Raw genomic sequence first — 72,089 nt, 5'->3', positions numbered from 1 at the left:
CTGACAATATCATCATTTCGTTGGCAGATGAGTTAGCGTCCGACCATATACGTCTGTCATACCCACTACAACTAAATTATCAACATAAATGAAAACTACAACACAGTTTAGTGGGAAAAGGCCGCGACTTTATTTAAAGATCTCTCATGGCAATTGGCAAGGTGATATAATGTTTAAAATGCACATACTATACAAACAGCTAACATGTATATTGTAAATAACCTAATTTCATTTGCCCCAGCGAAAACTGCAAAGGAACAAACAAAATACATTAAATTTATAAATAAGATAAAATTTGAATCCAGCGAAGGAACAATTATCCCCAGCGATGGCTGCAAAGGGAGACAATTGCTTACTGTACATAGAAGTTATTAGAGTACAAAAGTACCTTACTTAAACAGAAATCAGTAATCAATAATTTTACATTCTGATAAAGCAAACATACAGCATCAAAATGTAAATCTTATTCAAATATGTACAAATGCTATACGAAATGCCGTCATATCAATTAAGATGCATGCCACAATCGAATCTGTATTTTAAATAATACAGTTGAAGCCGCTACGTTTTGTCACGTTGAACAAATTCAATTGTATATTTCTCAAACGGAGTACGAGCCGCCCACGAAAAAAATCCCTCCCCGATTTTAACTAGGACAGGAGGAAACGTGTTTCCGTAGCCAATGTATAAGACATTGAAATGCTCAGACTATTCCTCGAAATACTGAAAAACGGAACGAATTCAAGCATGCTAAAATATATATCAATACTCTATGGCTATCAATTTTGTATAACTATTTCGTATGATTGCCATGTCTAACTTTGCAAAATGTGGGAGCAGAAGAACACCAAAGTACATGTAAGTGCATTTTATATACACTTTACATAACAGTGTTTATGAATTAATTTGAAATAACGCTGCTCATCATAATCAAATGCATCGTATAAAGGAAAGGTGCAGTGGACAGAGACATACAGGTGATATTGGTACACTTTACTCATGTCTAACCATTTATGTAACTAAGGTCCCGAAGATAGGTCTGCACTGTGAAACGAAGGCATGTACAGTCAAATGAGAACTTCATGTATCACGGGGGCGAGCAAAACATGCGACCCAGACGTCTATAGCAAACCAGCCATTGAGCAAAGTAACTGAAAACTGATATCAACTCGAGTTTCCACTTTACAGAATCCTACTGCCTTCAACCTATGACGTCATCTAATGACACAAATTGATGTCTACCTTCTACGTCAGGTAATGACATAGAATAGTGACGTAGATAGCACCCGCGACGATGCTGGAATGCCTTCTTTTTAAATTAGTAATAATGAACTCATATTTAAACAGTATTCTACAATTGACTTGGCCCTCAATCCTCGACCAAATTATTTAGTGGCTTCTAGCCAATTTCGGTCGAGAAATTAATTGTAAGCATCTATGAAAACACAGGTGCAGACCGACACTTGAGACTTATACGCAGACAAACTATGACAAGGTTTCTGCTAACACTGGTAAGGCTCATGACATTTTCCCCGAACAAACATAAACCATGGTCGGTGGTCGACATCTGTTCAAAATGGCGGACCATTAACCAAGGCTGATAGAATATTTCCTTCTCTGCATAGAACACTAATGAAAACATGACTATTCAATTTACTTGTTACCATTCTGAATTAAGATTTTACTTCCGAGTAATACTATTACTTTGAAATTAATGCATATGGCCTTGGTACTCATTTACTACCACAATGCTTTTTCAAACTGGAATCAATATTCTATGAAAACGTTATAAAGCCGCGACAAACAATAACGTTAACATACATCTATCAGTTTGAGTTTCTGGCATTCAACAGAACATTTACTTACAACATTTACTAACAGCGCTAACACTAAATAGTCTGATCCTATGGGTATTTCATTTTATTTCTTAAGTAGTTCTCATCAGCAATAATCTCACAAAATCCATGTCATTATTTTGATACATCCTCCAAAAGAATTATCGTAGACTTTATTACATAACAAAATTATTGATCAGTCACTACATAGCTTTGTGTGTTGTTTGTGGGAATACAACTTTCTGCTATTGTCCTGTTCCCGTATGGCGTATTCCATGGTCTGAAACAGATCTACTACGCAGGAACCTGAAAAACAGATGAACAGAAGCAGCAAAGATTTCTGATTCACAATAAATTTATAAACAATATCAGCAAATATGGGCATGGGCGGGTGGGATAAATTGGGTGATAGTCTATGTTGTTCCATTGCTGACGAGGATTGAAATGGCCAAGAAAACGTAGCAAATCCAAAAACGAAATTCACGCTTTTTTCATTACAAAATGCGTCCAAAATGAAAAGGGGAACAACTAGCGCGCGACTTAATACTAAGATACTGTTCTCGTTGCGACCTCCTAACTGGAGCAAGGGTACATGAAAAATAAACAGGTTTATTATGCACGGAATGCAACATAAAACCAATTATTTTGATTTTAAACATGGTTATAATATGTACGATTGTTTACAGGTAATCAATAATTTTATATACTCCCACATAAAGTGACTTTATTAAATTTAAAATTCTGTAAGTCGAGCTTTTCATTAAATCATAAAACGTTTGACAACACCTGCCAAAGCTCAGGTACGAGCATTGTTTAAATCGTGTCTGACATCAAAACTTTTTAATAAAGAGAAATTATATGGACTCTATATCATAATATATGGTGGCTAATTTCTGCCTGTTGCTCTGCCGCATCCGCATATTCGCTTATAGAGTTATGACATGGAATCCATTCAAATATTATTTCATGAATTTGTCAGTGGAGGTGTTGAACTTTTTAATTTGCTTATTTGAGTTCTATACTTTCAAAGAATCTCTTTGTAGGGTTGATTACAGAATAAGAATTTTAATTAGAACATTATTTCAAACGCAACCAGAGCCACATATCGTAAACCGAGGCATCAATTTATTAACGCTATTATAAAGGAAAAACAAAACAGACCGGGAATGCTTCATAATATAAAATCCATCACGTAATATAATTTAACAACTTTTGGCTAATACATTATGTTAAAATCAACATAGAAGTATGTATAGCCGTAATGTGTGGGTTGGGTAGGTTTACTGCTTGGCTACACAAAACATCAGACATGACATTTAAAACGATACTGTAAAAAGGCGCGTTAAAAATAGGATCAACGCATGGAACTGTTATTAACCTTGTGGTCAATACTCATTTATTACTAGTAAACTTCACATTGATCTGAATTTCAACTGTTGGACGAGTCTTAACTGAATACAACTTAATGTTATATTTCTTTGAAAAAAAAAACACACACACAAAAAACACGCAAAACAATGCAATTCCGGAAATCAAATCGTACCTGTGAATAATGTTGTTATTAACCCACACTGTACATAATGCCTAGTGCAATTGCAAGAAGCAAAGATATTTTTATTTTTCTAGTTTTATCACATTATATTTATTTTATGTCTTGGGTACCTGTCGTTGTGTTAAAACTGCAGTAATTAAACACAAAAATAGATTCTACATATCATATATATAAACATTAAATCTGCGTGTTTTGACATAAACTTCTAGCGATCAAACATCCAACTGTTTCCAGAAGAGCAATAAAAGTGACTTCATTACAATTCTCAGTTATATATATATATTGGTTTTCATTCAGAAAACAATTAAAACTTTATCTGTTGTACCACCAACTGCACGTTCATTTCTATCAGACAACTAATATATAACATTCTAACATGACTCGGTTTGATTTCCAGTTAAACAAAGAAGGAAATCAAGCTCTGTATATTCTGCGATAAACAACGGTTGACGCGCGAGAGCATTATGACGTCAATTATGACGTCAAATTGCCGCATGATGTCTGATACATTACTCCTCGCGTAAATGAAGTCCAGCATAACATTTATTAAAATATATCAATGAGCATTTCAGAATGAAAACAATCTAGGCCTTCTTGTGATTTATCGTCTTATTTACCACGGTTCATCGTTCAGATGCTTCAGTATTTAACCACTCGGGCTAACGCCCTCGTGGTTCAATTCCTACGCATCTGAACTCCGAACCGTGGTAAACCAGATGATAAATCACTCGAAGGCCTAGTATAACGTTTTAAGATGATCTTTGAAATACAACTGTAAAATATAACTTTTTTTCAAAGTAACAGATTTGAATTTGAAAGTTTTTATTCAAATTAAGTTAAAGCTTTATAAGGCAGCGATAAACGTTCCATGTAATTTTATTCACAGTATCAATAACTATTTCTTCGTTGAAATAATCTCCGATAGCTTGGTCCGGCACCACTCTCATTGACAATAAATACGTATTGGATAACTTGCCGGTCAGAAGTAAAAGGCTATATGTCCGAGGTCCAAAGGACCGATGACTTTTGGTCTAATTTTGAGTTTTGGCCAGCAATAAGTGTTTTATTATATAAGAACAGAAATAATTTTAAAAAAATTCATCAAATTATGACTTTAGCCTAACAAACCTGCATTGAACTATAAACCGGTCTATAGTATAGACTTGGGTCTGACAGTTAAAATAAGGAGTCTTGTAATTATGACTGTAATTTATGGTCTTTTACTGCCTTTAACTAAAATAGGCTATTGCACAACTGTTTTGATTAGACGGGGTCCCGCGAGTACATATATTTACTCTAAGCTATGAATTTATGCTGATTAGCAACTCTACATAAAATCTACACGTTTTCACAACATGCTCAATCAAACCAAGCCTGCAACATTTCCGTTTTATGTCGTTTGGGGCGACCTGTGGTTTTACACTTTTTCTATTTGATATCAAACGTCTAATTATCAAACAAACGACTGACTGATTCCAATAAAAGTGACTTTATTACGAGTTCAAATGTTCTTTTATGAAGTCATAAAACAAACCCACGACTGCGTCTGCCTTAGCTCATATACCACCAACTGAATTTTGATATGCTTATATCATGCTTTCTCAACAGTCCTATCATCTCTGATAAATATAACATATTTCTCTACAAATTTATATTAATTTTTCAAACTTTCGGAATTTGTTCAGCTAAGATTTTATTTGTTGCAAAAATAAAAGAAAATAAAAGAATTATTTTTCATATATTAACTCTACATTTGTTATATATTTGCAAATGTTAAATAAATTAACTTTTTTATTTGTAGTACAAATCTTGTTTTACTAGAATAATACTGCTTGTTTATATAAATACTGCTATAAATAACATTATATTTGAAACGCTACCTCTAAAGAATGACTGAAGATGGTACAGCAAGACCCCAGCGGCACTTCCACGCATTTTTTTTTTACCACGGGCAGGCTCCTGGGTAGAACTATCGGGCAACTACAGACTAGCTGGATGTCTTCCTTATGTCAGAGGTTGTCTTCCTGTCTTAAGGGATGGGATGTTTCTGCCTGTAATGGCACATAAACAAAGCTTGATAAAACAATTTATCAAGTCGGCACGAAAACAACAAGCCTACTTGGCACTAACTATGAGAAGTGTTGTATTTCAAGTGCAATTGATCAAAATGACACATGTAACACGCACGAAATGAATATGAAATAACAAATACATCAGCAATTAATTACTAACAACCAAAATTACCTGTAATGGCACAGAAAAGCTTGATAAAACAATTGATCAAGTCGGCACAAAAACAAAAAGCCTTCATGGCGCTAACCATGAGAAGTGTATTTCAAGTGCGCATGCGTGCCTGTAAATCCGGGTAAGTTAGAAGATAAGAGGCCGTCTTCCAATAATTAGTTGTTAGGAAAAAATGAAAATGATACTTGGTGTTACATGTTATGATCGATGAATATATTATGGATAGATGAGAAAATGATATAAGACACAAGTATAGTGATATAGGCGATGTTTACATATAAATCTAGACATAAATAACATACAAACAGAGATATATAACGACACAACACGAAGACATACCAATGAGCTATATATAATACTATGTCGGTATATTACCCTCGTGACACTTACATTAAGACATGCCCCGCAAGCGAAGTTTCAAACCAACATCGTGAAGGAGCATGTGATTCGAGGTCATGGACCTCAACTACGCGGCCACGAAGGTCCCTGTTTGTTCTTTAAAGGACTGACATGTGGAGAAGTTACTCATTGTCTTTTCACATTTGCAATATCTGCACGTTTTTATACATTTAATATGCATGATTTGTGTACCAAATGTCTTTCATTTTAGGCTTAATAAGTTGTTCATGTTCTCTTTGACATAAACTGTAAACAGTTTCGGATAGAAATTATAGGCAGCATGTAAAATACTTGCAATAAAATGTGATTTCTTATCTGTATAACATGTGGACCTCTTGATATTTCAAATAACGCAATAAATATATACAAAAATGTGATTGATATATATTTTTTTTTCATTTCTTTACAAACCTGCTATTAGTTCTATGATATATATCTAAGACATTGATCAGAGACGCTTAGATACGTGTCTCAATGTACTCTGTTTACCTGTTTTTGTAGTTGTTTTGACACTGACATATATCATTATTTTCACAGTTAAAATATACTGGATATTTTTCACTCACAGTGTGACGAAAACCATTAAAAAAACATTCTATTACAAGAAAATGTGTTCATTTTATAAGTATGATATGAATATCTCAAACTCGTGCTTACAAGATCATCTGAAGTGTTGCAACGATTTTTAATCGGCGAAACATATTTCGAGTTTGCACTGACATGCAATATATTCCGACATACTGAGTTACAAAGTCGAAATTTCGAGTTAGTATCTCGAAATTTTGAGTTAAGTATCTCGAAATTTCGAGTTAGTAACTCAAAGTGCCGAGTTAGTTTCTCGAAATTTCGAGTTAATAAATAAAACGCAACTGGCACTAATGCTCTTCCGTACCATATGCTTATTTACAGTTATGAAAAGTTTCATTAAAATCTACATTGCAGTAAAAATTCTATTCGCGAAAATGTTATGAAAGTCGTGATTTTCCCATAGACTCCTATCATGAAAAATTGCATGAGATCCAAATTTTACAAATCAGTTTAGCAAAAAAAAACAACAACAAAAAAAAAAACACCCAAGCACATGGCCCTATCTTTTTTATTTGCTGAATTTTCTAGCTATATTCTGAAGTTTTAATATCTAGTGTTTAATCAAATTCTGCATTGCTACATTGTAGAAAATATTTGATTCGAACGTGCAGAACTACCTTAACAAAAACTTTTTTAAGTAGGATTTCTATTTAATATACTGATACACTGATATTATTATTATTATTTACCAGAATTTATAACGCTCTTTTCATCTATAGAATAAACGTTCAAAAGCGCTGTACAAACTACATATCACAAAATGATACGGACACATAATATAACACAAAATATATATATATTAAAAATATCAACATTAAAATTGCCAGAGGTAGTTACCTAGAATCAGGTTTGACTCTACATACTAATTATACTAGATGTTTTAAAGAACAATAAACAACAGTAAATAACTTCCATTGCTCAGACATACAACAGCTTCCTTTCCAGCGCAAAATTAGTTTCCATAGACAAAAAAAACTGTGTTTTACTGATCTTTTGAAAGTATCCAAACTTTTAGCGTCTCTAATGATAGCCGGAAAAGTATTCCATAACTTCGGTACAGCCGATGAAAAACTACGATCACCGTACCTCGCAGGTTTGCTTTTTGGAACAACTAGTTGTTTTGAGTTGTTCTTTGATCTCAAATTTCTTGCTGGCTGATAAGAGTTCTAGCAAGTCTTTAACTTAGATCGGTGATTGGTCATGCAATGCTTTGTATGTGTGAACTAGAATCTTAAAGTCCACTCTGTGAGTAACTGGTATCCAATACAGTTCTTTTTAAGACCGGTGTAATGTGATCATAACGCGATATTCTCGTTATGATTCGAGCTGCAGTGTTCTGAAGATTTTGAAGTCTATTCAACGAGGACTTCGAAACACCATACAAGAGCGCACTGCAATAATCAAGGCGTGAAGTGACGAGAGAATTTATTAACGATTTTGTAGCATCTGTATTTAGATATTTCCTGATACGGCCTATTTGACGTAACTGTCCGTATCCTGATCTACAAACTGAGTTAATGTGTTTTTCAATGCTCATTTTGGAGTCTAGAAAAGCACCAAAATTCCTTACACACTTAGATGGTTAAATGTTCTCTTCTTGATGAGACATTTTTCAACACAACGTAGCATCCTTCTGAGAGACCGGATTTGTTGGTTTGAAAGATAAATAAAGCTGCCCATCGTCGGCGTAAAATGGCGATTTTGTACATAATTGTTGCATATTGTAGCAACTGCTTTAGTGTACATTGTGAAAAATTTTGGTCCGACAACGGACCCCTGTGGAACACTGTATTTCATTTGCACTGGTTTGACAATTCACTATCTATAGTTACAGTTTGGTAGCGGTCGCTCAGATATGAAGTTATCCATTCGAGTGGTTTCCCTGCTATACCAAATTAATCGTGGAGGCAGTGCAATAGTGTCTTGTGGTCGATGTTATCGAAAGCAGCTGATAGGTCAAGCATCACTAACATTGCCACATCATTTTTGTCAAGGGAATTGAGAATGTCATTTTGAACTTTCAGTAATGCAGTGGAGTGAAATTTTCTGTATGCAGACTGTTGGTTTCCGTGGAGATTGTTCAAAAACAAGTGGCTTTCCAAACGGGCATCGACTTTCCTCTAAAGAAGCATTAATTAATTTAGTAAGAACTGTTTGTTTTATGTTTGTTTTGTGTTTAACGCCGTTTTTCAACAGTATTTCAGTTATGTAACGGCGGGCAGTTAACCTAACCGGTGTTCCTGGATTCTGTACCAATACAAACCTGTTTTCCGCAAGTAACTATCAACTTCCCCACATGAATCAGAGGTGGAGGACTAACGATTTCAGACACAATGTCGTTTGTCAAATAGTCACGTAGAACATACGCCCCGCCCGAGGATCGAACTCACTACCCCGCGATCCGTAAACCAACGCTCTACCTACTGAGCTTAGCAGGCGGGCTATAGTGAGAAATGGTAGCAGTTCTTCTAAGCTTCTTTCAAAAGCCATGTCGGCATTGGATCTAGCTCACACGATTTACTTGCAGATTTTGAAATAACCCTTTTCACTTCATCCTGTGAGACTGGAGTAAATTCTAGAAGTTTATCTATTTGCGTGTCCGGAATTTCGTCGGTGCTAACCGCACCGGTTTGTTATTCCGTTGCTGACCTAATTTTATTCCATCAATTTTGTCGATGAAGAAGTCGCAGAAATTTTGTGCTAGTTCTCTGGAAGAGGAAGATGTTGGCAGCACGGCCTCATCGTTTCTGTCAAAAAGATTCTTTGTAACTTTGAATAAAGTTTTCTGGTTGCGTCCACAGGACCCTATCTTTTCAGAACGGACATTAACACGTGTTTGTTTCAGCATTTTATTAACAGAAGCACTATGATTTCTGTATATCCCATGGTCTACTGTCAGATTTGTTTTTCTCCATTTGTGTTCAAGTTTACGTTTCAAATGTTTTGCATCGTTTAGTTCTTCATTATACAATGGACATGTCTATGCACTATTGTCTTTGTAAGCCAAGGGGCGTGCTGGTCAAAAGTGATGTCAAACTGTTGTTTAATGATTCCACGTTCTCGTCAACATCAAAAATTAACATAGTTGTGTTGAGAATCTCCAAAGATTTTATTTCGTTTCGGAATGATTCATTGTCGATGGATTTCAACTTTCGGAAGGATTGGAGCAGGTTTTTCTGCTTGAATATGAAATATCACAGCGACATGGTCACGTGATATCTTCCAATCAGAATCAGATAGTCCTGGGGCAGTTACTTCTATATTTGTTTGTTTGTTTTGGGTTTAACAATAGTATTTCAGTCATGTAACGGCGGGCTGATACATAGTTTTTAGTGTTTCTTGTGATAAGCACATCTAAAGTATGTCCTGCAACATGTGCTGGTCCTCGAACATGTTGTCCCATACCAAATGTTTCTAGACAGCTGTTGAATTTGAAAGCGTCACGATCCGTAGGTATGTCCAGGTGGAAGTTTAAGTCACCAACAATAACTATTGGCTTGTCAATGGTTGCGTACTTGAAAGAAACAGAGGCCATTCATGCTGAAGAAAGTCATTAGTACTGAAACCGTGCCAAAAAAACAAAACAAAGAAAAATATCAAACAGGGAGTGCCACGCACCAAAAGCGCAGCCTCCTCAAAACGAACCCCCCAGCACGCAAACGCGTGCACCACACACACACTCAAAGCTTACACATCAGGACAAAACGAACAACACACACACAACAACACACACACACACACACACACACACCCAAAGCTAACACATAAGGACAAGACGAACAATAAGCATACACACACGCGCGCACACAAAGTCAACACACAAGGACAAAACGAACAAAGGAACACAGTGGGGCACCGCCTTGGAACGGTCAGTGGCAAAAACACCACTGGGGAGCTTAAACCGGTTTATGGTGCGCACCCAACCTCACTCTTACCCCCACCATGTTCCAAAGACACGGGACAGTGTAAATAAAATTAATCCCCTCCAGGTGAATCTCTTACACACGTATTGGAAACAAAAAGGCATGGCATGTAAAAAAAAACCAGAAAAATATCAAACAGGGAGTGCCACGCACCAAAAGCGCAGCCTCCTCAAAACGAACCCCCCAGCACGCAAACGCGTGCACCACACACACACTCAAAGTTTACACATCAGGACAAAACGAACAACACACACACACAACCAAAGCCAACACATAAGGACAAGACGAACAATAAGCATACACACACGCGCGCACACAAAGTCAACACACAAGGACAAAACGAACAAACAAAGGAACACAGTGGGGCATCGCCTTGGAACGATCAGTGGCAAAAACACCACTGGGGAGCTTAAACCGATTTATGGTGCGCACCCAACCTCACTCTTACCCCCACCATGTTCCAAAGACATGGGACAGTGTAAATAAAAGTAATCCCCTCCAGGTGAATCTCTAACACACGTAATGGAAAAAAAAGGCATGGCATGTAAAACACAAAAATGCTCGTGTATAAATATATAAAAAGCAAACCTTAAGAACCAAAAACGTATGTACTCAATGCCTTTTCAGAAGACAGAGCAACAAGAGAAACACCCTTAAGGGCCCGACGAAACAGGCCAGAAGACAAATATCAAAACAGTTCAGTCCTGGTAGGATTTAAAAACTGCTCATCATAGAGTCCTCCCCCTCTTCCGTCAGACGCAATCAAAGAGGGAAGCGTAGTGTCCAACTGTAAACGGGTTGAAAACTAAACATGCGGTATGTCTCAAAACAGTTGGGTCGTAACCTCTTTTAATAAAACGTTTAAGCCATGTCTCTGTGATGGCAACAACGTCGAAATGGTTTGAAAGGATAAAATCACAAAGGTGTATTGTTTTTTTTTTTTGTTTTTTTTTTACAAACCTTGGGTTTATAGGTTTTCTGACCCTTTGTTAGGTTGAGAGATTGCCATTTTATCTTTGTAATAGTATTAGTGCTCTTCAAGCTACTTTCATGGGTTATCCTTGGTATAAGATCAATGGTGAATAATTTAGAAAGCAGGACTAAACTTGAAATAACTTTTTTATGACTTTTTATTATTATTAAATCATAGTCTTTTTATAACTTTTATAAAAGCTATCTATTCGTATTTTATTATCTATGTTAAGCAATATTATGTGAATGTAAATAAAATCTGGAAGTCACATGTTAGTTTTAGAAATTGTTCGCTTAGTTTTAAATATCTTACAAAACATATCTTACTTAATGCGATATTTGTAATTTTAAATTGTATATATGATCTTATACCTGAATAAATAAATCTAACTATCTATAGTATTAATGTTATGTGTATTATTGTTCCTGTATGAGAAGCGTCTTGTTTGAATCACAGTGGGAATTTCTTGTGGTAAAGTTTACAAAATGTTTTCATTCACTCCTTGCTTGTTATGTATGAGACATTCCTTTTTCAGTATTTTCAGCAAAGTATTTCCTGCAGTTGACACAATCGTATGGCATGTCCTTTAAAAAGTTACTTACGTAATATGTTTACCAAATTCTACAGTGATAATATTATACCCTTTACATCTATATAGAGTTTCTTGTAATTAACCCACTGTTAAGGCCTAAAACTTGTTTATACTGTGCATTAATAGAAAACTTAATTAATTTTATACCAGTCCTGTGAATTGGGCATGAATAATATTTTATGACAGGAAGTTGGAACAGTACTTCCAGGGTGAAACTTTTAGACCATTTTAAATGTACACTGCTAAGTTGCAATAATTTGTATGGCTAAGATTTCGTCTTCTTTTGCCTTGTAACTTACAGTTGATGTCAACAAATTGCTGCCTCAGAGCACGTGGAATGTATGGAATTTTCATTAATTGGTCCGAAATGTTAATTACTTTGTTTACCTGGTCAGCATATTGTTGTTGTTAAAACTAGCAAAGTGAATCAAAGTCGAATGTTTAGTCTATTAGATTTGATCCTAATTATTTTGCTTGTTTCAGTACCAGTCATTTATTTACGAAAATACCAAATGGTGATTGATTCAACATCTGTTATTTACAGCATTTAAACCAAAAGTTAACAAAGAACAAGAAAAAACCATAAAGTACAAAAAGATATAAACTGACAGGGAAAGTAAGTCATTCAAAACTGTTATACGACGTCCGAAAGCCTTTAAACAAACCCTATTTTAAAAAGTTCGCTGCGAGCAGGGTTCGAACCTGCGCGGGCAATGCCCATTGGATTTCAAGTCCAACGCCTTAACCACTCGGCCATCACAGCTACACATTCTTTTCTATCTCTATATAGATATATTGCTTTAGAACGGATAAATATATGAAAAGTGTTTATGACGCCCACGGTCAGACTTGGCTTGGACAGAGGCACTCAGAAGGCACGATAAGAGACTGTTGAAAATATTGATTTACGAGAAAAATCGAAATATCTCGTAAATCGATTTTCTTTTCAAAAAACATATTTAAATCCATAGTTCGAAATAACTTACTTGCTTTAAAATCCGTGCATACTTAGCAAAATCAGTATTTTGAAACAGTTTCCATTGTGAAGACAAAGTTAAAATCTCAGACATTTTCTGTGTTCAGGTCGCGTTGAAACATCGTTTATTTTAACGGCCTCTGATAATGCTCACTAACTGCCTGTGAAGGAGCAGCTCTGGGCTCTTGAGGAGCGTTTTTGCCATTAAAACAATCTTTATAAATAATAAAACAGTTAGATTGCAAATGATACGGGAAGGATAAGAAATATTTTTGTACTTATAATTCTTTTTATATGACTATATATTGTTTAATTGAATTAAAATAACACAATAAATGCAGAAGGGTATAGTTTTATTTCAACGTCAGTTTAGAATTCACTTTATAGACTTGTCTGCTGATTAGGGAAATCATCACGAGTTGTTTTGTCTTATATAGATTAGAACTACTAATTATTAGAACTACTTAGAAACATTTTTTGACTGGGGTTTAATATTCGGTTGAATCTTTTTTTTACCAGTGAAATTTTTTGAATTGAATTGTTATTAGAGCTATATTCATTTCATTTTTTAATGAAATTTTGTTAAAATATTGTCCATAATTAGTGTGATGTACACGTGAATTTCATTTTAATGCAAGGAACGATTCATAGCTCTTCATAGCAGTAAGTTTCGCCAGCTGTGTCAGTGGATTCTAGGAGTCAGAGTGCACAATACAGAGGATTAGGTACAATCATAACTATAATTTCATTTGCATTATGTAAACCGCACATTGATTGTGTATTCTACAAAATATTTTATACTTACAATGTATTTGAAAAAAGCATATTAAAATACGCAGAAGACTTCCATATCATTTGATTTTATCTATATCTCAAGAGAAGATATAGATAGAGGATATTTGTTTGTTTTGAGTGAATATGGAATATATCTCACTGAGAAGCGAGAAAATTCAAATATTTTCGCGAGCACGTAGCACAAGCGAAAGTGTGAACATTTTCTCACTTTGAGGTGAGATATATTCCATATTCACTTAAAACAAACAAATTTTCTTTTTATTTTATGCTTAATTATGTTGAGATATGCATTTTGCAACAAACTTTAATCTTAGCGCGGGAAACAGACGCGATCGGCAAAGCTATATATAAACAGTGAGTGATATGCAGTGAGTGATATGGATTATATCTCACTGATAGAACACAGTATTTAATCAGTTAGCATAAAATAAATTCACATAATGCCACTTAAAGAATAAAATACCACAAAATAATATGCGACTCTAACGGATATCGAACCCTCATCCACAAAATGCAAAGACGGCTGGTTAGGCCATGCATTTTTATCGCTAATTACTTATTTTTGCATATACATGGTATTGAATCATACTGATTTGTAGACATTTACTAAATGATGGACGTTCCATTATTAAAGTACAAAAATCGCCCAATTCAAAACCGAAATATATATTTCAACTCATTTATTCTCTTTTGTGTTTATCTTTTATTAATTTGGCTGGGAAAAAGGAATATGAAATGTGAAATGAACGATGCTACATTTCGGAATATCCTTAAACAAAAATTGTATGACCCCGACGTGATTCGAACACGCAACCTTCTGATCTGGAGTCAGACGCGCTACCGTTGCGCCACGGAGTCTTATATGTATATTGAAACGTAAACCTATACAAATAATATTGTGTATTTGGCACACATTTGATTAACCGTATCATGTAAACCAGCGTTATTGATCTTAACTGGTTTTCATTATATACTATATTTTACATGTTTTATAGCTGATGCAATCGTTCATTAATCTGTTGTAACTGAAAAAAGAAGATAAAATGTAAGCAAATGTAGGAAAACATGGCTGTTGGGCAGACAGGTATGAAAACAAAACTATATATAAACAAAATTGTTATTAATAATTGATATCGATGATTGTTTAACAATGATCTTTCAGCAAAGAAAAATGAAAATTATTCTTGATAGTACATTTTTGTAATTGGTTCACTCTAACCTAATAATAAACTTATTTAAATGGAACGGCTCAACTGTCATGTTTTCCTTTATAGCTTACACCGCACAGTATGCTGATGCGTTTCTTTTAAGCATTATGTAAATGAAAAACATAATTCTAGTTCAGAATAAAATATATATCAATATACCAATATATTTGGAAATATAGAACGCAACCAAGAAGTAGGGTTATCGGAATGACAACGCGCTCGAATATTCAAACCGTTTACCAATAGAGAAGTGAAAATCATAAAAATTGTAAATCTTTTAGCCTTTATGTGTGTGTTTCAAGCACTCCATGTTCTATGAAGATATGTATGGGGATACAAGTTAGTGTACGTAAGTAGGGACGGGTTCTAGAATTCGGGGAGTGAAGTGATTATGAAACATATGAGATATAATAAATTAATGTCTGAAAATATAAAAATGATACTTTTCATGGAGTGCTGCAGAGGCAGCGGTTGTAATGGAGGGGAAGATGGGGGAGGGGGCATACAGTAAGAGGCAATGTAAGAAACAATATAAAATAAAAATAAGTTTGTAAAATGTAAAAATGATATATTTTAAAGGGCATGAGAGGGGGTAATAGGGGTAGGGTTATTGGGGGTGTGTGGTGGGGGGGGGGGGGGGGGGAAGTGGAGGGTATGACAGAATGTTAAAAATGAGCAATATGAGTTATAAGTAAATGTGAGGAAGTTAGAAAATAATAAGGGGTGTAAGTGGCTAGCGTTTAAATATTGCGATGTGAGACATATCTGTATTATGAAACATTTTATTTCAGAAGATACAGTGAAATTGGGAAGCATGCAATAAAGCTTAACACTATCATGAACCCGATCCCTGCGACCTTGGTATTTGAGGTACATAATCCTGAACTGAACGAAACGGTGTCTGCCACTTACTAAGATGAATCCTTGTGTGATATTTGCTTAATATAGGAACAGCCTGTAAGAGTATACGCCGGGTTGATTACAATAGCTCTCCTTATTATTTGAATAGTAGAGATAAAAATAATAGTAGAGTCGCTTTGACTGAATCTGTTCCTGCGATGTAATGAAAAGTGTCATTGGCCTTAGGACCCTAAGCGCCGGCATAAGAGGGGTTCTATTATTAAAATAGATATGAATGGCATCACGATACCAAAGGACAAGAAATTAATATCACACTTAAAGACTGTTGTTTTGATAGTCGATAAAATCTATACATCCTTTGGAAGCTTACGTATAGAACGCAACTAAGAAAACAATGATAGCAGATTCGGCTGGACTAAGTCGTCGATTTCGGAAAAGTAATGCAATATGCTTCAATCCCAAAGCCTCAGTCACGCACTTGGAATCATTTAATTAGTCCATTTCTGATTAATTTCTTTAGCCAAATAATATGAGTTAATTAATTGCATGCAGAACTCGTGAGAGTTGTTCTAGCATGCGTAATTCGTTAAACGAGACTGTTATTGTAGTGGATAAGGATGTGTGTGCACGCGCGTGTGTGCGTGTGTGTATGTTTAAATCAACATAAAGCGATATTAATTTTGAAAAAGGAACGTAGTGGTCAAAACCCGATTTTGGCCACCGTGACAATGTCGCGCTTACTCAAATTTCAACTAACTGAATACAACTAAAACCACAAATCAATATGAACATATTATACATTGTAAGTTAAATATGTTCGAGTAATCTATCATTTAATACTTTCAATTAAAATATTGAAATGGCCATTCCAGAAATAAAGAATGCTAATCTTTATAGATCTTTACAGATTACCCTTAAATGTATTTATGCATAATGGCAATTGTTAAAGGCAATGGTTTTTATTGTCTGGTTGTATCATACTTTATGTACTTTATCATGTTTGAGGTACCTACCGTTGTGTTTAATATACACTAACTACACATAAAACAGATCATAGGTGTATATAAACATTAAATCTGCATATCTTGACATAAATTTCTAGCGATAAAACATGCAACAGTTTCCAGGTACGCAATAAAAGTGACTTCATTACAATTTTCAACTTTATATATTGGTTTTATTAAGACAAATAATAGAAATCTCAGCTAGATTATTTTTTCTCTTGTACCACCAACTGCAAGGTTATATCAACACGCCCAGTTTAACGTTTTTAGAGGATCATTGAAATACAGATGTAAACTATAACTGTTAATTTCACAGTTAATTATCTATTTGATATATTTTTCATACTAATTTGGTTATAGCTATTTAAGGTAATGATTAACAATTTCTAGAAATTTTATACACAGAAACCGCAATAATTTCTTTACATAAACATTGCCCTTTGATATCTTAAGTATAGACTGGTCAGTAGCACAAACTGTGATCCGGCAATTTAAATAAGGAGCTACGTAATAATGAACTTTGTTTGATAGGTCATATGATTTTTTTATTCACTATCTGCAATAGGCTATTATACAACAAATTAAAGGATTATTTAGATTCAACAGGTCATCGGATTACTATTGTTTTAGTTTACATTCTGTCATGAATTTTTTACTCCACATAAAATCAACACGTTGTTGTACTAAACTGATAATAAACGCAACCATATCAAGAAGACAACTGTTTCAATCACTATAAGTGACTTTATTACGATTTCAAACGTTCTTTTATGTGTTATAAAACATAGACACGTCTATATCTGCATAAGTGTATGTACCACCTGCTGAATTTTAACATTAAATAACAAATTCACATCATGCTTTTCGGCTCATTTGTTTAAAAATCACTGATAAATATGACATTTTTCCTACAAATGTATACTAAATTTTCGAGCGTTTGTAATAGAAATAGAACAAATTTTGTTCATATATTAACTGTAAATTTGTTATCTATTTGCTAATGTTGAAAACAATGAAATATGTAATTTCGTTTATCATATTTTGTTTTAAACCAGAATGATACTGTTTGCTAATTCATATACTGCTAAAATATAATCATAATACCGTTTGTATTTAAAACTCTGCCGCCAAAGTATGACCGCAAATTGTTCTCCATGTAAGAATGATTTAACATACATGTATTTGTATTACATGGAATATGTTGTAAGAAATACTATGAATTGTAGAATTATTAATCACGGGACATTTTTCTGTCCTTTAAAGTGTTGTTTTTTTGGGGGGGGGGGGGGGGGGTGGAGGGGCGGGGGCGTGGGGTGGCGGTTGAGTTACATCGACGCAAATTAGATCATATGGCGACTTTTGAAGGTATTGATGGTGGAGAAAGATCTTAGGTGCCACTTCGGGCATTATTTCACCACAAGCAGGTATTTCGTTAGAATCACTGACTTTCCGTAAGCAAGCTGGATGGCTTTCTCAAATGAAAGCTTTTAGACTCCAAACGAGGTTTCAAACCAACATCGGTAAGAGGCAAGTGGTTCGAAATAAGCGTCCTTAACCACACGGACTTGGAGACCCCTGTACTATCAAACGAATGAATACAGTAACTGATAAGAAACATTAAAACAAGTACAAAGAATTCAGAATGTTAAGAAAGATTATTTAACTTTACAAATCATTACAGGAACAAAATATTGTATTACCAAAAGAGAGAAAAGAACCCAATGCATTTTTCCCATTTGCATGGTCAAAATCAATAGTTGCATTTTTTATATGTCAAACTTCCTATGATTTGTGTACATTAATTTCGCATGATTTGTTTTTCGAATGTTTTTCATTTTCGTACAGTAACGATTACATTATTTAACGTAAAAGCTGAAATTAAAATTATTGTTATACAAACTTCACATCTAAAAGAATATTCATGATTAAGTAAACAGCAGTTGGATTTTTTGTAGCATCAAGCATCAGTAGAAACTATTATATGGTGGCTGATTTCTGCCAACTTCACATTTTCGTTTTGCGAGATTAAGAAATTGACCAGCGAAAAACCATAATGCGACGAGGCGAAATAGCGAGATTTCGCTTTGTCGCCTTGTTGCAAGGGACAAATCGAAAATATGACAACTCGCCAATACCAGATATCTCGCCTTTTCGATATGTCGCCTTCTTGTAGCGCATGCGCTGTATAAAATATACATTCGTTTTGGATAATTTTACCGGAGTATCCAGGTATTAACACCTGGTGCATGTTTCCTGCAACTGTCACATCTCACATCTCTTTGTCGCCTTCCTGTAACGCATGCGCACACCATTGTTCCGAGATGTGACAGATGCATGTTCAAATACTTATTGAATTAAAGTCGCTCTTACAGTTTGAGGTATATGGTTTTACATGATTAAAATGAATAAAAATGTGATTTATTATATTTATCAATACTTGTGGTAAAGTAATAAATTCAGTTTTACAATTTATTGTTGTGTGCAAAAATATGGGAATACTGAATATTTAGATGAACGAGGGGTAGTCGGAAAATATCCTTGGACTCTTAGCAGAAGGAACAGAGATCTGTGATAAAATTCCTGCTTTTAGAGGGTGATAAACATTACCACGTTTTTCAAAGGCAGAAAGGTTTTTTCAAACGCCTGCATATCTCGTTCAAACTTTATAGCTGGGTTTTACAAATTAGGAAGGGCAGGACAAGCATAAGGGACAGGCCTAGGTCAAGGAGGCCCGCTGAAGCAATGACCCCTTCCATGGTGGCGAATGTTGAGGTTTTTGTCAACAAAGATCGCAGAGTGACTCTGCAAGAGGTAGCCAATCAGGGTCCGTAAACGACCGGTACATGAGAATCAAGTATGAGTGCTAGGTGGCTGCCGTTACAGCTGACATAAGACCAAAAGGCATCCACTGCGACCATAGCAAAAGAACACTTAGGGCATTTTAACTGTGATGTAAGTAAGTTTTTGAACTGTACTGTCACTGGGGATGAAATGTGGGCTCTATATGCTGAACCTGAAACAAAAGCTCATTTAAAAGCGCAGTGGAATCGAGCTTGTTCCCCACCTTCCAAGAAGTTTAGGCTGTCACCCACAGCTGCCGAGTTTATGCTGGTTGTTTTGGGGGATTCATGTTGAATGATCTGGCTCATACGATGCAAAAAGGTAAAACGGTGACTGCTAGATACTATTCTGAAGTAATTATGGAACAAAAACTCAAAGTAAAACTGAAAAAGCTGTGTCCCAGGCTAGCCCAGAGAAATGTACTTCTTTTGCATGACAATGCTCCAACTCATACTACCTCATTTACAGTTGAACTTATCAACTCCTTCAAGTGGCAACTACTTCAAACTCCTACAAAAAAGGACGTAATAAGCATGATGAAGATCTATCAGCGTTTCAGGAGAAGTTATTTATTTAAGGTATTTCTATGCTTTTGGCCCCCTAATGGGGCTAAGTCCCACCTTTCATCTAACTTGGGAGAGGACTTTTCAATCATACTACATATCGAATTTATGAAGGTCCTTCAGTCAGTTTATGAAAAGAAGGTATTTCTTTTTTAACATTAAGGGGCCCCTAAAATGGCTCGAGCACTCCCATTTGAATAAAATTGTCAGAGACCTTATATTAATGTTACTGAGTAAGCTTAATGAAGATTGATCAAGCGGTGCATGAAAAAAAATCGTTTAAATGTATTTCTATTTTTATCTCTTGTGGACCCTAAAAGGGACCGAGTGCCCTAACTTGAACAAAGGGAACAATACAATTATCTTACAGAACAAGTCTGATGAAGATTCAACTACCGTTTTATGAGAAGAACTCGTTTATATTGTTTTTCTGTGGAGGGGACCTTGCCAGGATGCTACAGACCCGTTTGTTGTAATTCTTATCGGTAGTTTCATAGAAGAAGTCGTTTAAAACAATTGTGGATGATTGATGCCGGGCAATCCACCTGTTCTAATAGCTCGCACTTAACCTCCGTCCACTTGAGCTAAAAGGCTTGAAAAGTCACAATATGACCTAAACTGTGACATAAAGCAAACAAACAAAATCAACTTTCAGATGGAAACTTAAATAAGTCTTTGACTTTAGTTCATAGAGATGAGCAATAAATCTTCCTGAACTGTCGCATTAGATTGAAATCGTTTTATTTCTTTGCTGGTCTCTCTGACCCGTAACAAATTGTTATTGTAATCAAAACAAACACTAGACGATATAGGTTGTTTCTTTATATGTAACAATGTGTCCGCTACTCAAATATACGTATTTTGTTTATCTGTTTAACACGTTTCTCGGTATTGAACATGTGAACATGTACACAACATTTACCGAAATGTCTATTTCTGCAAGAGCTTATGCGATGTTTTTTCTAAGAATATATATCTCCAGTAAAATCGTGTAACACCCATTCTGGAGATGGATATCTACAGCAAATGTTTGTTCGTTGCATCATCATAGATAAGTTCTTCAATCATTGTAACATCAAAAAATGTTGTGGTGATTGAATTATGTTATTTATCAGTTGTGAATGCAAACCTGTATTGACATACAGTTAGAAAAACACTTCAAAATATTTAGAAATGTAAGATAATTCGGATTCCTAAAATTAGTTAAAATATTTTGCAAATAGTTGATTCGCTATTTGATCAATTCCAACATGTCATCGATAGCTAGAGTCATATGAAGCATATATTATATGAGAATACCATAAAACAAAAGAAAAAATATCAGTCTTTGTTAACTTTTCAAAATGAATATAAAAATTATTCCTAATTCTTAACTACATTTCATAATTAATATTGCAAAATACCCTCCAGAGAACAAAAAACTACATGATTTGAAGCCATTGGAAATAGAGGTTAAAAGTAAGTCCCGTATTTTAAGATATAAAGGAAACAATACATCTTCTTGAATTTATTTGTAAAAAAAAAATTCTTGAACAAACCAAATTTATTTTAATTGCCCGCAAAAGATGGTATTAAATCGGAAATTATTACCATATTTTTCTTTAAAAGCATTTAATGGTATGTTGTACATAATAATGGCTTGACACATTGGAAAAGTTAACTGACCTGTCTATAAAGATTATTTCAAATTTACAAAGCAGTTGTTTTCGTAATGTATTTTCATATTCCATTAAAATATGCATACACGTAACTATGTTTAGGAGTAATGGAAAACTTATGGCTCTATAAATTGTAGTTTAAAACGTGTTCAGTTTATTCATTTACGAGTTTTCTTACATATATGACCACCATATATCTGGAAGTTTAACAGATTGTTTGCGTTCCATATAAACATATTCAACATTAATGGAATTTTCATCATTGCTTTCATGGCAATGCAGTAGTGTATGACAATCAAAATTTAACGCACGAGTCTTTGTCAGAGAAGATGTGTTGCCTAATCATTGCATTGGTATTATATTTTAAGGGAACGTGATTTTGAGACATTTCAACTCCAAGTTAGATATCCGTTTTTTAGGGATTTATGGCATTCAATTAAAATCCTTTAAGTACATTAATACTTTTATCATTACCCAACCTGTTGTACCTCTTAAAACAATCCGATTTGAAATTCCAGATAACTGAGTGCGGTTGATTTAAATAAATTTAAGAAGTAGTAACGTATTCATATATGTGAACCCCAATATTTATCTAACTTGTACAAACATACATTTGATATTCGTAGATAAATATACGATGCTTTAAAGGATTTATTACGTACCGTATTTGAAAAATCTTTATTTGACATTTTATAATGAGAAAACTAATAAAAATGACATAATAAAAGGTTAACTTCTGTTCTAAAATATACAGACGATTATTCGCTGCAAACAGAAAATAATCTTTAGCTTTCAAGTCCAACTTCTTAAAACAGTATTATTACCAAAACACTATTTGGTACTATAACATTCTTTATTCTAATACATGGCTAGTTGAACTATTCCAAGCAATTGAGTGAAATAAGTATTTTCACTTAAGAAGCAAAATAACAATAACAGAAACAAAAGATTAAGATGGACAGGAAAAATCTTTGAAAAGTGGTATACAATGTCATACGGTCTTAAAATGTAAGGCCCCACTACGAAAAAGTTCGCTGCGAGCAGGGTTCGAACCTGCGCGGGCAATGCCCATTGGATTTCAAGTCCAACGCCTTAACCACTCGGCCATCACAGCTGTACTTTATATGTTTTATTTGTAAATTGACTAACTAAATTTAAATATTTCATAACGGATAATCATAAAAAAATTATCGCGCATAGGAAACGTTATTCATGGCAAGACTCTGCTCGGATGAAGGCACTTAGAGTGAATGCTCAGAGACAGTTAAAGTAAATATTTTCTGTCAAATATCGAAGGTTTTAATCCTTTTATTTTTAGTTAACATATATATCCAATGTTCGGTACACGTTAAGTACCTGCAAGTGTACTCGTAAAAATAATGAAAAATAGTTAACTGTAAAGTCTCAGAATTAAAAGGTTGATTAATCGATTAATCTGTGATGAGGTTACATTTCAGTATGGATTAACATTATTTTTATTTTGTCTGGTAGGAAAGAAAATTAATTTAAACTTTGAAGTTTGACAGATATCGGTCATTTTAACGGACTCTGATCATGCTGTCTAATTCCTCTGTAAGAGCAGCCCTGAGCTCATGAAGAGCTTGTCCAAGGTGTGTTTATGCCATCAAAATAAATACAGCCTTTAATTTCCAATAATCAGTGTTAAATATTTTACCAGCCGCATACACCACGGTGTATGATCGTTACCAAATTAGCCGGAACTTGGCAAAGCATCTAAATTTGAGTGTGTTTTTATTTTTCGAAGAAACATGTAGGAAGATTTTAAGTCTTCAATTTGTATTGTCGAGTAATAATGCATTAAAGCAATAATTAGAGCATTAAACTTTTTAATGATTTATTTAGCTAGTATACCTTTTCTCCCTTTGTAATGCGAGTGATTTCGAAGCTATTGCGATTTTCCTGACGCCTTAGTTTGTAGAAAGACCTTTTTTGCCAATTCGAATAAGATTTGTAACGCTTTTTTACCAGTTTAAGGAGTTCAGCTGTGATTATGGGATAACAGAATAAGTGTATGTACATATATGTATGCAGTGAAATGCAGACTATCGTCTTATATTTCAAATACGACAATATTTTAGTTTTTTTATTATGCATAGCAATTTGTCGGAATATGGCACATAATTTTGTTCCTTTTAATCCTTGTGCAGCCAAGTAGGCTACGAATCGCGAAACACGATACCATTTCCATATTTTGATTTATGTTTTCACCCTATGATACAAAGTGCAGTAAGAAATCTTGACGTGATATTTAAAAACTTACAGCGTTTCCTAAATGTATAATGAAAGAATACAATTATTTCTTGAAAATAACTTGCACACCACATTTTTTACATATAATAAAGAATTATTTATTCATAATCTAAGGCATACTCTGTATTGCAACTCGAAAAGGACCCAAGGAACATATAGTTTATACAGCACCTCGCTGTAAGGTCTGTATAACACATGTTCTGTGGATAACGAATGGGTGCCATGTTATCTCAGTAAATGAGAAATTAAGGTGCTTGTCAACGCTGAACGTAACACGGAAAATAGGAAAAAAGACAAGTACAGAACAATCAAAGAGTTCATATTTCCGTAATAAAAGAAATATACGTATATATATATTCAGTGAATCTGTAGGTACAATACTAAAGTAATTGTGCGTACAATAGTATAAAATGAAATACATTTTCGTCAATAATAAAATCAATTCCGCACCTTTTTCATCTAAATCTACATGTAGGCGAAAATGACGGTGTTATACTACTGCACAATATTGTAGCGTAATATCATATCACCCTTGGATTCCGTGAACAATAAGTTATGTTGATCTTACGTTTTCTTGGGGTTTTCTCCAGCAAAATGTACACCCTCCACCTTCTTTCCATCCATGTTTTGATAAAAAAATGCGTTGCTTGTCCGATAAATTTTTGTCAAGTTCCGGCTAATTTGGTAACAATCATACACCGTGTAAACGGGTTAATCTCCTATGACAAGCATATTTACGATGATTTTATAATTATTCATTGTTGAAATTAAATGATTATGCAGTAGATATATATTAGATATTAGCATTAGGTTGGGTTATAATCAGAACGTTGCTACAAAATGTTTATGATACACGGTGTATTTTTAGAAATCACTAAATGCAGAAATGAATACAGGATGTCACAAAGCTGTGAATAAATGATAAAACGGCATCCAATGAGCTTGCCAATTACATGGGAAGAAGAAAGAATATTTTTGTACTTGTAATTCTTTTGATATGAATATATAAGGTTTATCACATGTTTGACGTCGCGGGAATGTAATAAAGCCATTAAATAAAAATGATAATACACTAGTGTAATAAAGCTTTGTCGTCGACGTCATTTATTGTATAAGCGACGTCGGTCAAATTGTCTTGTTAATGTAGTAAAAGAAAGTCGAATCTTTGATGTTTCGACAAGAAGGGCTAACATGTGATAAAACGAATATTACATTTGTGACTTTCCATATTGAATTTATTAAACTCGTTGAATAAATGAACACGCAAATGACCATTAGAAAATAAACATGTCATAATTCCTATTTAGTCAGCTTGTCAAAACAATTAGTAACTGAACAAAAACAACAATCATGACGTGGACAGAGGGTAGTTAACCTGGGCGAGATATCATGACCTGTCACTTTCTCATATGACCAAGTGCTGAAATTATTTTAAGTAGCATTCCGAAATTCTTTTGTGTGTGACTTATAACTTGACCGAAAAACAAGATGAATAATGCTTATCTAATAAGTAAAATGAATTCTTAAAGTCGTTATACGACACAAAATTATCAGAATTACTGTAATTTTTGATAAGACATCATCAAATAATTGTGTTAAGATTCATAATTTTATATATTTCATGAGAAATTATAATATTTGCAATTAATTTAGGTTATAGACAACGTGCATACAAATGTAATACATATAAATCGCATGCTGTTTTTCAATAAATCTCACCTATTCAATTTCATATAGACTGGCATCAGTCGTCGTTTTTAAAATCGTCATTGAATTTTACTGACATGTTGCTCAGACCGACATCCAACCTTAAAAATTTCCTGAATAATAGTATAACATCATGGTATAGCTCAACCTTTGCCTAATTTCTGGGTTAAGACTTTCAGATTTTCTGGTCTTGGCCCACGGACCATTCCGCTACCGTCCATGTACAGGCTCAATCAAACCGAGCCTGTATCAATTTCATGCGACCTGTGGAGTTTCCACTTTTTCTATTTTATTATCACAGCCGTGTGGATTCAGAAAATGGCTCCCCGTACATTCAATCAGAGCTGTTATATTTCGATCTTTTAGACCTTTCAGCATGACTTTTATCTTGTGTTATTGGTACTGCTCAGCTTTTCAGCTTGCACATTTCCAATACTCTCGCTTTTATAGCTTTGGGTATTTTATCATCACCCCTTGGATATATTGTCTGCTTTTAATTTTTGTCTTTTGGCAGTTTCTGTGATATGCAGTCTCCGTAACCTCAGATCCTCATTCTAAATTCCAGTTTGTTTAGTTCTCGTTTTAATTGGGCACCATACGCCGCTTTTCTTGAAATTACACACCTGTGTATCATTAAAGGTTCCATGTGCACCGCCGTATGAACACATCTGTGGACGACTCTAAATTGTTTTCGGTACATGTAACATTTGTTGATGCTGAGTTCTGCTCAACCCGGGGTTAGAGGGCGTAAACGGTAGCATACATTTCCAATACCGTCCACATACAGGCTTAATCAAACCGAGCCTGCAGCATTTTCATTTTTGTTTTGTCGAGCGACCTGTGGGGTTTCCACTTTTTCTATTTATAGACTCTTCTGCTTATTAGGGAAATTGGAATGTTTGTTTTGCCTTATTTAATTAAGAAGCAATCTTAATTAGAATGGCGAAGTGGTTGCGTGGTGGTCCTATAGCTTGGGTATATGGTTTAATTTGTCTGAAATGAAAGAAATGTGACTTATTATATTTACTGACACCTTATGCTACATGTGATAAATGAATAACTTCATTTTACTGTATGCAAAAATGGAAAATGCTAAATATTTAGAAGATGTACGTGGAGAGTAAATAAAAAAAATGACAGATATTTTTTATCGGCACAAAATAGACGTTGAATGTATAGTAAAATGAATTCGTGCTAGACTATCTTATAAAATAAAACCAGCTTGTGTTTAGTTACATAGAAATCGCCTGAGGTCTACATCCTGCATCAAACACTAAGAGGTCGTTGTGACTATAAGACGTTTAACGTTGATTTCTATTCCTTAAATATAAGTACGAAACACTGAATCCCGAATGGGAGATAAAAAAAGCATACAGCTGGTCATGTGCCTACATTTTAATGATTTTTGAGAGAGTCTTACAAGAATGCAACGGAACAAGTTTAATGAACATCTCCCGGCGGTCAAAGGGAACGATCATTTAAAGATATTTCTAGTTTTGGCTCTTATGGCCCCTTGAAGTGACCAAGTACCCACATTTGAAGAAATTCAAGAGAGAATTTAGAAATCATAACATAAGCCAAGCGTGGTAAAGGTTCGTCAAGCTTTCATGCCCAGTAGTTATTTAAAAGTAGTTCTATTTTAGTGGCCAAAAAAGAGCTAAGTGCCACCTTTTATTAATCTTTGGAGAGAACTTTACAATGATACCGATACTACAGATCAAGTTTGATAAAGCACTATGAGCGTTTCATGAGAAAGTCGTTTAAAGGTATTTCTATTTTTAACTCTAACGGTCATTAAAATTGCCCGACTGCATCTATTTGAATGAAATTGGGAGATAACTTATAATAATGTTACGAGTAAGCTTAATGAACATCCGTCAAACGGTGCATAAAAAGAAGTCGTTTAAAGTTATTTCTATTTTAGCTGTAGCGACACCTATAAAAGAGACCCAGTGTCAGAATTTATTTGAATAAACTTTGGAGGGAACCATAAAATGATGCTACAGAACAAATTCGATGAAAATTCAATTAACGATTCATGAGAAGAACTAGTTTTTTATTTCTGTTCTTAGCAGCGGTCTTTTTAACAAGTTTGGAAGAAGACCTTGTCAGATGCTTTAGACCAAGTTTAGTGTAATTCTTAAAAGTAGCTTGACAGAAGAAGATGTTTATGTAAATGATGGGTGATTCACACCGGATCATTCGCCTATTATTCCAATTGCTCGCCCTGAACTTACCATTCAAGAGAGTTAAAAACTAGAACAGTCGCCATATGTGCTAAATTATTACCTACACTCAACAAAAACAAATTCATATGTAAAATGTAATAACTCTGACTTCATATAGATAAGCCATTTTCGTAAATATTCTTTAACTGTCGCATTAGTTCGATATCGTTTTTATTTTTATTTTTGTTATACGAACATAAAAATATCAATTTCATATAGACTCTTGTTTCCGCTTGGTCTTTTATTTAATCATTTCAAAATGGTCTTTTATATCCGTAGTAATCTGTTTTTCAGTCAAAACCCAGAGAGTCTAAACGATACATGTTGTGTCTTATGTGAGTTTTTTGTAACGTCCATGTGTACGCAAATTGTCTCCACAATATGATTGTCACCAGTATGACAGCATGATGGAAAATATATTGCCACTTGTTCAATACGCATAATACCCATTTATCGAAATGGGCTAATACCACTAGAATTTTTTAACTTAATGAAACCAGCAGTTTGACCTAACAACAGTCAGATAGACAGAGAAAGTCATTGAAAAGTGCTATACGACGTCAGTCAGCAAACCTGATATTAAAAAAGTTTGCTGCGAGCAGGGTTCAAACCTGCGCGGGCAATGCCCATTGGATTTCAAGTCCAACAAACTTAACCACTCGGCTATCACAGCTGCACATTGTTTGTTATGTCTGTATATAACCCTATTGTTTAAAAACAGATAATTATATTAAAAGTGTTAATGACACCTAGGAAAGACTATTCACGGTAAGACTCTGCTTAGACAGAGGCACTTAGAAGGCATGATAAGTAACTGTTGAAAATACTGATTTACGGAATATATCGAAATTAAAATCGATTTTCTTTTCAAAAGAAAACAATATTTAAGTCCATAAATCGAAATAACTTGTTCTTGCAACTTTACTTGCTATAAAATCGTTTATATTGAACAAGGCACAACCAGTTCAGTATTTCGAAACAGTTTCCATTCTGAAGCCGAAGTCAAAGTCTCAGTCTTTATCTAGTTCAAATATCGATAATTTAACGGCCTCTGATAATGCTCTCTAATTGCCTCTGAAGGAGCAACCCTGGGGTCTGAAAGAGCATTTTTGCCATTGAAACAATCGTTATAAATAGAAAAACAGTTAAACTGCAAATGATACGGGAAGGATAAGAAATATTTTTGTACTTATGATTCTTTTTATATGAAATATATATATTGTTTAATTGACTTAAAATAACACAATAAATGCAGATAGGTATAGTTTTATTTTAACGTCAGTTAAGAATTCACTTTATAGACTGATCTGCTGATTAGGGCATCATGATTTGTTTGTCATATTTAGATTAGAACTACTATTAATTATAACTACTAAGAATGATAGTTGACTTGGGGTAAATACTCGGTTGAATCTTTTTGTTGTTGTTTTTTTTTCAGTGAAAAAATTTGAATTGTTATTATATTCATTTCATTTTTTAATGTCATTTTGTTAAAATATCGTCCATAATTATTTTGATGTACAAGTAAATTTCATTTTAGTACAAGGAACCGTACATAGCGCCTCATTGCAGTAAGTTTCGCCAGCTGTGCCTGTGGATTCTAAGAGTCAGAGTGCACAATACAGATTTTACGCAAAGTCTACATTGCTTATACTTACCTGTATCAAGAATATTAAGGCAGTGCATTTTTATCGCTAATTAATTATTATTCCATATATATGGTATTGAATCATACTGATTTGTAGTAAACATTTACTAAATGATGGACGTTCCATTATTAAAAGTAAAAAAGTCGCCCAACTCAAAACCGAACTATATACTTCAATTCATCTCATTTATATTCTGTAGTGCTTATTTTGTTATTAATTAGGCTATGAACAGGCTCAATCAAACCGAGCCTGCAACATTTTTGTTTTTGTTGTGTTGAGCGACCTGTGGAGTTTCCACTTTTTCTATTTTGGAAAAAGGAATATGAAATGTGAAACGTACAATTCTACATTCCTTCCGTAATATCCTGAAATAAAAAATGTTTGACCCCGACGTGATTCGAACACGCAACCTTCTGATCTGGAGTCAGACGCGCTACCGTTGCGCCACGGAGTCTTGTATGCATAGTGAAGTATCGGAACGTAAACCTACAAGAATACTGTATATTTGGCACACACTAGATTAACCGTATCATGTAAACCATTATACGGTATATCTTATATCTTTATTCTTATCTGTACAGTCATACTATATTGTACATGTTTTATATCTGATGCAATCGTGTATCAATCTGTTGTAAACTGAAAAAGAAGATAAAATGTAAGCAAAACATGGCAGTTCAGCAGATAGATATAATCACACAGAATGTTTTTTTATAATTGATATCGATGATTGTTTTAACAATGATCTTTCAGCAAAGAAAATGAAAATTATTCGTGATAAGTAATTGGTTCACACTTATCTAATGAAAACCTATTTATATTGAACTGCTCATCTGCCACGTTTTCCTTAATTAGTTATCCGCACAGTATGCTGGTGCATATCTTTTTAGTAAATGAACAATCAACATCATTCTAGTTCAGAATAAAATAATTTAATATTTGGAAACATAGAACGCAACCAAAAAGTAGGGATGTCGAAATGGCAACGCGCTCGAATATTATAACAGTTTACCAATAAAGAAGTGAAAATCATAAAAATTGTAAATCTTGTAACCTTTATGTGTGTGTGATTCAACAGGTTGTTCTATGAAGGTATGTATGGGGGATACAAGTTAGTGTATATAGACAGGGACGGGTTCTAGAAGTAGGGGAGTGAAGGGATTATGAATCATATGAGAAATAAGAAAGGAAATATCAAAAATATAATTTTGAGGGAGTGCGGTGGGGGTAGGGTTTGTAATGGCAGGGAAGATGGGGGAGGGTGCATGTTGTTGAAGGCAATGTGAGAAACAATATAAGGTAAAGATAAATGTGTAAAATGTAAAAAAATAATTTTTGAAGGGCATGAGAGGGGATTAGAGGGGTAGGGATAGGTGGGAGGGGAGGGTATGACGGAATGTTAAAATGAATAGAATAGAATAATATGAGTTTATAAGTAAGTGTGAGGAAAGTTAATAAGGGGTTGCAAGTGGGTAGCGTTTAGCTATTGCGATGTGAGACATATCTGTAAACGTTGTTATTTCAGAAGATACAGTTAAACTGAGAAGCATGCAATAAAACTTAACACTATCATGAACCCGATACCTGTGACCTTTGCATTTTAGTACATATAACCCTGAATTGAACGAAAAGGTGTCTGCCACTTACTGAGATCAATCCTTGGTAATGTTTGCTTAATATAGGGACAGCTTGTAAGAATATACGCCGGGTTAATTACAATAGCTCTCCTTATTATTTGAATAGTAGAGATAAAAATAATAGTAGAGTCGCTTTGATTGAGTCTGTTTCTGCGATGTAATGAAACGTGCCATTGACCTTAGGACCCTAAGCGTCAGCATAAGCGTTATCAAAATAGATTTGAATGTGATCACGATACCAAAGGACAAAACAATAATATCACACTTAAAGACTGCTGGTGTGATAGTTAATAAAAACTATACATCCTTTGGAAGCTTACGTATAGAACGCAATTAAGATAACAATGATAGCAGATTCGGCTAGACTAAGTCTATTTCGGAAAAGTAATGCAATATGCTTCACTCCCAAAGCCACAAACACGCACTTGGAATCATTTAAATAGCCCATTTCTGATGAATTTCGCTAGCCAAATGATATGAGTTATTTTATTTGCATGCAAAACTCGTGACTACTGTTCTAGCATGCAGAATTCGTTAAAAGGGGACTGTTGTTGTAGTGGATAAGGATGTGTGTGCACGCGCGTGCGTGAGTGTGTGTGCGTGCGTGTGTCTATTCAAATCAACGTAAAGCGATATTAACTTTGGAAAAAGGACCTACATGTACTGGTCAAAACCGATTTTGGCCACACAACCTCGAGCTTACTCAAACTTAAACTTTCTGGACAAAGATTCACTGAATAGAACTACAAAACACAAAGCAATGTGAACATATTATACATTGTAAGTTAAATATGTTCGAGTAATGCTTTCAAAGGTCATTCCAGAAATAAAGAATGCTAATCTTTATAGATCTTTACAGATCACCCTTAAATGTACTTATGCATAATGGCAATTGTTAAAGGCAATTATTTTTATTGTCTAGTTGTATCATACTTTATGTACTTTATCATGTTTGAGGTACCTACCGTTGTGTTTAATATACACTAAACTACACACTCATAAAAACAGATCATAATAGTAAATAAACATTAAATCTGCATGTCGTGACATAAATTTCTAGCGATAAAACATGCAACAGTTTCCAGGTACGCAATAAAAGTGACTTCTTAATATGGATAATCCGTTTTTTTGGTCATTTGGTGGGTACTATTTATCCTAGGGAGCTTCAGTTAATTAAAACTAACAATTCGGATACTGATGCTTCATTTTTAGATTTACATCTCTCTGTTTATGACAATATTATACATACCAAAATTTATGACAAGAGGGATGATTTTAATTTTAGTATTGAAAATTTTCCCCATTTGGATGGGGATGTACCTCAGGCTACATCTTATGGGGTGAACCCCAATATTTATCTAACTTGTACAAACATACATTTGATATTCGTAGATAAATATACGATGCTTTAAAGGATTTATTACGTACCGTATTTGAAAAATCTTTATTTGATATTTTATAATGAGAAAACTAATAAAAATGACATAATAAAAGGTTAACTTCTGTTCTAAAATATACAGACGTTTATTCGCTGCAAACAGAAAATAATCTTTAGCTTTCAAGTCCAACTTCTTAAAACAGTATTATTACCAAAACACTATTTGGTACTATAACATTCTTTATTCTAATACATGGCTAGTTGAACTATTCCAAGCAATTGAGTGAAATAAGTATTTTCACTTAAGAAGCAAAATAACAATAACAGAAACAAAAGATTAAGATGGACAGGAAAAATCTTTGAAAAGTGGTATACAATGTCATACGGTCTTAAAATGTAAGGCCCCACTACGAAAAAGTTCGCTGCGAGCAGGGTTCGAACCTGCGCGGGCAATGCCCATTGGATTTCAAGTCCAACGCCTTAACCACTCGGCCATCACAGCTGTACTTTATATGTTTTATTTGTAAATTGACTAACTAAATTTAAATATTTCATAACGGATAATCATAAAAAAATTATCGCGCATAGGAAACGTTATTCATGGCAAGACTCTGCTCGGATGAAGGCACTTAGAGTGAATGCTCAGAGACAGTTAAAGTAAATATTTTCTGTCAAATATCGAAGGTTTTAATCCTTTTATTTTTAGTTAACATATATATCCAATGTTCGGTACACGTTAAGTACCTGCAAGTGTACTCGTAAAAATAATGAAAAATAGTTAACTGTAAAGTCTCAGAATTAAAAGGTTGATTAATCGATTAATCTGTGATGAGGTTACATTTCAGTATGGATTAACATTATTTTTATTTTGTCTGGTAGGAAAGAAAATTAATTTAAACTTTGAAGTTTGACAGATATCGGTCATTTTAACGGACTCTGATCATGCTGTCTAATTGCCTCTGTAAGAGCAGCCCTGAGCTCATGAAGAGCTTGTCCAAGGTGTGTTTATGCCATCAAAATAAATACAGCCTTTAATTTCCAATAATCAGTGTTAAATATTTTACCAGCCGCATACACCACGGTGTATGATCGTTACCAAATTAGCCGGAACTTGGCAAAGCATCTAAATTTGAGTGTGTTTTTATTTTTCGAAGAAACATGTAGGAAGATTTTAAGTCTTCAATTTGTATTGTCGAGTAATAATGCATTAAAGCAATAATTAGAGCATTAAACTTTTTAATGATTTATTTAGCTAGTATACCTTTTCTCCCTTTGTAATGCGAGTGATTTCGAAGCTATTGCGATTTTCCTGACGCCTTAGTTTGTAGAAAGACCTTTTTTGCCAATTCGAATAAGATTTGTAACGCTTTTTTACCAGTTTAAGGAGTTCAGCTGTGATTATGGGATAACAGAATAAGTGTATGTACATATATGTATGCAGTGAAATGCAGACTATCGTCTTATATTTCAAATACGACAATATTTTAGTTTTTTTATTATGCATAGCAATTTGTCGGAATATGGCACATAATTTTGTTCCTTTTAATCCTTGTGCAGCCAAGTAGGCTACGAATCGCGAAACACGATACCATTTCCATATTTTGATTTATGTTTTCACCCTATGATACAAAGTGCAGTAAGAAATCTTGACGTGATATTTAAAAACTTACAGCGTTTCCTAAATGTATAATGAAAGAATACAATTATTTCTTGAAAATAACTTGCACACCACATTTTTACATATAATAAAGAATTATTTATTCATAATCTAAGGCATACTCTGTATTGCAACTCGAAAAGGACCCAAGGAACATATAGTTTATACAGCACCTCGCTGTAAGGTCTCTATAACTACATGTTCTGTGGATAACGAATGGGTGCCATGTTATCTCAGTAAATGAGAAATTAAGGTGCTTGTCAACGCTGAACGTAACACGGAAAATAGGAAAAAAGACAAGTACAGAACAATCAAAGAGTTCATATTTTCCGTAATAAAAGAAATATACGTATATATATATTCAGTGAATCTGTAGGTACAATACTAAAGTAATTGTGCGTACAATAGTATAAAATGAAATACATTTTCGTCAATAATAAAATCAATTCCGCACCTTTTTCATCTAAATCTACATGTAGGCGAAAATGACGGTGTTATACTACTGCACAATATTGTAGGCGTAATATCATATCACCCTTGGATTCCGTGAACAATAAGTTATGTTGATCTTACGTTTTCTTGGGGTTTTCTCCAGCAAAATGTACACCCTCCACCTTCTTTCCATCCATGTTTTGATAAAAAAAATGCGTTGCTTGTCCGATAAATTTTTGTCAAGTTCCGGCTAATTTGGTAACAATCATACACCGTGTAAACGGGTTAATCTCCTATGACAAGCATATTTACGATGATTTTATAATTATTCATTGTTGAAATTAAATGATGATGCAGTAGATATATATTAGATATTAGCATTAGGTTGGGTTATAATCAGAACGTTGCTACAAAATGTTTATGATACACGGTGTATTTTTAGAAATCACTAAATGCAGAAATGAATACAGGATGTCACAAAGCTGTGAATAAATGATAAAACGGCATCCAATGAGCTTGCCAATTACATGGGAAGAAGAAAGAATATTTTTGTACTTGTAATTCTTTTGATATGAATATATAAGGTTTATCACATGTTTGACGTCGCGGGAATGTAATAAAGCCATTAAATAAAAATGATAATACACTAGTATAATAAAGCTTTGTCGTCGACGTCATTTATTGTATAAGCGACGTCGGTCAAATTGTCTTGTTTATGTAGTAAAAGAAAGTCGAATCTTTGATGTTTCGACAAGAAAGGCTAACATGTGATAAAACGAATATTACATTTGTGACTTTCCATATTGAATTTATTAAACTCGTTGAATAAATGAACACGCAAATGACCATTAGAAAATAAACATGTCATAATTCCTATTTAGTCAGCTTGTCAAAACAATTAGTAACTGAACAAAAACAACAATCATGACGTGGACAGAGGGTAGTTAACCTGGGCGAGATATCATGACCTGCCACTTTCTCATATGACCAAGTGCTGAAATTATTTTAAGTAGCATTCCGAAATTCTTTTGTGTGTGACTTATAACTTGACCGAAAAACAAGATGAATAATGCTTATCTAATAAGTAAAATGAATTCTTAAAGTCGTTATACGACACAAAATTATCAGAATTACTGTAATTTTTGATAAGACATCATCAAATAATTGTGTTAAGATTCATAATTTTATATATTTCATGAGAAATTATAATATTTGCAATTAATTTAGGTTATAGACAACGTGCATACAAATGTAATACATATAAATCGCATGCTGTTTTTCAATAAATCTCACCTATTCAATTTCATATAGACTGGCATCAGTCGTCGTTTTTAAAATCGTCATTGAATTTTACTGACATGTTGCTCAGACCGACATCCAACCTTAAAAATTTCCTGAATAATAGTATAACATCATGGTATAGCTCAACCTTTGCCTAATTTCTGGGTTAAGACTTTCAGATTTTCTGGTCTTGGCCCACGGACCATTCCGCTACCGTCCATGTACAGGCTCAATCAAACCGAGCCTGTATCAATTTCATGCGACCTGTGGAGTTTCCACTTTTTCTATTTTATTATCACAGCCGTGTGGATTCAGAAAATGGCTCCCCGTACATTCAATCAGAGCTGTTATATTTCGATCTTTTAGACCTTTCAGCATGACTTTTATCTTGTGTTATTGGTACTGCTCAGCTTTTCAGCTTGCACATTACCAATACTCCCGCTTTTATAGCTTTGTGTATTTTATCATCACCCCTTGGATATATTGTCTGCTTTTAATTTTTGTCTTTTGGCAGTTTCTGTGATATGCAGTCTCCGTAACCTCAGATCTTCATTCTAAATTCCAGTTTGTTTAGTTCTCGTTTTAATTGGGCACCATACGCCGCTTTTCTTGAAATTACACACCTGTGTATCATTAAAGGTTCCATGTGCACCGCCGTATGAACACATCTGTGGACGACTCTAAATTGTTTTCGGTACATGTAACATTTGTTAATGCTGAGTTCTGCTCAACCCGGGGTTAGAGGGCGTAAACGGTAGCATACATTTCCAATACCGTCCACATACAGGCTTAATCAAACCGAGCCTGCAGCATTTTCATTTTTGTTTTGTCGAGCGACCTGTGGGGTTTCCACTTTTTCTATTTATAGACTCTTCTGCTTATTAGGGAAATTGGAATGTTTTGTTTTGCCTTATTTAATTAAGAAGCAATCTTAATTAGAATGGCGAAGTGGTTGCGTGGTGGTCCTATAGCTTGGGGTATATGGTTTAATTTGTCTGAAATGAAAGAAATGTGACTTATTATATTTACTGACACCTTATGCTACATGTGATAAATGAATAACTTCATTTTACTGTATGCAAAAATGGAAAATGCTAAATATTTAGAAGATGTACGTGGAGAGTAAATAAAAAAATGACAGATATTTTTTGACTCGGCACAAAATAGACGTTGAATGTATAGTAAAATGAATTCGTGCTAGACTATCTTATAAAATAAAACCAGCTTGTGTTTAGTTACATAGAAATCGCCTGAGGTCTACATCCTGCATCAAACACTAAGAGGTCGTTGTGACTATAAGACGTTTAACGTTGATTTCTATTCCTTAAATATAAGTACGAAACACTGAATCCCGAATGGGAGATAAAAAAAGCATACAGCTGGTCATGTGCCTACATTTTAATGATTTTTGAGAGAGTCTTACAAGAATGCAACGGAACAAGTTTGAACATCTCCCGGCGGTCAAAGGGAACGATCATTTAAAGATATTTCTAGTTTTGGCTCTTATGGCCCCTTGAAGTGACCAAGTACCCACATTTGAAGAAATTCAAGAAAGAATTTAGAAATCATAACATAAGCCAAGCGTGGTAAAGGTTCGTCAAGCTTTCATGCCCAGTAGTTATTTAAAAGTATGTCTATTTTAGTGGCCAAAAAAGAGCTAAGTGCCACCTTTTATTAATCTTTGGAGAGAACTTTACAATGATACCGATACTACAGATCAAGTTTGATAAAGCACTATGAGCGTTTCATGAGAAAGTCGTTTAAAGGTATTTCTATTTTTAACTCTAACGGTCATTAAAATTGCCCGACTGCATCTATTTGAATGAAATTGGGAGATAACTTATAATAATGTTACAGAGTAAGCTTAATGAACATCCGTCAAACGGTGCATAAAAAGAAGTCGTTTAAAGTTATTTCTATTTTAGCTGTAGCGACACCTATAAAGAGACCCAGTGTCAGAATTTATTTGAATAAACTTTGGAGGGAACCATAAAATGATGCTACAGAACAAATTCGATGAAAATTCAATTAACGATTCATGAGAAGAACTAGTTTTTATTTCTGTTCTTAGCAGCGGTCTTTTTAACAAGTTTGGAAGAAGACCTTGTCAGGATGCTTTAGACCAAGTTTAGTGTAATTCTTAAAAGTAGCTTGACAGAAGAAGATGTTTATGTAAATGATGGGTGATTCACACCGGATCATTCGCCTATTATTCCAATTGCTCGCCCTGAACTTACCATTCAAGAGAGTTAAAAACTAGAACAGTCGCCATATGTGCTAAATTATTACCTACACTCAACAAAAACAAATTCATATGTAAAATGTAATAACTCTGACTTCATATAGATAAGCCATTTTCGTAAATATTCTTTAACTGTCGCATTAGTTCGATATCGTTTTTATTTTTATTTTTGTTATACGAACATAAAAATATCAATTTCATATAGACTCTTGTTTCCGCTTGGTCTTTTATTTAATCAGTTTCAAAATGGTCTTTTATATCCGTAGTAATCTGTTTTTCAGTCAAAACCCAGAGAGTCTAAACGATACATGTTGTGTCTTATGTGAGTTTTTTGTAACGTCCATGTGTACGCAAATTGTCTCCACAATATGAATTGTCACCAGTATGACAGCATGATGGAAAATATATTGCCACTTGTTCAATACGCATAATACCCATTTATCGAAATGGGCTAATACCACTAGAATTTTTTAACTTAATGAAACCAGCAGTTTGACCTAACAACAGTCAGATAGACAGAGAAAGTCATTGAAAAGTGCTATACGACGTCAGTCAGCAAACCTGATATTAAAAAAGTTTGCTGCGAGCAGGGTTCAAACCTGCGCGGGCAATGCCCATTGGATTTCAAGTCCAACAAACTTAACCACTCGGCTATCACAGCTGCACATTGTTTGTTATGTCTGTATATAACCCTATTGTTTAAAAACAGATAATTATATTAAAAGTGTTAATGACACCTAGGAAAGACTATTCACGGTAAGACTCTGCTTAGACAGAGGCACTTAGAAGGCATGATAAGTAACTGTTGAAAATACTGATTTACGGAATATATCGAAATTAAAATCGATTTTCTTTTCAAAAGAAAACAATATTTAAGTCCATAAATCGAAATAACTTGTTCTTGCAACTTTACTTGCTATAAAATCGGTTTATATTGAACAAGGCACAACCAGTTCAGTATTTCGAAACAGTTTCCATTCTGAAGCCGAAGTCAAAGTCTCAGTCTTTATCTAGTTCAAATATCGATAATTTTAACGGCCTCTGATAATGCTCTCTAATTGCCTCTGAAGGAGCAACCCTGGGGTCTGAAAGAGCATTTTTGCCATTGAAACAATCGTTATAAATAGAAAAACAGTTAAACTGCAAATGATACGGGAAGGATAAGAAATATTTTTGTACTTATGATTCTTTTTATATGAATATATATATTGTTTAATTGACTTAAAATAACACAATAAATGCAGATAGGTATAGTTTTATTTTAACGTCAGTTAAGAATTCACTTTATAGACTGATCTGCTGATTAGGGCATCATGATTTGTTTTGTCATATTTAGATTAGAACTACTATTAATTATAACTACTAAGAATGATAGTTGACTTGGGGTAAATACTCGGTTGAATCTTTTTGTTGTTTTTTTTTTTTTTCAGTGAAAAAATTTAAATTGTTATTATATTCATTTCATTTTTTAATGTCATTTTGTTAAAATATCGTCCATAATTATTTTGATGTACAAGTAAATTTCATTTTAGTACAAGGAACCGTACATAGCGCCTCATTGCAGTAAGTTTCGCCAGCTGTGCCTGTGGATTCTAAGAGTCAGAGTGCACAATACAGATTTTACGCAAAGTCTACATTGCTTATACTTACCTGTATCAAGAATATTAAGGCAGTGCATTTTTATCGCTAATTAATTATTATTCCATATATATGGTATTGAATCATACTGATTTGTAGTAAACATTTACTAAATGATGGACGTTCCATTATTAAAAGTAAAAAAGTCGCCCAACTCAAAACCGAACTATATACTTCTATTCATCTCATTTATATTCTGTAGTGCTTATTTTGTTATTAATTAGGCTATGAACAGGCTCAATCAAACCGAGCCTGCAACATTTTTGTTTTTGTTGTGTTGAGCGACCTGTGGAGTTTCCACTTTTTCTATTTTGGAAAAAGGAATATGAAATGTGAAACGTACAATTCTACATTCCTTCCGTAATATCCTGAAATAAAAAATGTTTGACCCCGACGTGATTCGAACACGCAACCTTCTGATCTGGAGTCAGACGCGCTACCGTTGCGCCACGGAGTCTTGTATGCATAGTGAAGTATCGGAACGTAAACCTATAAGAATACTGTATATTTGGCACACACTAGATTAACCGTATCATGTAAACCATTATACGGTATATCTTATATCTTTATTCTTATCTGTACAGTCATACTATATTGTACATGTTTTATATCTGATGCAATCGTGTATCAATCTGTTGTAAACTGAAAAAGAAGATAAAATGTAAGCAAAACATGGCAGTTCAGCAGATAGATATAATCACACAGAATGTTTTTTATAATTGATATCGATGATTGTTTTAACAATGATCTTTCAGCAAAGAAAATGAAAATTATTCGTGATAAGTAATTGGTTCACACTTATCTAATGAAAACCTATTTATATTGAACTGCTCATCTGCCACGTTTTCCTTAATTAGTTATCCGCACAGTATGCTGGTGCATATCGTTTTAGTAAATGAACAATCAACATCATTCTAGTTCAGAATAAAATAATTTAATATTTGGAAACATAGAACGCAACCAAAAAGTAGGGACGTCGAAATGGCAACGCGCTCGAATATTATAACAGTTTACCAATAAAGAAGTGAAAATCATAAAAATTGTAAATCTTGTAACCTTTATGTGTGTGTGATTCAACAGGTTGTTCTATGAAGGTATGTATGGGGGATACAAGTTAGTGTATATAGACAGGGACGGGTTCTAGAAGTAGGGGAGTGAAGGGATTATGAATCATATGAGAAATAAGAAAGGAAATATCAAAAATATAATTTTGAGGGAGTGCGGTGGGGGTAGGGTTTGTAATGGCAGGGAAGATGGGGGAGGGTGCATGTTGTCGAAGGCAATGTGAGAAACAATATAAGGTAAAGATAAATGTGTAAAATGTAAAAAAATAATTTTTGAAGGGCATGAGAGGGGATTAGAGGGGTAGGGATAGGTGGGAGGGGAGGGTATGACGGAATGTTAAAATGAATAGAATAGAATAATATGAGTTATAAGTAAGTGTGAGGAAAGTTAATAAGGGGTTGCAAGTGGGTAGCGTTTAGCTATTGCGATGTGAGACATATCTGTAAACGTTGTTATTTCAGAAGATACAGTTAAACTGAGAAGCATGCAATAAAACTTAACACTATCATGAACCCGATACCTGTGACCTTTGCATTTTAGGTACATATAACCCTGAATTGAACGAAAAGGTGTCTGCCACTTACTGAGATCAATCCTTGTGTAATGTTTGCTTAATATAGGGACAGCTTGTAAGAATATACGCCGGGTTAATTACAATAGCTCTCCTTATTATTTGAATAGTAGAGATAAAAATAATAGTAGAGTCGCTTTGATTGAGTCTGTTTCTGCGATGTAATGAAACGTGCCATTGACCTTAGGACCCTAAGCGCCAGCATAAGCGTTATTAAAATAGATTTGAATGTGATCACGATACCAAAGGACAAAACAATAATATCACACTTAAAGACTGCTGGTGTGATAGTTAATAAAAAATATACATCCTTTGGAAGCTTACGTATAGAACGCAATTAAGATAACAATGATAGCAGATTCGGCTAGACTAAGTCTATTTCGGAAAAGTAATGCAATATGCTTCACTCCCAAAGCCACAAACACGCACTTGGAATCATTTAAATAGCCCATTTCTGATGAATTTCGCTAGCCAAATGATATGAGTTATTTTATTTGCATGCAAAACTCGTGACTACTGTTCTAGCATGCAGAATTCGTTAAAAGGGGACTGTTGTTGTAGTGGATAAGGATGTGTGTGCACGCGCGTGCGTGAGTGTGTGTGCGTGCGTGTGTCTATTCAAATCAACCTAAAGCGATATTAACTTTGGAAAAAGGACCTACATGTACTGGTCAAAACCGATTTTGGCCACACAACCTCGAGCTTACTCAAACTTAAACTTTTTGGACAAAGATTCACTGAATAGAACTACAAAACACAAAGCAATGTGAACATATTATACATTGTAAGTTAAATATGTTCGAGTAATGCTTTCAAAGGTCATTCCAGAAATAAAGAATGCTAATCTTTATAGATCTTTACAGATCACCCTTAAATGTACTTATGCATAATGGCAATTGTTAAAGGCAATTATTTTTATTGTCTAGTTGTATCATACTTTATGTACTTTATCATGTTTGAGGTACCTACCGTTGTGTTTAATATACACTAAACTACACACTCATAAAAACAGATCATAATAGTAAATAAACATTAAATCTGCATGTCGTGACATAAATTTCTAGCGATAAAACATGCAATAGTTTCCAGGTACGCAATAAAAGTGACTTCTTAATATGGATAATTTTTTTTTTTATGGTCATTTGGTGGGTACTATTTATCCTAGGGAGCTTCAGTTAATTAAAACTAACAATTCGGATACTGATGCTTCATTTTTAGATTTACATCTCTCTGTTTATGACAATATTATACATACCAAAATTTATGACAAGAGGGATGATTTTAATTTTAGTATTGAAAATTTTCCCCATTTGGATGGGGATGTACCTCAGGCTACATCTTATGGGGTATATATTTCTCAATTAATTCGGTTTGCCAGAGCGTGTAGTCATGTCAAGCATTTCAATGAACGTAATCAATATATTACAAGTAAACTTCTTCAGCAAGGCTACCGTTATTACAAATTGCGTAAATATTTTACTAAATTTTATTATCGTAATTCTGATTTAGTTTTAAAATTCAATAGTAATTTAAAGACACTTCTGCGAGAAGGTATTTCTAAACCCGTTTTTTTTATGGGGATGTGGTTTACAAACTTCGTAAGATCTTGGGTCATGGTAATTTTCCAAATGTATTTGGAAAGATTATCAAACGTTTTATTAAAAGAGGTTACGACCCAACTGTTTTGAGACATACCGCATGTTTAGTGTTCAACCCGTTTACAGTTGGACACTACGCTTCCCTCTTTGATTGCGTCTGACGGAAGAGGGGGAGGACTCTATGATGAGCAGTTTTTAAATCCTACCAGGACTGAACTGTTTTGATATTTGTCTTCTGGCCTGTTTCGTCGGGCCCTTAAGGGTGTTTCTCTTGTTGCTCTGTCTTCTGAAAAGGCATTGAGTACATACGTTTTTGGTACTTAAGGTTTGCTTTTTATATATTTATACACGAGCATTTTTGTGTTTTACATGCCATGCCTTTTTGTTTCCATTACGTGTGTTAGAGATTCACCTGGAGGGGATTACTTTTATTTACACTGTCCCATGTCTTTGGAACATGGTGGGGGTAAGAGTGGGGTTGGGTGCGCACCATAAACCGGTTTAATCTCCCCAGTGGTGTTTTTGCCACTGACCGTTCCAAGGCGGTGCCCCACTGTGTTCCTTTGTTTGTTCGTTTTGTCCTTGTGTGTTGACTTTGTGTGCGCGCGTGTGTGTATGCTTATTATTCGTCTTGTCCTTATGTGTTGACTTTGAGTGTGTGTGTGTGTGTGTGTGTGTTGTTCGTTTTGTCCTGATGTGTAAGCTTTGAGTGTGTGTGTGTGTGTGTGTGTGTGTGTGGTGCACGCGGTTGCGTGCTGGGGGGTTCGTTTTGAGGAGGCTGCGCTTTTGGTGCGTGGCATTCCCTGTTTGATATTTTTCTTTGTTTTCATTATAATATTCAACTTTATATATTGGTTTTCATTTAGACCAATAATAGAAATCTCAGCTAGATTATTTTTTCTCTTGTACCACCAGCTGTAAGCTTATATTAGCACGCCCAGTTTAACGATTTTAGAGGATCATTGAAACAGAGATGTAAGGTATAACTGTTGATTTCACAGTTAATTATTTATTTGATATATGTTACATATTAATTTGGTTATAGCTATTTAAGGTAATGAATAACGAGTTCTTGAAATTTTATACGCAGAAACCACAATCATTTCCTGACAGAATCATTGCCTCTTGATATCTTAAGTACAGACTAGTCAGTAGCACAAACTGTGATCCGGCAATTTAAATAAGGAGCTACGTAATAATGAACTTTGTTTTATAGGTCATATGATATTTTTTATTCACTATCTGCAATAGGCTATTATACAACAATTAATAGGATTATTTTGACTCGAAAGGTCATCCGATTACTAATGTTCTAGTATACACTCTGCCATGAATCTATACTGATTACACAATTCTACATTTTATTACTCCATATAAAATCAACATGTTGTTGTACTAAACTGATAATAAACGCAAAAGTATCAAGAAGGCAACTGTTTCAATCAATATAAGTGACTTTATTACAATTTCAAAAGTTCTTTTATGTGTCATAAACATAGCCACAGCTATATCTGAGTTCATGTACCACCTGCTGAAATTTAACTTTAAAATACCAAATTCATATCATGCTTTTCAACTCATCTGTTTGAAAATCACTGATTAAGGACGCTCGCTAGTTTCGTAATGTTTTTCTCAATAATAGATTTTGATGAAATGTTTTGTATTAATAGATCATGTTATGATGTATTGAAAAATGAAATAAAAAAACTAGGTCACCAGGATTGTTTCAATTTAATTTGCCCCTAGATATGGTGCTATTTTTAACATTTTTCAAAATTTCTATAATCCTAAAATATATTTCAGTAAAGTACAATAATCAGCACAAATTTAATATCTAAGCATTTTTATAACGGAAAACAATTTATCTATTTGAAACATGCTCAGCGAAATCAAATGAAAATGATTATGTAAAGAAAGGAATACTTGTTCAGCAGACCCAAGGGCTATTTTTGCATATTTTTGTCAATTTTAAGTTGGTACTTCTGCTATTTTATCGAGTTTCACATAATAGAATTTAATCAAACTGCACATACCTTTGTTAATGTCTACCTAATCTAAAACAAAAAGAAAATCGATAGGTCACCATATTAGATTTCGCTTAAATCAATTACAACGAGGTGGGGTGCGGCGGGCATTTATACAACGCAGGTTGGTACGAAATACGCTTTCAGTGTTTGAGCAAATGATTAGAGATATATCAAATTATCAAACGGCAGATTTCTTAATAAGCGGATTTTAAGATGTTTCTGGAGCATTTTGTTGTCATAGAACGATGAAAGTTTCCGCCTTTCTCCGAACAAAACTTATAGTTTACGAATACGGATGTACGGTATGGGTACGGTACGGGATTAGAAACAGTTGTGACTCAATGCAGAGTTGGAGCGCTGGTATAAATTATAGACTCCAGTATATGTTGGATTGAAGCAATTTGAAATAAATGTACTTTAAATGTATATATTTAGTAACCATGGTGATACTTACCCTAACATTTAGTCAGTATATTATACATATTTTACATTAAATGCATGCGAACATACAATAATTTGCGAATTTTTGCCGTACGCGACATTAGATAATCACTTCCAGGCATGCGCAGAAAACCGCTCCAACTCTGTAGTGAGCTACATCGATTAGAAACACAACCATATTGACACGGTGTTGGGGTAAATATCGACCCGTCCGGGAAAACTGTAGCGAGTGCCTTTAATATAACATATTTTTCCTACAAATGTATATTGAATTTTCGATCGTTTGTAACAAAAATAGAACAAATTTAGGAACAGACATCTGTAATAAAATTCCGGCTTTTAGAGGGTGAACAACATTACCACATTTTCCAAAGGTTGTAGGAAAGTTTTTCTAACGCCTGCATATCCCGTTAAACCTTTATAGCTGGATTTTATAGTTTAGGAAGTGCAGGACAAGCGTAAGGGACATGCCTAGGTCAAGGAGGCCCGCTGAAGCAGTGACCCCTTCAATGGTGGCGAATGCTGAGGTTTTTGTCAACAAAGATCATCCCAGAGTGACATTGCAAAAGGTAGCCAATCCGTTAAGGGTCGGTAAACCACCGGCACATGAGAATCAAGTATGAGCAAGGTAAGTGCTAGATGGGTGCCGTAACAGCTGACATAAGACCAAAAGGCATTCAGTGCGGCCATAGCAACAGAAAAATTGGGGCGTTTTAACCGTGATGTAAATAACTTTTTGAACTGTATTGTCACTGGGGATGAAATGTGGGCTCTGTATGCTGAACCTGAAACAAAAGCTCATTCAAAAGCGCAGTGGAACCGAGCTGGTTTCCCACCTTTTAGGATTCATGCTCATATCATGCAAAAAGGTAAAACGGTGACTGCTAGATCAGGACGGGTGATCACGTGACTTTTGTTTATGATCACATTGCGTCCACCTTAATGGCTGCCCCCATGTACTTCAAGGTTATTTGCATTTTTCTGAAATTTCTCATTACATTTGAATATATTTTACCGACCACGTTCCAGCCAACACACTTCCGGTTCCAACGATGTATCATGTTGCTATGTGAGTGCTGCCGTTTTTCCATTTACCTTGCAGAGATTTTCGCTTGAAAAAGTGTGGTCACATTGAGACCCAAATTCCAAAAAAATACATTTTATGCATTTTAACGGGTTTGTTGTTGGTAGGAATCGATAGAAAATGCACTGCAATTATGTAGTTTGCTTCACATGCGACTTGTAATTGTTTATGCGTGTTTTCTACAATGTTCTAGGGATTCATGTCTGAATGGTTACATTGTGTTATATTGTCGCCAAAGCATAAATTAGATACGTTACCTTCATCTGTTAAATTACTATGAAGTGAAACAAATGTGGAAATCTTATCTTTATTAGTAATGTCCATCTATTACAGACAACATTTATGATATAATTTTAAAGTTTGATAAACAGTACGTTACTATAACAAAAGCCACATACATTTTTAAATGATTGATGCATGATTTCACATCAGCGATCATTTTTTTCTACTTTCCCTTACGTGAGCAGAAGAACACTGATCACTTACATGAAATGCTGTATCTTTACGTACTTGGAATTGAAAAGGAAGAATTTAGATGGGTGAAACCAGATACGTGATGAACAGATATGTTACAGAGATTTTAAATTCAAAATGTCACATGATTCTGCGTTTTAGAAATGCGTAAGTGATAGAAATAATATCATATAATCACAAAAGGTATGTAATAAATGTTTGGGAAACGAGGAGTACAACTCAAACAAATTGTTACAATCTGAGTCTGATCTTTGTGAGACCTCCGCAAAACATAGTGTAATCACAGATGCCAATCAGCCTATGTACCAACTGAGAGATCTAAGACATCATGTATGGCTGTAAATGCACAAACTGACACTTAAAATAATCAAATATGTTTACATTGGATTTTAACCAAAGCTTTGTATAAACCAATCGTTGTGGCAATTAATTTTTATCTTAAATTAGTCATGAATTGTTTCGTTTTTAATTATTAACACTTTTATGCAGTAAGTAGATCTGTTTTAAATAGTGTCAGATTCGTTATAAAATACCTCAGGTATTGATGCATGCATTCGTAGTGCACATATTCACATTAGGTATGACTGAATTTGAGCTGTGATATTGATAATACTATATAATGATATTTAAGCTGCTGGATCCAGAATTTACGTTACTATATTAAATATCAGGCTGTCAAACTTTTCTAACTTGATGTAGGCTTCAATTTTATTTCTTCCTTTAACACAAGAACTTTGTAAACATAAGCTTAGCTAGAAATGAAAAAGTAAGGCATGCACCCATAGTTTAGTTTGAGAAATCTAAATATAACAAATAAAATGTTTTATTTCATTTATAGATGAAACTCAAAATCAGTGCCCTATTATAAAAAGAGCTTGATAATAACGTAACTATGTAGTTTTGGAATTTTCAATACCATTAAATAAATACGCTTTAAAATGTACTTTCAACTAGCATAGTGTGCCTATGTATGCAAATACAAGTTGTATTAAACTAGAAAAAAATATTTTTTACCAAATTGAAAGATTATAAAAGTGATAGTTGTTGTAAATTTTGACCAATGATGCATTTATATTTATCAAATTCTAAAATTGCCCGTTCAACTAAGAGATGTCGTTTTCGTGTAAACTTCACATTTCTGGCATTGATTGCATCTATTTAGTGAATATCTGATAGTAATTCCATCACTTTCGCATCCATAAAGCACAGACTACATTCCAAATTTAAAATATCGGTAACGTATCTGGTTTCAATGTCTAAATTCTTCTTCCTTTGCCATTTCGTTAACTTAAGAATTTCATGTTAGTGAAATGCGTATGGGCATTTCTCCAGTTTCTGTGAGGGAAAATAAAAAAATCGATCGCTGACTGTGAAATCATTTAGGCATCATTCAGTAATGTATATGGATTCCGTAATCACAAGATACGGTTTATCAAAATTTAAAATCATATCATAAATGCTGTTTGTTATGGGCCATAGTAATACTTTATTTTCAAACTTCAATAGACTTAAATATCTTTACAATGTCTTATAAAGATAAGAGTTTCACATTTGTTTCACTTCCTGGTAATTTAACAAATGAAGGTAACGTATATGATTAATGCTTTGGCGACAATATATATCTGAATGCACGGACAATAAAACAGTATATATCAATAAATGTGGTGTATTTTAACCATCGCTCAAGTCTTAAATAGTGAAGTTAGTTGAAAATATCACAATTAAGATTTGCAGTTACTGAAAAATAAGAATTACTTGTTAAACTTTACAGTTAATGGCACAGTGATTTCACTATTTTCAGCACAATTATGCTTATTAGATTGATAATTATGTAATGCACTGCATTCTTTGTTATTAATTTTGGTAAGTCATGCATTAAGACAGTTTAAAAAAAGAATACCAAAAGATTCATAATACAATATACAAGTTACAATGTACAAGTTTAGTCAAGATTGTTGAGTAACACAAAATAAGGACATTTTACACTCTTATGTGGAATAAGTTTACATGTCTATACAAAGCCTTCCTGAAAATGATACAAAATGTCAATTATAGGTCCACAATGATGTAAAACAGGAACTAGCATACAGAACAATATTTAGAAAAAAAAATTTTTTTTTCAGCCGCTATGTGACCAGCTCGAAAGTGCTTCTGGATTACCTATTAAGTACGTTTATTCCTTTAATGAATTGCAACACTAAAACACTTAAATAGACTCACTACTATGTAGAAGATTGGAATTAATTGCTAAATACACCATTTACTAAATTTAATGGACACAATGTTACCATTCAGACATGAATACCTAGAACATTGTAGAAAACAGGTATTAACATTTACAATAAAATCTGAAAAGTAGATCCCTCGGAAGCACCGAGAACAAGGCAAACAGTGAAAATTGCAGACTCGGTTTGATTGAGTCTGTTCATGAGCAGTAATGGATAATGCAACACTGCCCACGCCCCCCAGCACCGGCTTAAGCAGTATTCAATCTTCAAATCTAAATGAGTTGAAATCAATGATCCCGAAGGACCAGAAAATATAACAACACTGAGATGAAGTCGGGGCGACTTTTTACGGCCGCCACACAGCACTTAACACCCGCTGTTGTGAAGTAAATAAAATCTGAAAAGTAGATCCCTCGGAAGCACCGAGAACAAGGCAAACAGTGAAAATTGCAGACTCGGTTTGATTAAGTCTGTTCATGAGCATGAGAAGCAAACTACATGATTGCAGTACATTTTCAGTCGACTCCTACCAACAACAGACCTGCTGAAATGCATAAAATATATTTTTTGGAATTTGGGTCTCATTGTGACCACACTTTTTCAAGAGAAAAATCATATCTTCGAAAATCTCTGCAAGGTAAATGAAACAACTGCAACACTCACATAACAACATGGTACATCGTTGGAACCGGAAAGTTGTTGGATGGAACATGGTTGATAAAATATATTCAAATGTAATGAGAAATTGCAGAAAAATACAAAAAACTTTCTAGTACATGGGGGCAGCCATTAAGGTGGACGCAATGTGGTCATAAACAAAAGTCACGTGATCACCCGCCCTGTAGATACTATTTAGAAGTAATTATGAAAAATAAAAAACTCAAAGAAAAACTGAAAAAAGCTGTGTCCCAGGTTAGCCCAGACAAATGTACTTCTTTTACATGACAATGCCCCAACTCATCTACATTTGAACTCATCATCCGCTTCAAGTGGCAACTGTTGTCCCACTCTTCGTACAGCCCGGACCATAACCAATGCGACTCTAATTGTTTCCAGAACTGAAAAAGGCTCGCTACAAACAAATATGAGACCAGAGCGTCTTTGATTTCAGTTGTAAATCGGGACCTCAGCAGTAGGTGTACTTCATGGTTTGCAGATGAAATACAAAAATTCCCACGAAGATAGCAAAAGTTTATAGAACTTCTAAAAATATTTGGAAAAAAAGGTAAATATTGAACGGTCTTTGAAAAAACAGCAAAGATTCCGGATAATTTCCGACCGCCCCTCGTACGTCGACGGCTAATGAAAAAATGAATTCGTATTTTTAATACACAGCAAAAAAGGTTTGAATTCCTAGTAAATTGAAATCAACATATTGTGCCGGTTGATGTTTTGAATACGAGTGTGCGTGCGTGCGTGCGTGTGTGTGTGTTTGTGTGACTGACGGGTGCAAGTCCACATGTTTGAATTTTTTTACATAGTGAAACCAGTTTTATGTCCAGTTATGTAGTCATAACCTAGGGTCTACATTCTGCATCAAATTCAAGAGTGCCATATTGATTCTTAGTCGCCTAACCTTGACTATGTATTCTTGAAAAAATGTATGACACACTGAATCATGAATAGTAAAATAGAGTTTAGTAGAAAAAGCATAAAACTGGTCAAGTGTCTCCATTTTAATAAATCTAACAGAGGATCTTACAATGATGCAACATACCAAGTTTAATGAAAATCCTCTAAGCGGGTTCAAGGAACAATGTCGTTTAAATATATTTCTAATTCAGCTCCAGTTGCCCCGTTACGGTGCCAAATGTTTACGTTAAAAGAAATTCAATAGAGGACTTAATAAGAATGATGAAGATCTATCAGCGTTTCAGGAGAAGACGTTATTAAAGGTACTTCCATTCTATTGCCAAGTCCCACCTTTCATCACTTTTAAATGATACTACATATCAAGTTTAATGAAGGTCCATCAAGCAGTTTATGAACAGAAGGTATTTCTTTTTTAACATTAAGGGTTCCCTAAAATGGCCCGAGCGCTCCCGTTTGAATAAAATTGTGAGAGACTTTATATTAATGCTACAGAGTAAGCTTAATGAAGATTGATCAAGTGGTGCATGAAAAGAAGTCGCTTAAAGTTATTTCTATTTTTACCTCTAGTGGCCCCTGAAAGGGACCGAATGCCCTAACTTGAACATGATTATCTTACAGAACAAATTTGATGAAGATTCAACTACCGTTTTATGAGAAGAACTCGTTTATATTGTATTTTTGTGGAGTGGACCTTGCCAGGATGCTACAGACCAGTTTGGTGTAATTCTTATCGGTAGTTTCAGAGAAGAAGTTGTTTAAAACAATTATGGACGATTGATGCCGGACAATCCACCCGTTCTAATAGCTCGCTCTTAACCTCCGTCCACTTGAGCTTAAAGGCAGGAAAGGTCACCGTGTGACCTAAGCTGTGACATAAAGCAAACAAAATCAAATTTCAGATGGAAACTTTAATAAATCTTTTTCATTTTTTTTTCGTAAATTTTCCTGAACTGTCGCATTAGTTTGAAATCGTGTCCTTGTTTTTCTTTGCTAGCCTTTCTGACTCGTGAAATCATGGAAAACGTATGGCTCTTAAAATACTAGTTTAAAACGTGTTCAATTTATTCATTTACGAGTTCTTTTTTTACATACATATCATTAAAATAGTGACCATCACATATCTGGAAGTTTAACAGATTTTTTGCGTTCCATTTAAACATATTCAACATTAATAGATTTTACATCATTGCTTTCATGGCAATGCAGTAGTGTATGCCAGTCAAAATATAACCCACGAGTCTTCGTTAGAGGAAGATGTGTTGCCTAATCATTGATATGGTATTATATTTTAAGGGAATTGAACATGATTTGAAGACATTTCAACTCCAAGTTAGATATCCGTTTTTTAGGGTTTTATGGCATTCCATTAAAATCCTTTAAGCAGATTGATGCTTTTAACATTACTCAACCTGTTGTACCTCTTAAAACAATCCGATTTGAAATTCAAAAGAACTGAGTGCGGTTGATTTAAATAAAGAAATAGTAACGTATTCCTATCTGTGAACCCCTCTGCCACCTCAGTAATATTTATCTGTCATGTACAAATACAAATTTGATATTCGTAGATAAATGATTATATGATGCTATAACGGATTTATTACGTACAGTATTTATTTGACTTTTTATAATGAGAAAACAAATAAAAATGACATAATAAAAGGTTAACTTCTGTTCTAAAGTATTAAGACGATTGTTCGCTGCAAACAGAAAATAACCTTTAGCTCTTACAACTGTATTATTACCACACAAATAAGTATGTGGTAATATAACATTCTTTATTCTAGTATATGTCTAGTTCAACTTTTCCATCAAAAAGATCCAGTCAAGAATAATATAATAATACACTTAAAACAATACATATAAAGCAATTGAGTGAAATAAACATTTTCACTTAAGAAGCAAAATAACAATAACAGAAATAAAAGATTAAGATGGACAAGAAAAATCCTTGAAAAGTGGTATACAACGTCTTAAAATGTAAGGCCCCACCCCCCTTCGAAAAAGTTCGCTGCGAGCAGGGTTCGAACCTGCGCGGGCAATGCCCATTGGATTTCGAGTCCAACGCCTTAACCACTCGGCCATCACAGCTATACTTTTTATGTTTTATTTGTAAATTGACTAACTAAATTTAAATATTTCATAACGGATAATCATAAAAAAATTATCGCGCATAGGAAACGCTATTCATGGCCAGACTCTGCTCGGGTGAAGACACTTAGAGGGAATGCTCAGAGACGGTTAAAGTAACTATTTTTTGTCAAATATGGAAGGCTTAAATCATTTTTTTTTTCAAAAGAAAAAACATATATATCCAATGTTCGGTACACCTTGTACCTGCAAGTTTACTCGTAAAAATAATAAAAAATAGTTAACGGTAAAGTCTCAGAATTTAAAAGTTGATGAACCTGGGATCAGGTTACATTTCAGTATGGTTTAACATTATTTTTACTTTGTCTGATTGTAAAGAAAATTAATTTAAACCTTGAATTTTGACAGAAATCGGCCATTTTAATGGCCTCTAATTATGCTCTCTAATTGCCTCTGAAAGAGCAGCCCTGGGCTCATGAAGAACTTGCCAAAGGGTGTTTATGTCATCAAAATATACCTTATACAGCCTTTAATGTTAAATATTTTACCAGCCGCATAGACGGGTTAATCTCCTATGACGAGATGTTTACAATGATTTTGTAATTAGTCATTCAAATTATTCAAATTACAAAACGTTTATGATACACGGTGTATTTTTAGATATCACTAAATGCAAAATGAATACAGGATATCACAAAACTGTGAATAAATAATAAAACCGCATCCAGTGAGCGTTTTTGTTCTTGTAATTCTTTTAATATGAATATATATGGTTTACATCTACGGTTGCCTCTAAATTGTTGACTTCTGCTCAACTCGGGGCTAGAGGGCGCGGACGGTTGCATACATTTCCACTGGTTCAATCAAACCGAGTCTGCAACAATTTGATTTTTGTTGTGTTGAGTAACCTGCGGAGTTTCCACTTTTCCTATTTTATTATCTCAACCGTGTGGCGGTCTTAAAATGTCTCCCCGTACATTCAACCAGAGCTGTGGTATTTCGATCTGCATGACTTTTATGTTGTGTTTTTGGTATTGCTCAGTTTTTCAGCTTGCACATTTCGGCTTGGGTGATTCTAATACACCCGCTTTTATAGTTTTGGGTATTTTATAATCACCCCTTGGATATGTTGTCTGCTTTATCATTTTTCTCTTTTGGCAGTTTCTGTGATATACAGGCTCCGTAACCTCAGATTCTTATTCTAAATTCCAGTTTGTGTAGTTCTGCCCATTGTTTTCCCGTTTAGGGCAAACGCATTATTTTAACTGGCGACCATACGCCGCTTTTCATGGAATTACACTCTAGTGTATTATTGAAGGTTCCATGTGCACCGCCGTATGAACACATCTGCTGATGACTCGATTGTTTTCAGTACTTTTAACATTTGTAACTGCTGAGTTCTGCTCAGCCCGGGGCTAGAGGGCGTGGACGGCAGCATTTTTTGTTGTGTTGAGCGACCTGTGGAGTTTCCACCTTTTCTATTTTGGTTAAACTGAAATAGCACAATTAATGCAGAAAGGTATATCTTATCTCATTTTATTTATACTCTGCCGTGTTTATCATTTTTATTATTTTGTTTGGCAAAGAACAATGTATGAAAGGTAAACTTCTACATCCCGACGTGATTTGAACACGCAACCTTCTGAAGGAGTCGGACGCGCTACCGTTGCGCCACGGAGACTGCATACTTATCGCGAATTTTACAGGATACTTTATATTTGACACATGATATTAAATCGGTGCCACATGCGTATAATAAAAAAATGATAGACTGATTAAAGTAACATGTATACCATTATACAGTATAACTTGTAACTTAATCCTTATCATCTGTACAGTCATATATCGTTGTTGATTAACACTACAATATCATAATATACAACATTGTACATGACCTATGTCTGATGCAATCGCGGCTCCATTTGTTGTAAACTAAAAAAGGAAAACGTGGCAGTTGATCAGATAGATATAAACACGTTAATCATTTACAACTGATATCGATGATCATATCTATTGTTTCTGTAAATAAAATGAAACTATTTAATAATAAGTATAGATGGAATATAATAATTTGATTTTATCCCTTAATGTTATATCCCTATAACAGTAATTGCACGTTTTATTTAAACAAAAAAGTTTTGTCTGATTTTTGTAATTGTTGTATATAAATATAAAGGTAAGACTACTTTTGCTATAGTTTGATATTCAGTTTATAGACTCTTCTGCTTATTAGGGAAATTGGAATGTTTTGTTTTGTCTCATTTAGATTAGAAGCAATCTTACTAAGAATGGCTCAGTGGTTGCGTGGTGGTCCTATAACTTGAGGTTTATGGTTAAACTTCTCTAAAATGAAAGAAATGTGATTTGTTATATTTACTGACACCTTCATTTAACTGTATGCAAAAATTGGAAATGCTAAATATTTAGAAGATGTACGCGGACAGTAAACAATGATTAGCGATTGACACCGGACCATTCGCCTATTCTTATAGCTCGCACTGGACTTACCATTAAGGAAAGTTAATAATAATAAATAGTAAATAAAAATATATAATAATATAAAAATCTCGAACAGTCGACAGATTTTTCAGCTGAATGTTAGATGGACAGGGAAAGTCATTGAAAAATGTTATACGACGTCAGTCAACACAACTATTTTTAAAAAGTTCGCTGCGAGCAGGGTTCGAACCTGCGCGGGCAATGCCCATTGGATTTCAAGTCCAACGCCTTAACCACTCGGCCATCACAGCTGCACATTATTTGTTATTTTTATAAAAACTTATATCCCTATTCCTAAAGAACGGATAATTATATGAAAAGTGTTTATGACGTCTAGGAAAGACTATTCACGGTCAGATTCGGCTTGGACAGAGGCACTTAGAAGGCATGATAAGTGACTGATGAAAATACCGATTTACGGGATATATCGAGATTTAAATCGATTTTCTTTTCAAAAGAAAAAAATAAGAACACATTTAAATCTATAGTTCGAAAAAACTTGTTCTTGAAACTTTACTTGATTTAAAGTCGGTTCATACTGAGCCATGCAAAACCAGCATTTTAAAACATTTTCCATTGTGAAGTCGAAGTTCAAATCACAGTCTTTATCTGGTTCAAATATAGGTTATTTTAACGGTCTCTGATAATGCTCTTTAATTGCCTCTGAAAGAGCAGCCCTGGGCTCTTGAAGTGCGTTTTCGCCATTAAAACAATCTTTATAAATCTTAAAACAGTTAAATTGCAAATTATAGACTTATGTTTCGGTCAATATGTGTTTTCACGGACCTGTAAAAATAATATTGACCTCGGACTGCGTCAGCATAAGTCAATAACTGTATAACAAATGCAGAAAGGTATAGTTTTATTTCAACGTCAGTTTAGAATTCACTTTATAGACTTGTCTGCTGATTAGGGAATCCAGCATGATTCGTTTTGTCATATTTAGATTAGAACTAGTACTAATTATAACTACTTAGAATGACAGTCGACTGGGGTTTAATACTCTGATTAATCCTTTTTTTCAGTGAAATATTTTGAATTGTTATCATATTCATTTCATTTTTAATGTCATTTTGTAAAACATATTTTCCATAATGTGATGTACAAGTGAATTTCATTTTAATGCAAGGAACCGCACATAGCGCTTCATTGCAGTAAGTTTCGCCAGCTGTGTCAGTGGAGGATAGGAGCTAAAGTGCACAATACAGATTTTTATAGCCAAGGATTAGATACAATTATAACATATTTCCTTTGCACATGTATACCACACATTGATTGTGTGTTCTATAAAATATTTTATACTTATTTGCAAAAGAAATGAAGACTTCCATATCATTTGATTTTATCTATATCTCACGAGAGGATATAGATTCACAAAACGCCATTTTAAAGAATAAAATACTACAAAATAATATGCGAATCTAACGGATATCGAACCCACATGAAAAGACTGCAATGCTTATACTTACCTGTCTCACGGCTATTAAGGCGGTGCATCTTTATCGCTAATTAATTACTATTCCATATATATGGTATTAAAATTCCATATAAATGGTATTAAAATTCCATATATATGGTATTGAGTCATACTGATCTGTAGACATTTACTGAACGATGGACGTTCCATTATTAAAAGTACAAAAATCGCCCAACCCAAAACCGAACTATATACTTCAGTTCATCTTATTTATACTTCGTTGTGTTTATCTTTTATCATTTTGACTGGGAAAAAGTAATATGACATGTGAAAAGTACAATTCTACATTCCTTCCGTAATATGCTGAAACAAAAAAAAAAGTATGACCCCGACGTGATTCGAACACGCAACCTTCTGATCTGGAGTCAGACGCGCTACCGTTGCGCCACGAAGTCATGTACGAGCAGTGTAGTATCGAAACGTAAATGTATACAAATAATATTGTGTATTATGCACACGTTAGATTAACCGTATCATGTAAAGTTTATTGTAATCCATTATACGATATATCTTATATCATAATTCTTGTTTGTACAGTCATAGCGTTATTGATCTAAACTAGTATTCATTATATACTCTACTGTACATGTTTTATAGCTAATGCAATCGTTCATAAATATGCTGTAAACTGAAGAAGATATAAAATGTACTAAGCAAAATGTAGGAAAACATGGCAGTTGGGTAGACAGTTATAAACACAAAACTGAATATAAACAAAATTGTTATTTATAATTGATATCGATGATTGTTTTTACAATGATCTTTCAGAAGTAATTGGTTCACTCTTACCTAATGACAAATTTATTTATATGAAACGGCTCAACTGACACGTTTTCCTTAATAACTCATACCGCACAGTATGCTGGTGCATTTCTTTTTAGCATTATGTAAATGAAAAACCGGCATTATTCTAGTTCAGAATAAAATATATATCAATTAACCAATACATTTGAAAGCATAGAACGCAACCAAGAAGTAGGGTTGTCGGAATGACAACGCGCTCGGGTATTGTAACTGTTTATCAATTGAGAAGTGAAAATAATAAAAACTGTAATCTTTTAGCCTTTATATGTGTGTTTCGAGAGGTTGTTCTACGAAGGTATGTATTGGGGGATTCAAGTTAGTGTTGGTAAGTAGGGACGGGTTCTAGAAGTGGGGGAGTGAAGGGATTATGAAACATTATGAGATATAATAAAGTCTGAAAATATAAAAAAATATATTTTTGAGGGAGTGGGGTGGAGGCAGGGGTTGAAAGAGCGGGGAAGATGGGGGAGGGGCCATGAAGTAAGGGACAATGTACCAAACAATATAAGATAAAGATAAGTGTGTAAAATGTAAAAAAAATGATATATTTTAAAGGGCATGAGAGAGGGTAATAGGGGTAGGGATATTTGGGAGTGATGGGTATGACAAAATGTTAAAAATAATAGAATAATATGAGTTATAAGTAAGTGTTAGGAAAGTTAGAAAATAATAAGGGGTGTAAGGGATTGGAAGTGGGTAGCGTCTAGATGTTGCGATGTGAGACATATCTGTACTACTGTAAAAGTAGAAATTTTCGCGAGGGTTTAATTTTCGCTATGTTGGCGAGGCCCTACATCTCGCGAAGATTAATCCTCGCGTAAATATTCACCATTAGTATAATTCAAATTCAAATAGGATACCATCTTAAGCCCTTAAGCGCCAGCATAAGCGGGGCTCTGTTATTAAAATAGATTTGAATGGCATCATGATACCAAAGGACAAGAAAATAATATCACACTTGAATACTGCTGTAGTGATAGTTAATAAAATCTTTAAGTAGATCCTTTGGAAGCTTAAGTATAGAACGCAACCAAGAAAACAATAATAGCAGATTCGACATTTCGGAAAAGTATTGAAATATGCTTCACTTTTAAAGCCACAATAGCCAAATAGTAAGAGTTAATTTATTTGCATGCAGAACTCGTTATAAGGTGACTGTTATTCTAGCATGTAGCATTCGTTATAAGGGGACTGTTGTTGTAGTGGATAAGGGTATGTGTGTGCGTGTGTTTGTAAACGCTGCCAACTGGGTAATTATGTCTCCCACACCAATGTGGTGGGAGACATATTGATTTACTCCTGTGTGTGTGTGTGTGTATGTGTGTGTGTGTGTGTGTGTGTGTGTGTCACAAATCTTGTCCGCGCTCTAAGTCGAACATTTCTCATCCGATCTTCACCAATTTGAACAAAATGTGTTTCTCAATAAGTCCTCGGCTAAGTTCGATAACTAGCTAAATCGGCCCAGGCACTTCGGAATTATGGCTCTTGATACTTGTTTTTGATAATCAAAGCACTAAAAGTCTGATTGATTGGGAATAATCAAATCACTGAAAGTCTGATTAGCCAGTTGAGGTCTTGGTGCATGGTTGACTCACATACTACTATTCAGATGATTAGGCAGTTGCGGGAGACATGCACTTTCTCAAAAGCTGATCTAGTTTCGTACGAATACACACCGACAAACCGGGGATATGCCACGAACCGGGGAATTACATACACACCAAGATTTAAATCATTATCACTGATTTAACATATGGTTTCGTCATTTTAAGCTCATGGGTTAAATGATAATGTTGATCATTAATTAATAACCAATTTAATATGTTCTCACCTTCACAAGACGATATTATATATCATTCTATGTTTCCGAGTATCTTGTCCGGCTTATTGTTTCACCATTTCGATTTTATTGCTGTGTTAATTAAATGATTTGATTATTTTTTGGTATCCCAAAAGTAAAGTAGATACTAATACCTCTCAAATTCCAAATAATTGGGTTAATTTAAATAAGGGAGTAATTTCTAATTAGCGGCCACCTCAGCAGTATTCATCTAATTTGTACAAATATACAATAGATAGTCGCAAATAAATATATGATAATATAACGGATATACAGCGTACTGCATTTAAAAAATGTTTTTGACCTTTTTTGCAATGAGAGTACTAATAGAAATGCGTGCAGCGTTTGAAACTGAACGGATAATAACCATTGGCTTTCAAGTCAAAATCCTTAATTATCGGCCCTTACGGATGTACGTTTACAACTGTATTATTACCAAATAAGTTTGTGGTGATATGACATTCTTTATTCTAATACATGGCTAGTAGATGAATTCCATTGTCAAGCCAATAAAATCTGTAAAAATAGAACGGAATGCAACCAAGCAGAATAATAGCAGACTCGGTTTGACTGAGTCTGTTCATGACAGGTAATGAAATATGCAACACCTCTCACGCCCCCTAGCACCGGCTTAAGCGAAACTCCATTACACATATATTGAATGGACTCCAATGATCCCAAAGGACCAGAAAATATAACTACACTGATAACACAACACAACACAAAGATAAACATAATTATACACACATAATAATAGCAAAGAAGTAGGTCATGTCTCAGTAAAATAAAGTACATGTATGTCGATTTAAAATAGATTTATTTTGTTTTAAAGTAACAACCACTTTAAATTTCTTTAACTTAATGTAAATAAACATTTTCACTTAAGAAGCACACTTGCAATAACAGAAAGAAAATAAATAGTTAGATGAACAAACACACTGGCACCAGACTAGAAAGAAAATACCACTCTACATGTTATACACTACCCATATGTATACTATAAGAACCATAGTCATAGGGTATAACATATACAGCAGGTATAGGAAATACTGATCAATATAATTGCACCTTTACTAGTCCTATCTGTTCTGTATTACAAAAGTGCTTCTATTGTTACATTTTGCTACAAGCAAAACTATATTATATTCACTAAAATACTTACTACTATTTCGTTTTATTATTGGCTTTTTAAAAGTTAATTTTTTACCATAAGTAAGCTGACAAAATCATATGAAGCAAGCTTTAAAGGGCAAATCAAACACATATGAATAAATCCTAAATGTTTTTGTTGTGACATTGTGTTTTAAACCATTTTCATTTTCCACTCAATTGTGTAATTGCATGGGAAGTTTCAAGTTTCAAGTTTATTGGCATAATCAGCAAACAATTTGCCTTTGGCCATTTACAAACAGAAACATACTATGGCAAAGACACATATACATACACAAATCATAATGGATACTTAATACATGGCTGTATACACATTATTACAATATACATTTAAGAAACAGCTAAGTTTTTCAGGGCATTTTTTCTTATTAACATGCAGTCTTTAATATATTTAGATATTTTTATCTGCAAACCTTTACTTTTTGTAGACATAAGCGAGTTAAATTTCTGTATACAAGGCCAAGATATGCTTCTAAAGTATTTTCTACGAACTGTTCTGAATTTGTCACAACATAACATAAAATGATATTCCGATTCAACTGCCTTTTGATTGCACAATATACATAGTCTATTTTCTCTTACTGTACCATTATATCTGCCACTTTCTATACAAAGGTTATGAGATGACAATCTTAATCTAGAGAAATATTTTCTCAAGTCATCATTTGTAATATTACAGAGATAATCTTCAAAAACAAAATCATTTTTATATTTACAATAGTAGTTTAGTTTTGGCATGTTATGTATGGTTTCTCTCCATTCTTGGATATGCTGGTCACGGATTCTGCGCTGTATAGTTGGGAAGTAATTTACAGTTCTATCAAAATTAAGTCTTATGTTACTAAAACCTAAGTGATCAATCACAGAATGAATTCTAGTTGCCCAACAATTTGTTTGTACATGCTGGCATAGGTCATTATACATCTTAAAAGAAGGCGAGTCCCTATTTTTCATAAGTTTCAGCCAGTATTTTATTGATCTTTCCCTGCAAATTACTGATAACGGAAATCTACCCAATTCACCAAGAACAGCACTGTTTGGAGTTTGATGTTTAACACCAAGTATATATTTACAAAATCTGACATGAAGTTTATCCACACATTTAAAACTGGTACTATTATAAATCCCCCATACTTCTGAACCGTACATCAATATTGGTACCACCATTTTGTCAAACAATGAGAGTTTAGTTTTAATATCAAAATTAACTTTATCAAACAATGACAAAAGGTTATGATAGGCTCTTAGGGCTTGATCATGTAGAGCTTTTACAGCGCCTGACATATTACCAGTGTATGTGAATTTTACACCTAAGTATATGAAATTATCTACGATCTCAATTTTTTCACCATTTATGACAAAATCAGGATAGACATTTTGTTTACGCTTTTCAAAAACACATACTTTCGTTTTATCAACATTGATTTTCAAGCCCCACTTTTGTGAATACTGATAAACGCTATCAATTTGTGCCTGCAGGCTTTTAGGATCAGTGGTAAACAGTACAATATCATCAGCAAATAATATCATAAACATTGTTAACATATCAAAATCCCTGTCTGTTAACAAATTAATATGTAAGTTATCAGTAATATCATTTATAAAAAGTATGAATAAAAGGGGAGATAATGGCTCCCCCTGTTTCAAACCGATAGTAACATCGAAAAATTTGGACAACTCTACAGTATTTGTCAATTTCACACAAGACTGAACAACATTATAAATACATTTAATCATACTGACCATTTTACAGCTAATTCCAGTTTGGAGTAATTTTACCCATAATGCATCATGATTAACGGTATCAAAAGCCCGTTGATAATCGATGAAAACACACCAAAGCTTAGAACGTTTAGACAAAACTTTTTGAATAATAGTATGCAACAAAAAAATAGCATCAGCAGTAGAGCGTCCATCACGAAATCCAAACTGCGACTCATTAAAAACATTTTCTGATTCGCACCATGCGTTTATGCGATTTCTCAGTAACAGTGAAAAAATTTTACCTATAACGTTTACCAGTGTGATTCCTCTATAATTGCAGGGATTATTTGCATCACCTTTTTTATAAATAGGTACAATCACACCCTTTACCCATGAATTTGGATAAATACAGTTTTCAAATATGTAATTAAACATGGTACATAAATAAGGTGCTATATAACATTTTGTATCAATAAAGAAATCAGATACATTGTTTTCATAATCACAGCTTTTATAACGTTTTAACATAGATATTGTTTTTTCTATTTCTTCTACAGATATTGATCTATCTAACTGATCAACATTTACAGTTACATCACGTGACACATTATGATCGTTAATATCAAATTGACCTTGTGATTCATTTGAAATGTTCGAAAAATGAGAAACAAAGTCCTCGATTTTAACGTTATTAGTAGTATTACTATTGTTTTTAAATTTCTTAATATATTTCCAAAATTTACGTGGAGACGTTTTGCTCATATCTGACAGTTTAATTTTCTCTTTATTATAAAAGACTGATTTAGCTTTACGTTTAACTGCACTATATACATGTTTTGAATTCAAAAACTGCACTTTATTTTCTTCAGACCTATTTGACATATACTGACGTTTAGCTGCAAAAAAGTTAGACTTTGCTCGTCTGCATTGTTCATCAAACCAAGGCGATTTTTTCTTTTTTGGTTTCGGACGGCTATTAACAGTTCTTGCAAAACATCTGTAAGAGATATCATGAACCAAATTTGAAAACTCACTCATACACTGGTCAATATCATATTCTCCAGATAACAATCTGCTATTTATTCTATCAAACAATACAGAATTATTATCTACTTGTTCTATAAAAGAATCCTTTTTGGATATATCCCAAAAGATTTTGTCATATTCAACCGAATCATTTTGTGGTATATCAATACAATTTTTTAATGCAAAAACAATAGGACAGTGGTCCGAGAATTCTGTTAACTCAAGAACACAAAAATCTGTTATATCTTGATAACCCTCATAGCTCGTGATTACATAATCAACTAAACTAGAAACCGGGTTATTTCTCAATATAGAATGAAAAGAACATTTTCCATCATCCTTGCGTCCATTAATAATACATATATCGTTTTCTTTACAAATATTTAACAAGTGTAAGCCAAAATTGTTGACCTGTTGATCATGATTACGTCTCACAGGTAAACTAGACGTCTGAATACCAGACAATGGGATATCAACATAACGGTCAAGATTTAAATTCAATACATAATCCGGCAAGTCGCCTGTGCGAGAATTTAGGTCACCAACCCAGAACACAGTACCAAGGTCACTATATTTACGAATTTCAGTATTAATATGCTCGAAAAAATCGAACTCATATAACATTGAATTTTCATTTCTATACATAGCAGAATTTTCAGGCGGTATGTAGCTCACACAAAAATATGCGTCAGATTGGGCATGAGTAAACTTTTTATCAATTTTAAACCATATTATACCTCTAGCATCTAAACTAATAAGCTCTAGATAGTTTTTGTAACATTCTTTATAATACACAATAACTCCCCCACTTTCGCGCTTTGCCCTTTTACTCGACTTGGGACGAGGACAGTTAAAATGATCAAAACCTTCAATTTTTATGTTCGCTGTAGTAGAGTTCCATGATTCTACAAATAACAAAATGTCAAAATCACTTATGAAATTTACAAAATCACAGTCATTAAGTTTCGAATTTAAACCCTGAACGTTCCACAATAGAAACGATAACTGCTTCTCATAGACTTCCTAGCTATATCCAGAAGTGGACACATTGTCCACCGTGTACATTCTATTGTTGATAAACAGTTTATCATAGGATAGGTAAGCAGTCTTTCCATCATTTTTAGCTTTTATCATCGCCGGGATCAACAAGCGTCGCCGATCCTGAATGGTTTTGGGAAACTGCTCACTGACGCGTATCTTTGGCTGAGCTGATAGGCTTTTTGCATAATCAGAGGCCTTCTGCTTTATCAGTAGTTTATCTGGGTAATGATTAAACTTAACCACAATTGGTCTCGATTTCGTACTGTCATATTTATTTCCAAGCCTGTGCGCTCTTTCGATTTTAATGCTACTTTCTGGATCTACGATTTTCAGGGTGTTTTTACAGTAGTCCAGAACAGTATTTGCACAATTCTCAGATCGCCTACTTTCAGCAGTACTTAATTCGTCGAAGCCAAAGAAAAGCAGGTTGTCCCGCATCGATCGCGACTGCAAATCTGTTATTTCATCGGGAACCGATTTGAACTTGTCATAACTCTTCTGCAACTTAGTGATTCGTTCTCGTTCCTTTTGTAAGACCTTGTCGATTTCTGATTGTTTCGATATTAAATCATCACATACCTGTGACTCATAAGCTCTACTATTTTCAACAGTATTCAAGCGGTCATTAGTTTTGCTCACTGACTCCTCAAGGGATGTAACTCGTCCGTCCATGACTGAAATTTTCTGATTAAGCGAGGATAACTGCTCCTGAATAGAATCTAACTTTTTGAGTCTACTGTCTAAAGCGTCAAATCTACTCATAACAGTCTGTTGAAAATTATCTTGGACATAGGATGAGGATTGTGCCTGTTGGTTAAACACCTGCTGTGGTACAGGAGCGAACTGTTGTAAGCCCATGGGTGAGGTCACATACTGCTGAGAAGGGGGCGGTTGGGATTGAGGTGAATAGAAAGCATTACCATTCGTCTGATACGTGTTCATATTATTCATATTTGCCATATTTAACGGCTGTACATTGGATGGCTGACTCATTGTGCTGTAAGAGGCTGTCTGTCTTTTACCCGGTTGATTGTTCGAATCATCAGGCGATGAAAGTTTCCGTTTCGCCTTTTTATCCTTGTTCTTTTTTTGTGGCATTTAAAGTTTTCATTACACAAACATGATCATTTCACTAAATAAATCCGAAAGTTAATAATACAATGATCTATACCGCCTCAGGCCCGCGCTGATAAACAGCTATAATCCTTTGTTCCTTTATTGAAATATGAACTTTTGAGATTTTGCATTCAATTAAAGTTCCAAAGAAGATTATTCTTAGACACATAGTTCCACAATTCATTCATAATTCCGTTTGTACTACAATATATAGTATCCAAGCGTTATAAACACTATTAAAATCATTTTTTCTAGAGAGCGACAAAAATTTGAACTGTCCGCCATAGACCACGTGATATCATAACAGAGGTATACCTATTACTGAAGTAAACTAATAGATATCTCTGCTTGTAAGTACTGGCCTAAGGCATTCTTTTCGAATCGCAACTTTAAACCAAATATTAAAATTTATGTTATTGATATTAACAAAACTGTCATAAATGTCACATTTGTAAAATGATTTATTTATAAAACTTGGAAATAAATTTCTATACTTTATTTAATGTATTTCTATCGTTGAACATTTTAGTGTCTATCTCTATGTTCAGTGCTTTTTATTTCTGGTCTGGTGCCAGTGAACAAGGAAAGTCCTTGAAAAGTATTATGCGTCGTCAAACAGCCTTAGAATTTATAATATCCTTTGAAAAAGTCCGCTGCAAGCAGGGTTCGAACCGGCATTGCCCCATTGGATTTCGAGTCCAAAGCCTTAACCACTCGATCATCACAGCTGTTCATTTTAAGGTAAGTGTAGAGATTAACTTTTAAATATTTCAAAATGTTTTTATTACACCTACTTGGACACGCTATTCAAATCCAGACTCTGCTTGGCAAGAGGCACTAAGAGAGCATGATAAGACACAGTTAAAATAATCGATTTGAAGGTTTACATCGACTTTTTATTAAAAAGAAAAAAATAAGAAAACACATAAATCTATAATTCGAAATAATTTGTACTTGTTCTGCGTTAATCATAAAATAACACTGAAAAACGTTACCGACAAGTTTTTTAGTTGGTTCATTCTGGCCTAGACACTGCCAGTGTAAGCCTAGTCTCAAATTTAAACATTGATGAATCTGGGTGGAGGTTACCTAACATTATTCTTATTTTGTCGCTTTGGAAAGAAAATCAGTCTAAATCTTGACGTTTGACAGAAATTTGTTAACGGCCTCTGACCATGCTATCTAATTGGCTCTGAAAGATTAGCTATTTTTATTTAAGAGCGTACATAGGCGTGTTTATGCCATCAAAATAAATTTTATTGTGTGTCGAGCTTGATTAGGTCATATCAGACGGTATCTAACCAGTGATGCCACAAAGACCCTTGTAAATTGCCAGGTTACCTCATGGTTAGACTACTGTTTAGTTGTAATCCAAACAGCACACTTGACAAGTGCAACATGTGCAGAAATCGGCAGCCCGCGTTATGCCTAGGACATCCCGTCGCAATCATATTACACCGGTTCTGAAGGGAAGGAGCTCCATTGGTTGCCAGTGCAATACAGGGTACAGTACAAGGTTCTGGCCCACACTTTCAAGGTTATGCACGATCAGCCCCCTGCTTATATATAGGATATGACAGAAGTGTATAGACCAGTTAGAGACCTAATATCACAAGACACGCTGGCACTAGTTGTGCCAAAGACTAAAATTGTGATGTATGGTAGAGATAGTACCTAAGTTTTTCAAATCATAGGTTTGAAGTTAAAAAGCTTTGAAATGAAGACAAATGTCCATATATTTCTCAAAAACAGAAATATAGACAATATTTTAACCAGAAGTGTGGAGTTATGAGCATTTAATATTTTCATGTTAACGAAAATTTTGTGATCAAGGAAATGTAACTCTTCTTGAACATGGAGAGCATACACATCAAAGGGACATAATATAGTCAATATTTTCTAATTGGGTGCTTTTGATTTAACATTCAACTTTGATCTGGATTGCTAAATAATGATATATGATACTGTGTGCTAAAAATTTAGAACATCTGGAACAGTCTATTAACAGCAAAACTATGCTTTAGCAGAATCTAAATAGTTAAGCTCTAATTGGGACTCGAACCCAGGACCTCTCACACCTAAGGCAGACACTCTACCACTTCCCTATAACAGAAGTAGCTGTTAGCTATGCAGTTTAATTGCTGGATTACATTGCGTGAACTGGAACAATAATCAGTGAACTCCGGATTATCGGCGTATTCGCTTTGTTACCTAACGGCAATTTTTGTGTAAAGAAAAAAATATAATCTAATGCTGCCAACGTCATAATCGGTCAAATCTGTCCACATTTCTCTGACGTGTTATTCAGAGTATGAACTTACTAACTGGTAGTACCAGTGAAATTTTACTTACACTGAATCTTTTATATTTGCCCTTTTTACAGCTGTCGAACGGCAAAGACGGTGAGTTTTGTCCGAATATAAGTAATTATTTTACCAGTTTTGAGAGGATTTCAATTGATGGGAAATTTCAGTTACAAACTAAATACCTTTCTGCAACACATGGAGTCATTAGCGTTCACTGTCAATCAGTATTATGACTAAGATCGACTGTCATTCATTCATTTCAAAGTTTCATAGACAGAGTCCGTTGTTTACTTTTTGTATCGAAATCGGTGCACTTGTAAAATCACTTTAGTTTGAAAAATCAAAGTATGCGAAGAGCTATGGTACGGTCTCTATGTATGGCAACTGAGATTTTCATTCACTGCTCCCAAACTTCGGAATTCCCTTCCCGTCAAGATTAGGGAAGCTGATATGCTGCCTGCTTTCAAAAACATTTCGCAAACTGATCGATACACTTTTACTTTTCATCAGAGCATAGAACAGTATTTTATCCAAGGGTCACTTAATTCTTTTAAATATATATGTGTCTTTATATGTTTGTCTTGTTTTGCTGTATCCATATGTTTTGCATTCATGATTTTGTTAATGTAAAAAGGCATTCTTTTTCTGTTTCTGTTGAATTTGTAATTGTATTTTTGCAATGTATGCTGTAAAGCATTTTTGAACGTGTTCATTTGCATGAAAAGAGTGCTATAAATGTGGTAGAATAATAATAGTAATAATAATAATAATAATAGTGCTAATACGTTTTTTTAGATTGTCTTTCAGTATGAATCATGCTTTTTCGTAGACTGGCATTTTCTTTTGTAAAAGTAATCGCTGAAATATCAGAATTATCGTTATTCAAATTGATCATTAAAAGAATAATATATTTCTGCTACAGTATCAAGAATTGGATTTATTGTACTCAAAATGAGGAAATAAAAAAACACTTGAAACACAGCCAGAGTCACGTAGGCAAGGATGGGAATCTACATGAAGCCTACTGGACGAAAAGTTTTCAAAGGGATTAGTTTTGCAAAAATATATAACATTCCCGTCCCGAGTTACAATAAGAATGAGATGCGTTATTAGGTGTTGATCAGGTCAACATAAAAGATATTGTGTATGGGTGCGTGACGGTGGGTTCATTTGCCAATGTACAAAATATTTGATAATATAATTGATATACAGCGCATTTTATTTTCATAGTTTATTTATTTGACTTCTCATTATCTGCAGTGCTCTAAAGCAAAATTGTTTCGCTGCGAGCAGGGTTCGAACCTGCGCGGGCAATGCCCATTGGATTTCAAGTCCAACGCCTTAACCACTCGGCCATCACAGCTATGTTATATTAATATATAAATATATTTATCATTACTAAATAAATATGTAATTTTGTATTAAATGAAAAATAAGATGGGAGGGAAACGTCAAATCTTCCACATCAGCAACTGTTTGGGTTGACACAAAAGGTATCGTCACTGCCTTCGTAAATCATATCTATCATATTCTATCTGTAAAAATATAAAATGTGTCTTTGAAAGTTAATCGATATTTGTGTTTTGCAGGCACTTCAATGCTACGATTAGGGCTACACCAAAATGATGTTATATTCGTCAGATGCAGCGCTGTGATTTTTAAGAAAATGAAATAAAAATATTTTTATTTTGTCCACCGCTAGCTCCTTTTTGAAATTAGTCGAGATAAAAACCATTGTCCTGTGTTCTGTACCTGTACCAAGTACATCATTTCAAACATTACAATACAACTTGCGAAAGTTTCCTACCGGTTAAAAAAGGTATACATGTACATTGAGAAAATATCTAAGTGAATACTTTATACAAAATGGTACATCCTAAAGCGTCTTTTAATGGCTAATATCTTTATACCTTAAAGACTGTCCTATGATGACGATCTGTGAACATTTCTTACGTGTCCATCGCAGGACGACTGCCTAATAAATAATCTGCCACAAATGTGCCATACTGCCAATGACCTCTGCTATCTGACATTCTTTAACATGCTTCGTCAGGTCACGTTTGAACTTGTAGGATTTTGTACATGAGTCATACTAGTAGTTGAACCTTTAAATGTGTTGGTCCCGACACTTCCTGACATGAGCTTTCAGATTCCTTTTGCAAGTAAGCTTTCTGTCAAAATCTGCACACTTCAATTGAAGATTTGAATGCAGTTTCATGTGCTCCTGCAATTTCTCTGATGTTAAAATACTTTTTACAACATGCATGACTAGGTATCTCCCAAGTATTTGTATGCTTTCATAAATTGTGATTACGAAAGGCCCGCCTGCTAGAAAACGCTTGATGGCAAATCAAACATGTTGTTCCTATTACCGTTCTCTCATGGATGTTTTTCTGGTGGTATGTGCAGATGTACTCTTTTTTGACAGTATTTGCACTCGAATTTCTTTCTTCGTTCTTTATCCATTGTTAACTGCAAAAGCACTACAAAGTAGACAACCAAAGAACATAAATTGATTTGAGGCCTTACGTCGCCCTCGACTATCTTTGTAATGTAGTATTGATGTGAATAGGAATTGAGTTTATAAAGAAAGCACAAAGTTACAGTAAAATATATTTTATGTGTCTAGGTCAAGATTGAGTGAGTATGAAGAAAATCAATCAAGGGATGAAGAACAGACAAACGGACAGACAGGACAAAAACTATATGCCTCCAACCGGGAAAATTTGACTTCATAATATGAAGGGATTGAACTTTTCTTAGGCTTTAACTATCCGTCCATAAAGGTTAAAAGTCATAACATTTATACATGCATTGTTTTCCCTGCGCATAAACGGGATCTCCTTGTGACCAGCACCAGACACGACACAAACATTAGCAAACGAAATGGTCTGGAAATAGAGAAATTTGTTAAGTATGTAACAATGTTACGATCATGCAGTTTTGTGGAATATGTCTGGGCCCATTACAAGAGACAGAACATCTCATAAACGACCGAAGAAACGTGAAGATAAACTGATTGCTTAACTTGATAATTCATCACATGTATTGGAAAGTTTTGTGAATATCATTTATAATTGTACGAAGGTGAGCTGTTGGTAATTTGATTACTTTTGGGCCAAATTTATGCATGTACCTGCGGAACGCCTGCGGTACTTTTAACAGATTGGCATAACTTTCAAATTCGGAATTTTCTGTACACCTTTTATGTTTTGACATATCAAATGTCGTCCATATATATTGTTTACGACAGCAGTGACTATACGTTTCGGTCAGCGGGGAGAAATGAGTCCAACAGTTGCTGATGTGGATAATTTGACGTTTCCTTCCCAACTTGTTTTTCCTTGCTTTTCTAGAATATTGATCACCTGTCAGTATAGTTAGCATGGATGTATAGGTAAGATACAACTTCACCCCGCTACATTTCCCAATTTTTAAAAATGCAATAACAAAATGACAAAAGTGAAAAAAATACTCACAGACCTCGCTCATGTTGTCAACATTAGCGAAGTACCTGCGGTACAGGAAGCGATTTACCCTTATTCCTTATCGGCGCAAACGGTACCGCAGGTGCATTTAAATGTGACGTTTTAGGTCAGCTCAACATGTTTTACAGCATTCATAGCATAATAAATACAAGGACTTAATCTGCGAATCTCTTCCATTTGTCATTCAGCAATATTGCTATCTTTATTTCCTATATATAAACGGCAACTTTTTAAACTTCCACATTTTGCCTTCGACTTTCTGGAAGAAAATTCAAGTGCCCCATGCCAGATGATTCCCTAACTTTTAATGAACACTT

At 34.2% G+C, this 72,089-nt stretch overlaps 12 non-coding genes across 12 annotated transcripts; all 12 read right to left on the bottom strand.

Annotated features, from left to right (window-relative positions):
- Window positions 1–12,787: 12,787 nt before the first annotated feature.
- Trnas-uga (transfer RNA serine (anticodon UGA)) lies at window positions 12,788–12,869 on the bottom strand. The gene has a single exon. It is a non-coding gene; the product is annotated as a tRNA-Ser (tRNA).
- Window positions 12,870–14,663: 1,794 nt separating this feature from the next.
- On the bottom strand, window positions 14,664–14,735 carry Trnaw-cca (transfer RNA tryptophan (anticodon CCA)). Its single transcript has one exon. It is a non-coding gene; the product is annotated as a tRNA-Trp (tRNA).
- Window positions 14,736–23,044: 8,309 nt separating this feature from the next.
- Window positions 23,045–23,126, bottom strand: Trnas-uga (transfer RNA serine (anticodon UGA)). Its single transcript has one exon. It is a non-coding gene; the product is annotated as a tRNA-Ser (tRNA).
- A 5,682-nt stretch (window positions 23,127–28,808) lies between these two features.
- Trnas-uga (transfer RNA serine (anticodon UGA)) lies at window positions 28,809–28,891 on the bottom strand. Its single transcript has one exon. It is a non-coding gene; the product is annotated as a tRNA-Ser (tRNA).
- Window positions 28,892–30,249: 1,358 nt separating this feature from the next.
- On the bottom strand, window positions 30,250–30,321 carry Trnaw-cca (transfer RNA tryptophan (anticodon CCA)). Its single transcript has one exon. It is a non-coding gene; the product is annotated as a tRNA-Trp (tRNA).
- A 2,981-nt stretch (window positions 30,322–33,302) lies between these two features.
- Window positions 33,303–33,384, bottom strand: Trnas-uga (transfer RNA serine (anticodon UGA)). The gene has a single exon. It is a non-coding gene; the product is annotated as a tRNA-Ser (tRNA).
- Window positions 33,385–39,072: 5,688 nt separating this feature from the next.
- Trnas-uga (transfer RNA serine (anticodon UGA)) lies at window positions 39,073–39,155 on the bottom strand. Its single transcript has one exon. It is a non-coding gene; the product is annotated as a tRNA-Ser (tRNA).
- Window positions 39,156–40,517: 1,362 nt separating this feature from the next.
- Trnaw-cca (transfer RNA tryptophan (anticodon CCA)) lies at window positions 40,518–40,589 on the bottom strand. Its single transcript has one exon. It is a non-coding gene; the product is annotated as a tRNA-Trp (tRNA).
- Window positions 40,590–53,219: 12,630 nt separating this feature from the next.
- Trnas-cga (transfer RNA serine (anticodon CGA)) lies at window positions 53,220–53,301 on the bottom strand. The gene has a single exon. It is a non-coding gene; the product is annotated as a tRNA-Ser (tRNA).
- A 2,668-nt stretch (window positions 53,302–55,969) lies between these two features.
- Trnas-uga (transfer RNA serine (anticodon UGA)) lies at window positions 55,970–56,051 on the bottom strand. The gene has a single exon. It is a non-coding gene; the product is annotated as a tRNA-Ser (tRNA).
- A 1,549-nt stretch (window positions 56,052–57,600) lies between these two features.
- Window positions 57,601–57,672, bottom strand: Trnaw-cca (transfer RNA tryptophan (anticodon CCA)). Its single transcript has one exon. It is a non-coding gene; the product is annotated as a tRNA-Trp (tRNA).
- Window positions 57,673–69,565: 11,893 nt separating this feature from the next.
- On the bottom strand, window positions 69,566–69,647 carry Trnas-uga (transfer RNA serine (anticodon UGA)). Its single transcript has one exon. It is a non-coding gene; the product is annotated as a tRNA-Ser (tRNA).
- Between the last annotated feature and the right edge of the window lie 2,442 nt (window positions 69,648–72,089).

Source organism: Mercenaria mercenaria, chromosome 3 (assembly GCF_021730395.1).
Source record: "Mercenaria mercenaria strain notata chromosome 3, MADL_Memer_1, whole genome shotgun sequence".
NCBI lineage: Eukaryota > Metazoa > Mollusca > Bivalvia > Venerida > Veneridae > Mercenaria > Mercenaria mercenaria.
Note: the sequence above shows the minus strand (reverse complement) of the source record. Positions and strands in the feature narration are given on the sequence as shown.